This window comes from Taudactylus pleione, unplaced genomic scaffold (genome assembly GCF_031769625.1).
Source record: "Taudactylus pleione unplaced genomic scaffold, aTauple2 ptg001362l, whole genome shotgun sequence".
Classification (NCBI taxonomy): domain Eukaryota; kingdom Metazoa; phylum Chordata; class Amphibia; order Anura; family Myobatrachidae; genus Taudactylus; species Taudactylus pleione.
The window spans coordinates 503,463-575,551 of NW_028285762.1; the positions used below are offsets into that span (position 1 = coordinate 503,463).

Consider the following 72,089-nt stretch of genomic DNA (forward strand, 5'->3'; position numbering starts at 1 on the left):
TGGAAATCCTGATTGTCCTCAGATAAGTATTAGCTACCCTAATTCTACCCCCTAACCCTAATCTCCCTCCCAGTACCTAACCCTAATACCCCCTCTAAGTGCCTAAACCTAACCCCCCCTTCCCCGCTGCCTAATGCCTAAGTCCCCATGGGGTGCCTACCCCTAACCACCCCCCGGGGGTGCCTAACCCAAACCCCCGCTTCCCCTAGCCTAAACATAACCTCCTGGGGGGGTGTCTAACCCTAAGTCCCCCCCGGGAACCCTAAACCTAACTCTCCTCCCCGGCTATCCGCGCTCGGCGCCCAGCGTCCCTTCGATCGGGATGCCGGGCATCGGTCTCCCGGCATATGTCTAATGACAGACGTCGGCATATCGACGCCTGTCTTTAGACCCTTGCTGGGATATGACAGTCGGGAAGCCGGCTGTCGGGATTAGGTCCGCCGGCTTCCGACTTCATACCTGGTGACACAACTGGGATCTTGGCCCCGCCCACCACTGGGAGCTATCCGGGACAATTCTCTGTTCTCCAGGGTGTCTGCAGGAAGTCCCTGAAGTTCAGGCAGTAAAGGAAATTGCGGGAGATTAGGCAAGTATGGAAGACTGACGGTCTGTACTGCACTATTGTTTTCACTACATTTCACAAGCACCCAATCATAAGGACAAACAACTTGTCATTTATTGTGTAACAATACAAATACATAACCTTTCCAGAATTAGTAGTTCTCACTGTAGTCTAATGGTCGTAAAGCCTACAGACATGTTGTACGGAGAGAATTTAGGCTTTGACCAACCCTGCAATTGTCAGTGGCACCAGTTCGGTAAAAAAAGTCACAACAGTATCTCAGAGAAGAGCGTTTACACATTTGTCCATATCTTTTGAATGATGCTGCAACATGAATACTAAATCTACTAAAATCTGCTAAAAATAGAAGAAAAGTAAAGTTTGTATAGCCAGAACTATCATATGTTCCCTAGCTCAGTAGTAATGAAGCGATTCTGTAAATGGTACGGTCGGTGAAACACAATACACACTACTGATTGAGCAACAAGAATTTGGAATACTTTGGCTCTGGTGAGTTCACTAAAGCTCATGCTGGAATATTTCTTCTATACGTCCATTACCCAAAGCTTTGTACATAGACGAGTGTGTCTGTTCAGCAAAATTAAGTTTGAAGGAGAGTAAAGTCAATCTCCTTCGTTCCACAACCCTCACCGGCTTCCTCCAACTTCTGATCTGATCATTGAAATTTGTGTGCTTGTCACAGACGAAACGCTGTCTCTGTCCCCCTCCGACTCTTCGGACTCTACACTGTCCCCACAACTGCCAGACATCGGAGACACCGTGCACCCAAACCCCCTGTTTTTCTCTTGGTCTTCACGCACCTGCGGGTTAGGCGTGGGACTGTGACACTCTTTTACTTTCTGAGGCAAATCAGTTTGTGTGAATCTCCTCTTGGGAGGGGACGTTTTGGGAGGAGGGCTGTGCTGGTCACCCAGCAGAGTCACTAGGAATGTAATGTATCTCATAGCCAAGCGGAGAATCTCATTCTTGCTCAGCTTCTTGTCAGGTGGATGGGTGGGGATCAGTTTCCGCAGCTCCGCGAAGGCTCCATTGACATTCTGCTGCCTCCAGCGCTCCCGACTGTTAGTGAAGACGCGACGAGCAACTTTCTGTGGCTGTCTTACTGTGAAATGCAAAGATAGTGTTAACATAACCACTATAGTAAATTCATATAGCCCACAATCACATATTCTAGGTACACTTTGTATAAATTCCAGTGACGTTCGGTAAGGTCAATGGCTGGGGAGGCACATATGGAGATGGGTCTGAGTGCTGGAAGCCTGTCTCACCCCCTGCTCACTGTGACTGTTCCCTTACTACACTAAGCTTCAGTGACCATTGTTTCTCCTACCTGCATCACTTCGTCTTCTCTTGCTTCTGCTGACAGCTCCGATCTCACTGCAGTTCACTTCCTGGTCACATGACACATCTAAGGTGTCCATAAGTGCTCAAGGCATGCCCTCCCCATACTCAGCGGCATGCCTCTATCAGCTCTCTTTCTGTGCAGTTTACTGCCTGTGGTGTGGCCCCACCCACAGCTCTCCAAGCAATGTCTGACTATACAGAAGCGAGGCTGAGCTGTTGCTGCCTCATCTCTTGTCTCCCTGCAGTCCCAGGGAGCTCCACAAAGCTGGGGAGTGTTAATTATAAAAATGATTACAATAAACAAAGAGGATGTATATAAGTTATAAATATCTTCTTTGTATTATTCTAATCATTTTATATCAAACCTCAGGAGTATGACAGGGGACTACCTATTATTATCATATATTTATATGGCGCCACAAGTGTTCCGCAGTGCCTTACAAAGTACATAAACAAATAAGTAACCAGCGACTTACAATACAATACAAAGCAGGACACTGACGTGGATAATAAACATAGCTATATTAGCGACCTTTACACCCACATAAGCAGCCAAGTGTTAGTTGCCCTAGTGGGGAGTAAGAGATACATGTAAACAGAGTAGGGAGGAGCACAAGAGGGTACAGGGGGATGCAGTCAGGCAGCCGAAGGTCGAAATGCTGACTGCCGGCTTCCCGACTGTCTAATACCGACAGGGGACTAATGACAGGCATCAAAATACCGAAACCTATCAGTATCCCTACGCCAAGAGCCCGACGCCCGGCATACAGAACGAAGGTTAGCCGAGCGCCGGCAGCCGCGGGTGGGAGGGTTAGGTTTCAGGGCTCCCCGGGGGACTTAGGGATAGGCAGCCCCCCGGGAGGGTTGGGGTTTAGCTAGGGAAAGGGGAGGTTAGGATTAGGTACCCCCCGGGAGGGTTAGGTTTAGGCTGCAGGGGGGTCAGAACAAGCCACATCCAGCTGAGCAGCTACTGGGGGGAGCTCCTCCCAGAGCAGAAACATTGATAGCACATCTTAATTGGCGAACTGCGGCGAGCGTTCGCCATGAGCAGCCGCCACATGAACATCAGCCAGATGCCCCCCACAGGAGACCCCACCGGCAATGACACAGCTTTACAGAAGAAAAGCAAGTAGAGGGGAAGGGGAATAGACGTGGAATAATAGATGAGGATAAAGGTAAGTTAAAACAAAAAGTAATAGTGCCACGAAAATAAAGATTGTATTTAGTATTTATTAACATTTATTTATGTAGCACCAGCATTTTCCATTGCACTTTGCAATTGGTATGTAGCAATTTTTTGGGTGTTTCAGAGGTGGACACAGTGCAGATATTGGCACAGATGAGCGATTATATGATACTGTGCATGCGCCAAAAGCCCTGACAACCCCCACGGCGCATTCGTTACCCTGAGTGTACGTGGAGTCCGCTGCTGCGTACTGAGGCGCTGGAATTAGTACCAGAGAGACCAGGGAAGGACTGGGGCTGTATATCAGCCCTATCAATCCGCCCATACCTTCTCCGTAATATCATAATGATATCCTTCCCCCTCTTCAAGCCGGTCCTTAGGCTATCGGCCCTTCTGGCATATGCCAGAAGTGCCCGATGGCCAGTCTGGCCCTGAGCGAGTCAAAAGCTTTTGAAAAAGCTGCTGCTTGTGGTGAAACCGGTTGAGGAATACAGAGGATCATCCACAGAACTCATACCATTTGTTTACCACATCCATGTGCCATCTATATCATATCTGTGCAGGGCCGTCTCTTCCATTGGGCTTTTTGGGCAATTGCCCAAGGGTCCGAAGCTCCAAGGGGCCCGCCTGCCCCCTGCACAGTGCAGCCGCAGCCAGTTGGTTAATGTTTTTTTTTCAAAGCAGGGTATTCCGACCTGACCTGTTCCAGGCAGCACAGCTGCGTGCTACACCTCTGGCAGCACCGCGTCATTCCCTGGCTTGCAAGGGGCGGCCCATTTGGTTGGAAGGAGACGTGACAACACAACGTCACATTGTAGTGCGGGCAGGATAGATGCCGCGGTGGGGGAGAAGGGGAGCCACAGCGGCGGCCATATTCCTGCTCAGTGTGCCTATTTCCTCAGTTTAAAAAAAAAAAAAAAGCAGCTTAGAGGAGGCCGTGAAAAAATGCTATGCGCATGTGTGCCGCATCTATTCACTAGAGAGGGGGACTGTGGGCATGCATCCAGTGTGACAAAATGGGGTGTGGTCCGAGGGTACGGCTAGGGGCCCCAGTGCATTGCTTTGCCCAGGGCCCACACTGCTGTTAAGACAGCCCTGTATCTGTGAAAGCAGACCACCCACAGACACGGCAATTGACATTGCTTCAGACCACTTCCACGGACCGGGATGTGAGCTCAGAGCTTTAACACAGCCTGACTTCACAGCTAGAGCTTTGCCGGCATGCAGGACGGTCCCGGTGCCATAACTATATTGCGCTTTCATTGTTAAGTGCTGGGTCTTGATTTGGATTATGTGGTTCTTGCTACTTTACCTGCATACCACAAGCAGACACCGGAAGAGTTACCTGCTTAACCAGTGGTGAGTTTAAGCCACAGATTCACCTGTGAGTAGGCAGGAGCAGCGTTCCCCCTGCACTGACACAGAGGTGTCTCACCGGCACTCACAGCCACTGGGTCTGGTTCATTATATACTAACAGGACTGACTGAGACATAATTCTGCATGATTGCAAAGTCCGGACCTGGATGCTATTTGAATATACCCTAATTTGCACTATACATCTCAGTGAGACTTTGATATATGGGTGAGACTCCGCTACGCTTTCCACAGTATTGCTAGCTGTTCATTAATTGGAGCATTGCCTATTTAAGGCTGGATGCGGTCATAATACCGACAGTTGGGATGACAGCGCTTAGAATGCCTGTCAGAATCACGGCGCCAGCATCCCAACGGTAAGTAATGGGGTTATGGCAGGGTTGGGGCAGTGGCGACATGAGGGGGGTGCAGGGGGTGCGGGTGTCATCCAAGGGGGGTGACACCAAAATGCTGGCTCCTCTGCAGTAACAGGATCCGGGTGCTGCAGTGTGGCATTCTCCTGCAGCACCTGGCTTCAGTCACAGAGGAGCCGACAGTGCAGGAACTAGTAAAGTAATTGGGATCCCCCACAAGCCATGCCCCTTTATGTATGCCACACCCCTTTTCAGATGCAGACGCGCCTCTGGTGCGCAGGGATAGTCAGAGTGCGCACAGGGTGTCACCAGACCCGGTGACGCATTTGGGAGGGTTAGGATACTGATTGACGGGTGTCGGAATACTAACCTTGTTGGGATGCCGGCGTCGAGATTCTGACCGCCGGGATCCTGAGTGCCGGGACCCCGTACCCAACTCTTTAAGGCTATTATCCAGCGTGTGTCACTAGCTGATATGGGTATAGAAGGCTAATATTTATCCTGAGATTGTGGTGACAATTATAGTTACATTGTTTTTACTACATTGATATTTTATGATTGTATTGTGTTGCTCAATACACAGTTATGTGCTTTTTTAATAAATGTAATATACTGTTTTGATATTCTATTGGCATTTTGGCTGATGTGTGCAGCGCCACCCACTATCTTTTTGCCTGTGTAAAACCATGGGCGGTGACTGGGCGGTGGCCTGAAGTGTGCGCAAAAAGAAGGCCATCTTCTGGGCGTGTTATGGGAGCGTCACGGCTGCGTTCCCAAATACAGAGCCTCAGCCACAGAGGCCACGTTTAGCCGGAGTTCAGAAGGAGACACTGCGTCTGCCATAGGCTGGTGCAAGTGTCAATGCTGAACATGATGAAGCGATGATGGCAGAGTGTTTGGAACCACCGGCTGATTGGCAGTGTGCACGGTCAATGAAAGCGGGCGTCTCCGGGCTTGCACATTCCCATGCAGGATACTACACAAGGGAAAGGCTGAAACACATAACCACCACTGCAAATCTGCAAAAAGGCAGCAATAGAGGAGCATCCACCTCTGCACCAGGCCGCCTGTGTCTGTAACACATATACAAAGGGCAGGGCAGCACAGACGGTGTAATGGTTAGCATTACTGCCTCACAGCACTGAGGTCGTGGGTTCTATTCCCATATGACCCTAACTGTGCAGTTTGTATATTCTCCATGTGTTTGCGTGGGTTTCCTCCCACACTCCAAAAATATACTGGTAGGTTAATTGAGTCCCAACAAAAAAATTTACCCTAGTGTGTGAGCATGTGATAGGGAATATAGGGCCTGATTCAGAGGCGTTTGCTATTTACGAGCGCTCGCTCTGAATCAGGGCGGATTTCTAAAAAAATAAATAAATCCGCTTCCAGGCCGCTCGCATACTATCGCCAGGCCGCTCGCAAAAGCTGTGGGTTTGCGACAAGACCCTTGTGACCCTAATAGAGCAGGAAGTTCACTACTGACATCATGAATGATGTTAGTAGGGCCGCCTACAAACGGCAGGCGTTCCTTCGGGAACGCCTCCGTTTGTCCAGCCACCCCCACTCCCCGCCTACAAAACGAGGCGAGCTGTCGATCAACATCGACAGCCGCCCCGTTTTGTAGCGAGCCCCGGAGCGAGTGAAGTTCTCACTCGCTCCAGGGCTCGCGCAAGCCGCGCATGCGCACTGGCCGACCATCGACCCGCGCTCGCGAGCGGGTCTGAATCAGGCCCATAGAGTGTCAGCTCCACTGGGGCAGGGACTGATGTGAATGGACCAATTTCTCTGTAAAGCGCTGCGGAATATTTGTGCGCTATATAAATAACGTAATAAATAAATAATATAAAATCCATCATAATCACATGAAAAACTTCCTGGCTCAAATGCAATAATTACAGTATTACCCAGCATCACCTGTGAAGCTTATAGGAGCATCTGCCTCTCAATGTACATCCTTCGACTCCCAAATCCTTCCTGCTACTCAATTTATACACCCCTCCTCCGCACCTCAAATTCCCTCTCTCCGTTTCCGTCAGTTCTTTCACTTTTATGTCTTTCACCTCACAGGCTTCTCAGCGGAAGGCAAGATTGATAGATAACAGAATCTGCAAACCCACAAGACCACATTTTCCTGGATCCAACCGCTGACACACACCCCCAGGTCCCACACCATGATGAGGAAACACACAGCCTGCCGCTAGTACTGTCTACAGTACAGCACACAGGTCCTAGGTCCTAGGAGTCACTAGATACAGGACAGAGGTCATCAATGCAGAACTTTGGGCCTGATTCAGAGCCGGACACTATTTGCGAACGGTCGTTCAGGAAAAGGGGCCGGCTATTTAAATTGAGCGCTCGCTCTTTGCGGTCTGTTGACGCCTCTATGTCTGGGCGAGCGAACAAAACATGCGCTCGCTATTTTGTAAAGACGCCCCATGGCCGTTCGCATCATACGTCCTCTCCGCTATTTATTAGATTAATCGAGTACATCGAAAGACATTTGAACTGCTTGCAGTGCTTGTGGTAGGTTTTACTTCCCGCAATCACTGCGAGCAGTTCAGGCTAAAAGACAACCAAGTGACGTGGTCGATGACGCTGCTTTGTTAATTATGCACACCCATTAAACGCCCGTTTTGACCATTTGGCACGCCTGCATTCGGATCTCCACTCCCCGTTTTCAAGCACCTTCCCCTGTTACCACCCACAAACGCCTCATCCTGTCACTCAAATTAGCATCCCCTCGCTGTTTTGCGAGCGCACGATTTCCGACCGCAATGACTGGTTGGTGCATGCGCATTAAGACCCATACGCATGCGCAGTTGTGCGAACATCGCTCAGAGCGAACGAGCGGCTGCTTACGAGCGGCTCTGAATCAGGCCCTTAGAACACACAGTATACATAACATAAGTGTTTCCCAGGCCAATTACTGTACTGGACTCTGGGCCTGACTCACTAACGCACGCAACTTCATATGCAATAGCGATTACGCACGTGGTTCAACTGCGACAGTATGCTAATCCATTGCGATCGCTATTCCCTCACAGCACTACATAAGGACGCCCACTTTACCTTACACACATCCGTAATGTTTAGCAAGACTGCGGAACCATCGGTACAATCGGAGTACCATCGCAGCCTCACGCACACTTGCACAAGCTCTGACCTTACAACCACGCAAGCTATCAGGCCTCAGGCTGCGCAGGCCATTGTAGTAGATTATTTAGGCACGCCCCCCGCAACGATGCTGAAACGCTTGAAACGCGCTTCACGTCACCACCCTCAAAGGCACTTCCTCTCAATCACTCTGTGATGGGTCTGTGTAGCCACTGCGATCGCAGTCCCGATCGCAATAGCTATTCACGCACACGCGCACTCCGATGCATGCGCAGTACGCAACCATCGGCCGATTACGTGCGTAGTAGCAACTGCGTTCCTTGCTGAATCAGGCCCTCTGGTACACCCAGTGATGGGTCACCAATGTAGAAATGATAGTCTGGGCACAAGACATTTACTGCTGTAGAACAATGTGAAATACATGGACACAGACATCCAGAGTCTAAGTGTCTGATTCATTAAGGATCGCTATTGCGATCGCAGCTCCGTAATCGCATGCAGATCTGCTGCAAAAATATGCTAGTGATTGCTTTCGCAATGCCAGCATAGAGACGCCCGCTGCCTCCCACTACCGCTATCTCACATCCGTAATACCATGCAAACCTCCATAAACATCGGTAACATCGAGTACCATCGGTCCCTCACGCAGAATTACAGCAACCTTACTCAGAAATTGCTAATCTCGTTGCACGCAGTGAGTACTAAAGCTGCGCAGGCCATCGCACTGGCTAATTTATGCACGCCCTTGCAACGGCTTTCAAACGGTCATGCACGCATGCGTTTCTCCGACCAAACCCCCGTCGCCACCCAAAAACGCTCACTGCCTGTCAATCATTCTGTGATGGCTCTGCGTGGTCTCCGTGATCGCAGTGCAATCGCAGTGGTGCCTTCGTGCACGTGCACTGCGATGCATACACCAGCGCAGTACACAATAATCGTCCATCTGCGTACGCTTTAGCAATATCGATCCTTAATGAATCAGGCCCTAAAACCTCTACATGGTGAATTCAGCCAGGGATACCAAGAGGGGGGATAGGCTACTAGTGGCCAATGCGTACTCTTGGCGTGGCAGCATGCACAGGACCTGATTAAGAGGTGGGTAATGCATGCGTGGTTGCGATCTTACTGTCGCGCTGGCAGCAATATGGAAATGCTCATTTCAGCCTTCCCCTTGTGTTCTGGTGTGCGCTGGAAAGTGCAAGCCCTGAGGCGCCAACTATCAATGCCCATCTGCATTGCAAATATGCCTATGGTTCTAAACACTCAACCATTGGCACGTGCACGAGCCTATGGCAGACGCAGTGTTCCTTTTTGAAAATCCTGATAACATGGCTTGTGTGTCTTTGGTTCTGCGTTTAGAAAAGCAGCCGTGTTCACTGACACTCACGTGACACGCCCATAACATGACCATGAGACGGACTGAGCACACGCATCAGATCACCTCCCAGCCACGACCCATTGTTTTGTCTTACCAGTTCTAATGTTTGTGATCCCGTGTGCAACAGCGGACTCTCTGTACAGACAGGGGAACGCATGTGCCGTAGAGAGCTATCAGGACTTTTCACACGTGCACAGTACCAAATAATCGCTTAGCTGCGCAGATATTGGCATTGCGTCAACCTCTGAATCAGGCCCTCAATCTGTAAAGTGCATACTTTGCTTAGCAGATAAAACCCCCTCCCCGTCCATGGCTACGTCCCAAATCCAGTAAAGGGCCCAGCGAGATCTCTCTGCAGCCCTGGTGACTGCATTAACGTGGACTGAACTTACATTCATAAGAATACAGCCGATCAATTTATTAGGAACAAGGGACAGCACTGCGGTGCTCACACAGGTCAGCCAGCTACAGTATTTTGTAAATGAATAAAATATTATTATTACATTTTATTTATAGGGCGCCACAAGTGGTCCGCACCGCCGTACATACAGTAAAGGGTACACAGAACATTACATTACAATACAGTAACCAACTTATAAACAGAGCACAAGTAACAATTAGCAACACAATTCTCCATACACAATACAGCTGGGAAGGTGAAGGCTGTCATAGAAGTGCTAGACAAGAAGGCTGTGAGACAGTGGGGAGGAGAACCCTGCTCCTAGGAGCTTACAATCTAGGGGAGAGGGGAGACAGACAGATGACATGAAGCATGAGTGTGTAGAGGGGGACCTGAGTGCAGGAAGTAAGCAAGGTAGAGATGGCTGAGGCGGGAGGGACAGAGACCTGGTAACATGGTTATGTGGTGGAAGGGTATGCTTTGGTGGACAGGTGGGTTTTCAGTGCACGTTTGAAGCTCTGCAAGGTCGGGGAGAGCCTGATCGAGCGAGGAAGCTCATTCCAGTGGAGGGGGGCTGCACGGGCAAAATCTTGGACACGAGCATGAGATGAAGTAACCAGGGTGGAGGAGAGGTAACAGTCATTGGCAGACCGGAGTGAGCGGGAGGGAGTATGTAAGGAGATGAGGTTGGAGATGTAGGGAGCAGTAGAGTTAGAGAGGGCCTTGTATGTGAAGGTGAGGAGTTTGAAGAGGATTCTGTAGGGGAATGGGAGCCAGTGCAGGTTTTGGCAGAGGGGAGCAGCACAAGTGGAACGGCGGGAGAGGAAGATAAGTCTAGCTGCAGCATTGAGAACAGACTGGAGGGGAGCAAGATGGCAACGTGGGAGGCCTGTGAGGAGAAGGTTGCAGTAGTCAAGCCGAGAAATGATTAATGAATTAATAATCTCATAAGCACTTATCAAGTCAGGTTTGTGGATGCTGTTATTTTATCTTCAACTGTTTGAAGTTGACTTTATGGGGTATATTTATAAAGTACAGGTTTTTAGAAGTGGTGTTGTTGCCCATAACAACCAATCAGATTTTAGCTAATATCTTCTAGAAGGTGCTAGATAAACAATAAGTAGAATCTGATTGGTTGCTATGGGTATTAACTCCACTTCTAAAAACCCGCAATTTAAATGAGTTGGGGGCTTTCTGTATGTCACTGAGAACACAGCCAAACAGTACATCCTACCCCCCCTTCTCCCCTCCTATACTGCCGGCCCCCCATTTTGCTTATGTCTTCTCTTATGGTTAATTGGTTACACCCATAGGCACATTTACAATGGGTGCAGGGTGCTCCCATTGGTGCACCTATACAGTATAGTTACCTCTGCGGCATTGGCACAGTAGAAATTGACAGTAAAATGGTGCGGCCACCATTTTCCAGAAGACCTGCACATGTGTAGTAGAAAAATCACGGGGAATATGGGGTTCCATGTTCACGAAGACCTGCGCATGCGCAGTAGACTCTGGAATAGTTCAAGAGTCTACTCAGCAACCGGGCAGGCGAGAGAGGGGGGCTTACACGGAGGCTGCACACAGGGCCCACTCCTTTTTTATTCCGCCCCTGGTTACACTGTTTCTATGTTAGTTTTTCTATATAGTTCTGCTCTTAGCATATTAGAGGTTTGCTAAAATAAAATAGATTGTACGGTACCTATGAATGGCGGTTCGATGATGTCAGCGTAGCTTCTCCTCTTAAATCTCCCAGAAAAGATGGGGATCAGGCTAGAGGCGCGGAGGTAAGGACTGAAATAAAAGTAGGGAAATGAAAGTATATAGTTAATGCTGAACTATACATATAAGCCTACAAACTTTGATGTTCACAGCTTCGAAATTAGGACCCCCATGTTACATGGTTACGTAGATAGATGGTAAGGGTAAAACCGACAGGTCCATCTGGTTCAACCTTTTGTTAATTCTAATTGCTGTGATTTCAAGAACAGAAAACCAAACCCCTCTGTGTGACCGTGGCCAATTTGGACTCATAGTGGTCAAATCAATTCTGCATTGTTGAGGCACGATGTGCGACTACACACATTACTGCATATTATGGTAGCTCAACATTGCCGATTTTCCTGCGCTCCTCTATGGAGCAAAATTGGCAGTGTTGGTGGTTTTTGTGAAGAACTGAATCGCCCTCAATGTGTGTAAAAAATAAATTTCTTCAAGAAGTCAAAAGTAAAAGTCAGATTGACCTTATGATTAGAGATAAGCGGGCCCGGGTCTCAGGGAACCGAGCCCACCCGATCTGAGGGAATCCGAGACAGCTCCGATCTCCCCGCCCTCCCCGGATCCCTATTCGAGGCAAGACCTCGAGATCCTGCTGTCGGATCTCAAGGTTTTGCCTCGAGTGGCCATTTTACAAAGTCCCATTGAAGTCTATAGGCTTGCCGCTGATTGGCTGAGAGAGCTGTCTGTCACAATAAGCAATAAACGCTTGCCAATAGACTTCAATGGGCACAGGATGAGGAGGAAAAATGCTGCCCATCTCGCCGTAACGACACTGCTACCCCCCGCTGCCGACACTGCTGGCATCCCCGCTGCCGACACCCTGCACTGAGGACACTGCCAGCACCCCTGCACTGAGGAAACTGATGGCACCCCCGCACTGAGGACACTGCCGGCACCCCCACACTGCCGACACCGCCAGTTCCCCCACACTGAGGACACCGCTGGCACCCCCGCACTGCCGACACCGCCAGCACCCCCGCACTGAGGACACCGCTGGCACCCCCGCTCTGCCGACACGGCTGGACACCAGGAGCACCCCACACTGTTGCACTACGGACACCGCTGGCACTCCTGCACTTAAGACACTGCCGGCACTGAGGACACTGCCGACACCACCAGCACTCCCACACTGAGGACACCGCTGGCACCCTCGCACTGTCGACACTGCCAGCATCCCCTCACTGAGGACACCGTTGGCACCCCTGCACTACCGACACCGCCAGTACCCCCGCACTGAGGATACCGCTGGCACCCCTGCTCTGCTGACACCCCTGCAGCAATTGGGAAGAAAAAACACGAGGTGGTACAGTTGGATCCTGGCCAAGTTTTATGGGGATTAGGGTCCCGGTCAGACCTCCTGTTGCTGTACGCTGGGCAGAAATTTGACCCAGGGAGCCTGTTCTGGGCTTTCTACTGTATGGATTTGGATGAAAACTCCTCAGAGGGGTGGCAATTGGTCTGAGATGCCTAATGGAGTGGTTGGGGTCCCAGTCGGACCTCACGGCAGAGTGCGCCGGAAGAACTTTGATCCAGCGAGCCTATTCTGGGATCTCCACTGAATGGATTTGGATGACATAACATAATTTGGATGAAAACATCACAGAGTGGTAACATTGGTTCCCAGAAGACATACTAGGGGATCTGGGGAGCCTGTTCTGGCCTTCCACAGGATGGACTTGGATGAAAACTGACCCAGAGAAGTGGTGGGACATTTTTGATGGGGTTGCAAAATCCTCTGTTAATGTTCGCATTAAGGAGAACTCCATCAAATAAAAACAAATATTGGTACTACTAGACTCAGCAATATCTCTCCAGGTATTCCAAACGTCTTCTGGAGGAACTGTAATCATTCGGGGTCTTTCCTGCACATCTGGTGAAACCCTAAACTTGAACCATTCTGGGTAGTAGTTATCTACTTGGCTTCTACTATTATAGGTTGACGGATCCCATCTTACTCTAAACACATGTTACTGCCTCTCCTTATCCCAGATTCAACCAAGCATGCTCACAGATTGTTTTGGGATATTTTGAGTGGTGCTACGTGCCTTGTAGCTGCCTCATGTCCTGTCCTTCCACCATTGCCTGGAGTATATTACTAGTGTATTGAGAAAGACCTCAGCATTATTTCATAAAACATGGGCTCCATGGACCTGCTTTCATAATCATCCTTGTGATTTTGTCCCTGGCCGTGGTCCTTGACACTGCCAGCACCATCACTCATGCTGTTTCCCACGTGATGACCCTCCCCATTGTTTCCTAATTAAGGGCCTGATTCAGCTTGGATCGCAGTTGCTAATACGTATGCGATCGGCTGATTGTTACGTACTGTGCATGCATTGCAGTGCGTGTGCGCGAACCGGCCACTGAGATCGGGACTGCGATTGCAGAGTCTATGCAGACCCATCGCAGAGTGATTGACAGGAAGTGCTGCTTGCGGGTGGTTGGTGACAGGGGGGTTGCTGGCGAAACACAGGCGTGAGAGTGCATTTGAACGCTGTTGCACGGGCTTTCATAAATTATCCACTGTGATGCCATACGCAGCCTGAGGCCTGATAGCATGCGATGAAGTTGTACAATCTCTGGCCTTACTCAGAAATTGCTAAGTGTGCGTGAGGCTGCGATGATACTCAATGTTACTGATGGTTCCGCAGTCCAGAGTCTTGCTAAACACTACGGATTTGTGTAAGGTAAAGTGCGCGTCCTTATGTGGTGCTGCGACGGCATAGCGATCACAATGGATTAGCATACTATCGCAGCTGAACTGCGTGCGTAATCGCTATTGCAATCGCAATAGCGATCCTCACTGAATAAGAAAGAAAGAAAGAAAGAAAGAAAGAAAGAAAGAAAGAAAGAAAGAAAGAAAGAAAGAAAGAAATGCCCTCGGACAGTAAAATATACATCTACAAGCCTCCAGAATCCAAGCATGATATTAATGTAAGAATTCTGCTGTAGTGTTATCCACAGGAGGACTGCTATGTAGATCAGCTGCCTCGGGGATCAAAATATGTCCACGATGGGTCGAGAGAGGCCAATCTCACAGTGTGCAGACAGATAATAAACGTTGTACCTCTGGTTGGTCCCCTGGAAGAGTAGTACAAATGGTAAGAGAAGCATCTTGGCCTCATGACAAATGAAGGACAACCAAGACCAAGAGGGTTTATTCAATATGGAGCGAAAAGTCCTTTTTTGCGATAATTTTCGCTGGTTTTGGTTTTACACTGTATTCAGTTTCAAAGACTTTTCGCAGGTTTGAAAAGTCTTTGAAAAAAAACAGGGATAACTTTTCACCACTGAATAGGTGGTGAAAAAAAGTGCAGAATTGGGGTTTAGGGGTGCAGGCTTAAAAAAAATAGCCTGCACCCCTGTGAATTACACTTTAAAAATAACTGTGTCAAAAAAAGTTTAAAAAAAAAATAGGGACACCCCAAAAAATTTATTTAAAAATTGGGGTTAAAAAAAAAAATGGGAAAAAAGTGTTTAAAAATAGGGAAATAGGATCAGGGCTATTCTGCAAGTATGCGGCAGGTGTTTTCTAGAATAGGCTATTAGCGGCAGGTGCATAGTTGCAGAATTTTTTAAAACTTACTTTAGGGACATAAAAATATGCTAGTACCCATTTTCATGTACCCCAAATTTGATGGGACCACTTAAAAAAATGAAAAAAATAACCCAAGTGCTCTTCTGCAACACTTCTTCAATGTCGGGAAAAAACACCTGCTGCGGCTATTTAAATCCCCGCCTTTCATTTGCAGGCTAAAACAGGGGTACCCATAGTGATCCCCCATGTTTTTACAACTTTAGGGGGGTCCTACAACTTATTCAAGGAAAAATTCGTTTTTTTACGCAGATCCCACTTCGCACTTTCCCGTTTTCGTAGGTATCATATTGAATACGGGGATAAAGCGGGCGCAAGCCCTTCGAACTTGCCACACGTGAAGTCAGTTCAGACACTGCCAGCTTGAGTCAGGTCATTCCCCTCATCAGGCTATTGCAGAAGCAGCTGGAAAAAGTGAAGGAGGAGCTAAGATGAGACAGACAGTCCGTACCTGTACTGGCAGGAAAAAGAGGCAATTTGGAGGCCACTGTACAAACTGGCTCTATTTTACCTGAGTTGCCCCCCCTCCAGTGTGTACTCTGAAAGAGTGTTTAGTGCAGCCGGGAACCTTGTCAGCGAAAGGCGTAGGAGGTCGCTTCCACAAAATGTGGAGAAGATGATGTTCATAAAAATTAATTATCAACTCTTCCAGGTAGACCAGCCTCCAGAACGTACAGAGGGACCTGTGGTGGTGGATTCCAGCGGGGACGAATTAATACTCTGTGAGGATGAGGATGTACACAACACTGAAGAGGGTGAGGAATCGGTGGATGAGGAGGATGAGGACGACATCTTGCATCCGTAGAGCCAGTTTGTGCAGGGACAGATTAATTGCCAGCTTGTTTTGTGGGGGCCCAAACGAACCAATCATTTCAGCCACAATCGTGCGGCAGACCCTGGCGCTGAAATGATTGGTTTGTTAAAGTGTCCATGTCCTGTTTATACAACATAAGGGTGGGTGGGAGGGCCCAAGGACAATTCCATCTTGCACCTCTTTTTTTTTCTTTGCATTATGTACTGTTTGGGGCCTAGTTTTTCAAACTGCCATCCTGTCTGCCACTGCAGTGTCACTCCTAGATGGGCCACGTGTTTGTGCTGCCCACTCGTGTCGCATAGTCATCCAGCTACCTTGGTGCAACCTTTTGGACATAAAAACACTATTGTGAGGTGTGAGGTGTTCAGAATAGACTGGAAATGAGTGGAAATTAAGATTATTGAGGTTAATAATAGCATAGGAGCAGAAAAACCCACAAATTCTGTGATTTTAGCTGTTTTTATGCTTTTTTAAAAAAAAATACAGATCCAAAACACAAAACCCAGAACCCAAAACACGGAAGGGTGGTTTTGGCAAAACCAAGCCAGATCCAAAACATGAAGAAAGATCCAGATCCAAAACCAAAACACGAAAAGTGGCTGACATTTCGGGGTTCGCACACCCCTTTGTCAAGGTAAACACGGATCTGTATGACATGCCCTCTGAAGGAGGACTAGTATCTGGGCCAGTAATGGATCTGTATGACATGCCCTGTGAAGGAGGACTAGTTTCTGGGCCAATGATGGATCTTTATGACATGCCCTGTGAAGGAGGACTAGCATCTGGGCCAGTAATGGATCTGTATGATGCCCTGTGAAGGAGGACTAGTCTCTGGGCCAGTGATGGATCTGCATGTCATGCCCTGTGAAGGAAGACTAGTGTCTGGGCCAGTGATGGATCTGTATGACATGCCCTGTGAAGAGTACTAGTATCTGGGCCAGTGAATGACCTGTATGACATGCCCTGTGAAGGAGGACTAGTATCTGGGCCAGTGATGGATCTGTATAACATGCCCTCTGAAGGAGAACTAGTATCTGGGCCAGTAATGGATCTGTATGACATGCCCTGTGAAGGAGGACTAGTATCTGGGCCAGTGACTGAACTGTATGACATGCCCTGTGAAGGAGGACTAGTATCTTGGCCAGTAACTAATCTGTATGACATACCCTGTGAAGGAGGTCTAGTCTCTGGGCCAGTGACAGATCTGTATGACATGCCCTGTGAAGGAGGACTAGTATCTGGGCCAGTGACAGATCTGTATGACATGCCCTGTGAAGGAGGACTAGTATCTGAGCCAGTGACTGAACTGTATGACATGCCCTGTGAAGGGGGACTAGTATCTGGGCCAGTGACAGATCTGTATGTCATACCCTGTGAAGGAGGACTAGTTTCTGGGCCAATGATGGATCTGTATGACATGCCCTGTGAAGGAGGACTAGTATCTGGGCCAGTAATGGATCTGCATGTCATGCCCTGTGAAGGAAGACTAGTCTCTGGGCCAGTGATGGATCTGTATGACATGCCCTGTGAAGAGTACTAGTATCTGGGCCAGTGAATGATCTGTATGACATGCCATGTGAAGGAGGACTAGTATTCTTGGCCAGTGATGGATCTGTATGACTTGCCCTGTGAAGGAGGACTAGTATATGGGCCAGTAATGGATCTGTATGACATGCCCTGTGAAGGAGGACTAGTATCTGAGCCAGTGACTGAACTGTATGACATGCCCTGTGAAGGAGGACTAGTATCTTGGCCATTGACTAATCTGTATGACATGCCCTGTGAAGGAGGTCTAGTCTCTGGGCCAGTAATGGATCTGTATGACATGTCCTGTGAAGGAGGACTAGTATCTGGGCCAGTAATGGATCTGTATGACATGCCCTGTGAAGGAGGTCTAGTTTCTGGGCCAATTATGGATCTGTATGACATGCCCTGTGAAGGAGCACTAGTATCTGGGCCAGTAATGAATCTGTATGACATGTCCTGTGAAGGAGGACTAGTCTCTGGGCCAGTGATGGATCTGCATGTCATGCCCTGTGAAGGAGGACTAGTCTCTGGGCCAGTGATGGATCTGCATGTCATGCCCTGTGAAGGAAGACTAGTCTCTGGGTCAGTGATGGATCTGTATGACATGCCCTGTGAAGGAGGACTAGTATCTTGGCCATTGACTAATCTGTATGACATGTCCTGTGAAGGAGGACTAGTCTCTGGGCCAGTGATGGATCTGCATGTCATGCCCTGTGAAGGAGGTCTAGTCTCTGGGCCAGTGATGGATCTGTATGACATGCCTTGAGAAGGAGGACTAGTATCTGGGCCAGTGACAGATCTGTATGACATGCCCTGTGAAGGGGGACTAGTATCTGGGCCAGTGACAGATCTGTATGACATACCCTGTGAAGGGGGACTAGTATCTGGGCCAGTGATGGCTCTGTATGACATGCCCTGTGGAGGACTAGTATCTGGATCAGTGATGGCTCTGTATGACATGCCCTGTGGAGGACTAGTATCTGGATCAGTGATGGATCTGTATGACATGCCCTGTGGAGGTCTAGTCTCTGGGCCAGTCATGGATCTGTATGACATGTCCTGTGAAGGAGGACTAGTATCTGGGCCAGTGATAGATCTGTATGACATGTCCTATGAAGGAGGACTAGTATCTGGGCCAGTTATAGATCTGTATGACATGACCTGTGAAGGGGGACTAGTATCTGGGCCAGTGACAGATCTGTATGACATGCCCTGTGAAGGAACACTAGTATCTGGGCCAGTGATGGCTCTGTATGACATGCCCTGTGGAGGACTAGTATCTGGATCAGTGATGGCTCTGTATGACATGCCCTGTGGAGGACTAGTATCTGGATCAGTGATGGATCTGTATGACATGCCCTGTGGAGGTCTAGTCTCTGGGCCAGTCATGGATCTGTATGACATGTCCTGTGAAGGAGGACTAGTATCTGGGCCAGTGATAGATCTGTATGACATGTCCTGTGAAGGAGGACTAGTATCTGGGCCAGTTATAGATCTGTATGACATGCCCTGTGAAGGGGGACTAGTATCTGGGCCAGTGACAGATCTGTATGACATGCCCTGTGAAGGAGGACTAGTATCTGGGCCGGTGATGGCTCTGTATGACATGCCCTGTGGAGGACTAGTATCTGGATCAGTGATGGCTCTGTATGACATGCCCTGTGGAGGACTAGTATCTGGATCAGTGATGGATCTGTATGACATGCCCTGTGGAGGTCTAGTCTCTGGGCCAGTCATGGATCTGTATGACATGTCCTGTGTAGGAGGACTAGTATCTAGGCCAGTTATAGATCTGTATGACATACCATGTAAAGAAGGGACCCAAATTATATGGAGTCATATTAACTGTGGCGTGGATTAACCTGGCAGCTAAAAGAAAAATTGTAGCTATACCTCCCTAATATAAACACAGTAAATATTGTACAGTAGTTCTACCTAGGCATTGTTTATGTTTACAGGGTATAACCATACGCATTTCACTTTCGTTCTGTAAACAGATGCTGTTTCTTTCAGTAACACATGCATTGTTGGCAAAATTACGGCTGGTCCTTCTTTGAGAAAGGGCAGCCAGATTTGACGTGTGGCGGGGATAAGATCATCACAGCCCCATCCTGACTATATAAATGTTTCCCGGTTTTGTAAAGTGGAAGTGGAGCCATGATGATGACGCAGTTCAGTGCGATTCAAAATCATCAAGCTGCCCAGACTGCCCACTTTACTTGGGAAGAGCGCAGGCCAGATAGCAGTTAGCTATGTCCACACTCCAACATGATCAAATCTTGCCGTGCATTTTTTGGATTAACTGATTTTGCTTAGTGTGTGTGCCTGTGTGTGCGTGAAGACTACCCAGATCTTCATATATAGCCAGACTGAAGATCTCTGTAATTACTCTGGTGAGGTGTGGCAGAGAGGTAGGCCACCTGAATGTGACCGATAGCTTTATCTTGCCCTTCAGTGCAGAGGTCATCTAAGTGACACCACTACATAGACCCATTGGTGGACACCAGGATAAAAGTCGGTATCTTGTGGCAGATTTTTCTACTTGCCTAATGTAGTTAGTAAATAATTTTACAAAAAGACCCTACCAACACGTGCCAGGAGCGCAGAACTGGTCTATCACTGCAGCCTGCACCTAGACAATTATTTTAATTCTATAAAAGGTCAAGGTAAATTGTTTTTCCTTTGCTGGTAAGTTCTGGAAGTTTAAATGAAAAGCATAGTGTCCCCGCTGGTCCGGTGTTGGCTCAGTAGCAGACAAGCATGGAACCAGTAACCAGTGATATGAAGCTGAGTATCTTGGCACAGAGAGAATGCAGACTAGCAGAGCCACAGGAGAGTCCTTACTGTAACAGCATGTGTATAGCCTGGCCCTAGGGTGCGTGGCAGTGTGTACGTCTTACCTAGGCAGATAGGGATGGGCGTGAAACTGAGCCGGAAAGAATGGTGCCCGTATCCCTGGTAGTGCCAGCATCCAGGAGGGAACAGGGCGTAAAGTAGTGAGTTCTGGCCGCAGCGTGACTCTGCTGTGTCCCAAGCTGATGACCGGCACATGGGCGGGCAGTCCATCATTCCCCACAGGTGCCCGCTTTTCCTCTGTGAGGGGTTCAGAGGGCGAGGCTGGAGAGCCGATAGGTAGTGGAACAACTGAAGTATTGACTGCATTGCGCTGTCTTTCTGCTGATCTTCCGTCCTCCTCCATTGTGGCATGGGTGCAGTCACCTCTGACATCAGTAGGACATATGGCACACCTGAATGGGAAACAAGAGTGCAATGGTCTGCTTAGTAACATGTCGTTTCTTCAGTCCCCCCCCCCTGCCCTGGAGAGTTAAGTTTTGGGATTTCCTATCTGGTTTGCAGGTGTAAACTATTAATTTGTTCTGAAAACTGAAATTCCTGAAATATTATGTGCAGTGTCGTACAGAGCAAAGATACAAAACTGGGTAAAAAAGTAACAACATTGCATATATACATAATAACATGCCTAGGCATAGTTACATGCATATACCTATTTTAACTAAAGCTGGGTACACACCTCAACGATATATCTGCAGATGGTTGTTCAGACACACTGAATAACCATCACTGTCATCTGGCCGAGGGACGCGTTGTGCCCCCCTCTCCGGCGGCCTGTGCAGCATGTGTACGGGCGGCACGATGTGCAGATATATCTGCTGCACAGCCGACGTGATATGTATGTGAACAACGTCTGTATGCACTGGCCAACGCACACATGATATATCAACCAGTGTGTACCCAGCATTAGTTGGTGAACCTAAAGTTGAGTACTGAGTACACACTGAGCAATGTGGCCCTCATTCAGAGGTGCTGGTAAAATGCGAGCAGTCGCTCTGAATGTGGGCGGCCGCTTGTGTTTTGAAGTGCGGCCTCCTGGTCGCTAGCTAAGCTGTGGGTTACCGACCAGGTTGATGGCCGCGATGGTCAAGACCATCGCGACCATCGGGGCTTGCGACGAGACCCTAAGGTTGGGTCTCGGCAACCGCAAGCCCCAGGGAGCTTCCTGCTCTGATCGAGCAGGAAACTCCCCACTGACATCACTGCTAATGTCAGTGCGGCCGCCGACAAAACAGCATTCGTTCCTTAAGGTATGCCTCCGTTTGTGAAACCACCCCCCCTCCCCACCTACTAAACGGGGCGAGCTGTCAATTAACATCGACAGTCGCCCCGTTGGTAGCGAGCCCCGGAGCGAGAGAATTTCTCTCTCGCTCCGGGGCTTGCGTACGCACAGTGCGGCCGCTGCGCGTGCGCAGGGCCTAAACATCGACCCGCTTGCGAGTGCTCAGCGCTTGCGAGTGGGACTGAATAAGGTCCTGTGTCCCCAGTTGATATTTTGGCCCTACGGGTACAGATTAGAATGATGTAATGAACGATCAGTCGCTCCGCATGCGATACCGGCAGATTTGATGTGCCGCACATCAAACCTGACGTGGCATGCGGTCACAGGAGCGCCCATATCAGGCATACACACTCCACGATAAGCACGATTTGTGGTTCCGATTTGGCCAAACCACATCGCTCCAGTACCCAGCTTACGAGGAGAGATAGAACAAATGGAGAGAGGGCCCTGCATGTGACAGCTTACATTTTAATAGGGAGGGAAAAGGGTGTGGGTATTGAGGCGATACGATAGGGTTAAGGAGGCAGGACAGAAAGAACAGAAGAGGCAGGGGTTCGGCAGGCTAGGGTGAGTAGATGAGTTTTGAGGGAGCGCCTTCCATAGGATTGGGGACTAATTCAGTTTAAATCAATACTAGCTGACAACAGGTGCAAGGATGGGGGATCAAGGGAAGGAAAATAATATGAACGAGAATCCTTAACAAGGATATTGTACAAATGCTCCTGCTCTTATATGAAGAGCATCAAAGTGGCAACTCCTTGGAGGGTTTAGAATGTAGCGTCTTCTGAAGTGTGGCAAGGTGGCATATTAGTGCTGACTGGGAAAATTCCGCATATACACCTGGGATGGCGTCTATTTGTGGCTGGTCAGGGTCAGGTGCAAATACCAGATGATGGTGAGTATGGTCACAAACACATGAGAACTGATTGTGATTGGCTGTTTGAGAATGCTCCTTTTGATTGGTCTTTTCTTCGTCACTCGGGCCTAGATGCAAATGTTTGTGATGTGTGCCTGGCGAAAAAGCAGACAGATATGGGACTGGTGCTGGCTGTAACCCATCCTGGTCTCTGCATATGGCAGAAAGGAGGCAATTTTTGCATGTGTTTTTTTTTTTTCATTTTTGCCCTTTTTTTTGGAACCAACTCTACATCATTCACAAAGAGCAAGTGCCACTGAGGCACAGATTGGTGTGAATGATTAAGTATAAAGAAGGTGTATACATCTGTGCTCCAATGCACATCAGAGTGCAGCTTAAGAATGTGACCTACACACGTCACTGAAAATCAAAATGAAAAAAGCAAAATCTCAAGCGCTCCTCCTCATGAAGTAAAGTCACATAAAAGTCTTCAGTCCATAAAAGTCTCAGATGAATATAAAAAGTGTTGACAATGTAAACAAACTTCTCTTTTTCTTCTTTAACGATAATCTTCAAACACACTAGCACAATAAACCCTTCAGTGTTTTACAGCATCTCAAAGAAATCACAAATAACGATCTCTCATTTGTGCAGTATTATCACATTTATTTCCAAAATAATATAAAAAATATAGAATGAATAAAATGGCAGCGTACCATAGGCAACCTTTTTAGAAAGGCACAGTAACACGCATAAGGGGTGATTTATAGCTACCCCAACAAGCAGTTCACCTTTCTGGTGCAGGTTCCTCCTAGACAGCTAGGCAATGGCAGCCCCACAGATCACAGATCAACGCGTTTCAGCTATAAAAGCCTTTATCAAGATAGATCCATGCTGCTAAATCCTGGGTATATATAGGGTTCATGGCTAGTCCCACCCCCCATCATCATACTGGGTGTGGTTACATAAAATTAAAAAGTGTGCTCAAACTCTACATCAAAGACATAGCATTCTTTTAACACACATCCTCTGCTGGAATGAATGTGACGGATATCCGCTGGATGTGTAGATAATAGTAGCGCTTCATGCGTATCAACACTTGGAACGCAAGACGCTTCCGGCGGAAGCGTCTCAGGCATCACTCCACGCTGATTAACTATGCGCGGGCTCCTTGCAGGAAGTTCATTTTTTTACCTATGCGCTCCTTACTATGGAGCGCACGGGTATTACGCCGGAAGTAGCGCACCTGCCCACGTGATGCAACTACCACCCACGTGGTCGTGTGTGCACGGCGTCCTCTGATAATGTGTTAACGGCCGCAATCACGTGACAACAACTTTTAAGGAATGGCATGGCATATTCATGAGAGGGGTATGTGACCAAACTCCCCACCCTTAAATATCCAATTAACGTTGGTTAAGTGTTGCATCTCAACTCGTGGGGAGCTCCGGTCACAGTGAGGGAGCCGGCACTACCCGCACCTCTGGCACCCCCCACCACTCCATTAATAACCACAGGCCAGGGAGGTTCAGGCCATGAGGCCACACCCCTTCCCCAAGACCACGACCTGAGGGCAACATGCAGATTGGGCCGGCCCAGGAGGACGCCGGATGGAGGAGCAGATGCCGGAGCGGGCATTAAGGTAAGTGGAGGGTTTTTGTTTTTTTTTCCGCATAGGTGTGTGTTTGGCGGGGGGGGGGACAGAATACTACTAGGGGCACTGCTGGGGGTACTACTAGGGGCACTGCTGGGGGGACTAGAAGGGGCACTGCTGGGGGGACTACTAGAGGCACTGCTGGGGGGACTACTAGGTGGATTAGGGGCACTGCTGGGGGTACTACTGGGGGGGGACTACTACTGGGGGCACTGCACACTGGTGGGACCACTACTAGGGGACACTGCATAGAGGGGGGTTACTACTTGGGGCACTGCTGGGAGTACTACTGAGGGCACTGCACACTGGTGGGACTACTACTGGGGGACACTTTATAGAGGGGGATTACTACTAGGGGTGCTGTTGGGAGGACTACTGTTGGGGGGACTGCTACTAGAGGCACTGCACTGGTGGGACCACTACTGGGGGCACTGCATAGGGAGGGATTACTGCTGGGGGGGGGACTACTACTAGGGGCACTGCTGGGGGAGGGCTGCTACTGGGGGGATTACTACTGGGGGCACTGCTTGGGGGGAGACTACTACTGGGACCACTACTGGGGGCACTGCATAGGGAGGGTTACTACTGGAGTCAATATATAAGGGGCACTGCATAGGTGGGGGACTACTACTGGGGGCACTGTATAAGGGCATTACTGAGGGCACTGTATTGGGGGCACTTCATGGGGGGAACACTACTCAGGGCACTGCATAGGAGGGACCACTACTGCCGGCACTACTGGGGGCACTGCATAGGGGGGCCATTACTGGGGGTACTGTATAAGGGCTTGTGTAGCTATCAAGGGTGGGGGCAGGGGGGGGGCGTAAGGCTGAAGAAATGCCTAGGGTGCCAAGAAACCTTGCATTGGCCTTGCTGAGACAGATGCTATAATACTGTCTGTGCTGTCGTTTGCATCAGTTCTATGGCGGGTGCAGTTTCTGACCTCGTATGTCAGTGGCTGTGCGTCTGCGGCTTACACTGACACTCCCATAAGGTGGATCGCCCAGCACTTTTCCAAAACATTACTGATATTGTATCAATGTCGACTGCGCCACTGTGCGCACACACTGGGGGACACACACGCAGTTTTTCAGGAATACTCGCACAGTAGCAAAAAGAAAAATCACTCAACTCGTAAATATCAGCTCTGCGTGTGTGTGACGCAAAATCAGGCCCGAGGTGCTAGTTTGGTCATTTGTGACCATATGTAACATCACCTTATACCACGTCAAGCCAACTACATGTGACTTGACACACGGTAAAGTCGCGCTGCTCGTCAGTTTGTAGTTTGCCAGTAAATGTGTGTGTGTGTATATGTGTGTGTGTATGTGTGTGTTTGTGTGTGTGTATATGTATGTGTGTATGTGTGTGTATGTGTGTATGTGTGTATGTGTGTGTGTGTGTGTGTGCGCGCGCCTCAGTGCCTTTCCTGCTCTACACCTGAATAATGGGCCTCACTGCTGGGTTTGTTTGTTTTAGTATCAGATTGAGGAGGTGATGTAGCCAAAAGCAGCCATAAGAGGAAACGTCCTTAAAACGCTTAAAAAATAACTTGTTGTAAAAAATATCTAATTCAGCAATAACATTAATTATATTATCTCATTCATTTAAATTATTTCATGACTTTAAGGGGCCTATTTATCAATTATCGGGTTTTAGATAATTATTATATTTTTGGATTATTATATAAATATACAATAATAATTTGTTGCCGCTTATGGTGGCAATAATAAATTAAGTATTAAAAAACACACCCTTGCGATTCTGGTTTGGAGGCCGGCCGCACTAATGCCCATGCCCAATCATAATTGCCAGGGAGGGTACCTATATATCCCTTTGCCAGTAAATGTCACGGTGTGTAAACTCATAGGCTGCAATGGCTGACGCCATCTGAAGATGTTGTTAGCCACTGGGGTCAGTCTCACAATATAGGCCCTGATTCAGAGCCGGACGCTCTGACCAGAGCGCTCGCTCTGAATCAGGGCCCACCTCCATTAATATGGAGCGTCCTCCTGGACGCTCGTATAGCTGTGGGTCACTACCCACAGCATATACGAGCGTGCAGGATGATGGTCGCGATGGTCTTGACCATCGAAACTGCGAGCAAAAGCCTGCGGTTGAGTTTTTCAACCACAAGGCCAGGAGTGATTTTGGCTCTATCAGAGCCAAAATCACTCCCACTGACATCACTAATGCCACATGTGGCGAATTATTAAATTGCATTATTCTAAATAAATTTTGGTTGTTTAAACCTAAGTGGTGAGTGCTTCCTTCCAGTAACTGTGGATATACTGATATTATTTACTAGACTATATATATATATATATATATATATGAAGATTACGTCAAGAGACACAGCTGACTGCAACGGGGCGGCCAGGAAAACAAAACATAAATCTGTTACTATGTACAGCTTATCCCAGGGGTACATACTCCACCTACATCCACACCAACCATTAATGTAGGGGGATGAAGAATGAAGATCCACTAAAAAGGCCAGAGAATTGGTCACAACAATGTAGAACTACGCAGCATTAGACTAATAACAAGTGCATGTGTGTTGATAACTATAAACAGCAATATGCAAACATTACACATTGCGTAAAAATACATAATATGGCAGAAATAGTGACTGTCAGCATCTACAATGGTATACAGTACTCTACGTGTGTGATGTACAGCTGATTGATCTGTAATGGTATATGTATAGTAAGTGTGTGATGCACAGGAGATTGATCTGTAATGGTATATAGTAAGTGTGTGATACACAGGAGATTGATCTGTAATGGTATATAGTAAGTGTGTGATGCACAGGTGATTGATCTGTAATGGTATATAGTAAGTGTGTGATGCACAGGTGATTGATCTGTAATGGTATATAGTAAGTGTGTGATGCACAGGTGATTGATCTGTAATGGTATATAGTCAGTGTGTGATGCACAGGTGATTGATCTGTAATGGTATATAGTAAGTGTGTGATGCACAGGTGATTGATCTGTAATGGTATATAGTAAGTGTGTGATGCACAGGTGACTGATCTGTAATGGTATATAGTAAGTGTGTGATGCACAGGAGATTCATCTGTAATGGTATATAGTAAGTGTGTGATGCACAGGAGATTCATCTGTAATGGTATATAGTAAGTGTGTGATGCACAGGTGATTGATCTGTAATGGTATATAGTCAGTGTGTGATGCACAGGTGATTGATCTGTAATGGTATATAGTCAGTGTGTGATGCACAGGTGATTGATCTGTAATGGTATATAGTAAGTGTGTGATGCACAGGAGATTCATCTGTAATGGTATATAGTAAGTGTGTGATGCACAGGTGATTGATCTGTAATGGTATATAGTCAGTGTGTGATGCACAGGTGATTGATCTGTAATGGTATATAGTCAGTGTGTGATGCACAGGTGATTGATCTGTAATGGTATATAGTAAGTGTGTGATGCACAGGAGATTCATCTGTAATGGTATATAGTAAGTGTGTGATGCACAGGTGATTGATCTGTAATGGTATATAGTAAGTGTGTGATGCACAGGTAATTGATCTGCAATGGTATATAGTAAGTGTGTGATGTACAGGTAATTGATCTGTAATGGTATATAGCAAGTGTGTGATGCACAGGTGACTGATCTGTAATGGTATAAGTGTGTGATACACAGGTGATTGATCTGTAATGGTATATAGTAAGTGTGTGATGCACAGGTGATTGATCTGTAATGGTATATAGTAAGTGTGTGATGCACAGGTAACTGATCTGTAATGGTATATAGTAAGTGTGTGATGCACAGGTGACTGATCTGTAATGGTATATAGTAAGTGTGTGATGCACAGGTGATTGATCTGTAATGGTATATAGTAAGTGTGTGATGCACAGGTGACTGATCTGTAATGGTATATAGTAAGTGTGTGATGCACAGGTGATTGATCTGTAATGGTATATAGTAAGTGTGTGATGCACAGGTGACTGATCTGTAATGGTATATAGTAAGTGTGTGATGCACAGGTGACTGATCTGTAATGGTATATAGTAAGTGTGTGGTGCACAGGTGATTGATCTGTAATGGTATATAGTAAGTGTGTGATGCACAGGTGACTGATCTGTAATGGTATATAGTAAGTGTGTGATGCACAGGTGACTGATCTGTAATGGTATATAGTAAGTGTGTGATGCACAGGTGACTGATCTGCAATGGTATATAGTAAGTGTGTGATGCACAGGTGACTGATCTGTAATGGTATATAGTAAGTGTGTGGTGCACAGGTGATTGATCTGTAATGGTATATAGTAAGTGTGTGGTGCACAGGTGATTGATCTGTAATGGTATATAGTAAGTGTGTGGTGCACAGGTGATTGATCTGTAATGGTATATAGTAAGTGTGTGGTGCACAGGTGATTGATCTGTAATGGTATATAGTAAGTGTGTGGTGCACAGGTGATTGATCTGTAATGGTATATAGTAAGTGTGTGATGCACAGGAGATTGATTTTCCAATATCATGTAAATCTGAAGCGTGTGTGAAGTGGTTAATTCTCTACACACATTAAACTTCCTCTCTCGCAGTTCTCTTTTCCACTAAGAATAGAATTTAGGAGAGTAACACACGCCGGCATTTTTCTGATATTCTGATATAAATAAATATGTTTCCAGCATATGCAAAAATACAGTGTGCACTACAAGCAAAACGAGAATGTCCTGTATATACAGGATTACAAACACAAATAATATATATATATATATATATATATATATATCACAGATAGATCATCATTACATGCATAAGTAGCTACAGTAAGTAGATATTTAGTAGATAAAACGATATGAGGTAGTTGATATATATTAGATGGATAAATAAGATAGATAGATAGATAGATAGATAGATAGATAGATAGATAGATAGATAGATGGGAGATCATGATTCAGGCAGATAACACGTGGAGACAATACCCACAGACTTACCCGTGTCATACCACACTTGCCAGACAGAAGCTATAGGATCCCCCACTTAATCTGAAGGTATGTGAGAGCCAACTCCATTGTGCCGGATAGGTGGGGTGCCTTCACTGGCAAGTTTCTGATGCTCTAGGCGAATGTTGGTTCATAGTCTATGTAAGACTAAGATCCACTTTGCAAAGGGGAAGGTGGAGTTACTGTACAGTAAGGGGAGGGTAGGTTAGGGGAGTCCAGCGTGTGGGGAGGGGGGATTTCCTTCTCTCCTTGGTCAGAGGAAGTCTGGGCCTACAGATAAGAGACAGGGGTCCGGTCTGTCCAGACTGATAAGAACAATCCTTCGAATCCCGCTCTCCATTCCAGAGTGACTGGGAAATGTCATATATTTGTATTATTATTCATGTATAGCACGTTTTATATGCGGCCATAATTATTTACACATATTTAATCATAACACTAAGAGAACCTACACTCTACACCAATAAATATTCATTTAATCATTTATTCCTTTGAAGTTGAACGTATTCCATAGTGCCATGCACATTGAATGGAAGGATCTATGTATTATGGGTAAACAGAAAAAAATAGAACTTTCTGTGTAGATGGTTATTGTCTTGTTTTATTGTTATACTTTTACATTTATCTAGGACCAAGACATAAATACAATGCATGTACCGGAGAGTGATTTTGGAGCAAGATCTCATGCTGTATGAAAGAATAATGCAGTCACTAAACATGCTCCCAGATAAACTCCAGTGCAGTCTATGTATTTCCTGTGAGACGTGTCCAGATTTAATTGTGTACCCTTCCCCACCCACTCACACACACATACACAAACACACACACACACAAAGTAAAGGCAGCCATTTTGTTGGAGTCCCTCGTGCCCTGGGATGTCAACAGTTTATGGTGAATTGATCAACTGTATTTTGACACAGCCTACAAAATGGCTGACACTGCATACAAACAGCAAATACACTTTAATGGCTCTGCATCTAGTGTCTGACAGAAATATATAGATTACCATGGACTTTTTGACCTTCCATACAAAGAATATGGGTAGCATGGGTCATGAAGTACAAAGTAAGACATAAGGCTGTCCCGCACCAAAAGACCACGGAGGTCATCCTTGTATGACAGGAGTGACATAAACCTCTGGTCTGTCACTGGGCACGCTTGGCAATGCAAAATGGGTTTAGCAGTCCTCAGTTAGAAGGGTGTGGTTAGAGTCTGTGATTTAGCCAATTAGCATAGGTTATGGGGGGGTGGAGTTTGAGCTGGAGATTTATGGGTAAGTTAGACTCCATTCTCCCTCTTTTCTTCTTTGTATGGCCTTATAGTTTTTGTGGAGTTCTTGATAGCTTTAGTTCATTCCTGGGGGGTTGCCCGTGCGGCTGGGGTGGACTTTAGGTCGTCGTCAGTATCACCGGTCCAGGTGGTACAGTACCCCTCACTGGCACGGGGGCCCCCCAAGTTGCAATCCCCGCAGGGTCAGGCAGAAGGTTAACACCCTGCGAGTTGTAGGGAACGAGGGGGCAGTTGGTCCCGAGGTTTGATTGGGCGGGCTGTTCAGGCCCGCTAATTTGTTATTTTTCTTACATTATGTTTGTTATGTCGCTTTGCATAATAGGCCATCCAAGCCCCCGCCACCATTTTTCTCCCTCACATTATTATAAGGTTTAAGAATTTAATAAATAAATAGGTTCGCTTAAATAGTTTACCGTAGTATTAATAAAAAGCTAACCCATTTCACCCAACGCAATGTCTCTGTCTTTATTTTAGTTAAGGCGTTGTGTGATTGTGTTGCTTGAGCGTGTGAGGTGATCTGACCTAGAGCGTTTATGCAACAACTTTAAAATAAGATAGACTGAGGTAGCTGCCTCAGGGTGGAAGTTGTTAGGGACAGCAAAATGGAGGGAAATCATTTGTGTTGCATTATTGGGTTGCACATCGTTGGTAGACCTATTAATGATCAATGTTTGTTCCTTACGATTTAACGTTTTAATGCTGCCACTTCTTAACCATCAAAAGGGGCATATATATCTCTACCTACACATCTATCCAGTAGGACGTATGTCTCCATGCAATGTCCCGGTGTTGCTAAGCAATGATTATAGGTGCGTACACACGGGACGTTTCGCTCCACGAACAAAATCGTCCTGTGTGTCCCTGGCAGGGGCGTGATCAGTGTCGTTACCAACACTGAGCACAAACACTGAACGAAATCAAGAACGATTTAGTTCACTGCCGGGCTCCCTCCCTCATCCCCGACCATGTTCAACCTGACAATATCGTCAGGTTGGACGGGAGGTTCGGGCAGTGAACGTTAACTACCAACTACAAACAGGAGCGTGCATTGGTAGTTATCGTTTATCGTTTTGGTGCAGAAGCTGAATTATTTTTTTGAACGATAACGATATAGTTAACGACCAATCGTTTAAAAATTCGTCCCGTGTGTATACACCTTATGACTTTGATGGCCATTTACAGCAAACAGCAGACCCATCGGGGGAGACGATACAGTGCTCTTATTATAAAGCACTATCTGCAACCTAATTTTATAATGCCACCACAGATACATGCAGGCCTTGTACTTGTGGGCCGACATTGCTTCTTGGGCCTAAAACAAATCATAGTGATTACTTCAAGTTAGTGTCTTCCTGCTGTGATCCTGGAGTGTGTCCCGTGGGACGGACATTGGTCGCAGTGTCTGAGAATTGTCACTTTCCTTACACCAGGCTCTATAGATATCAGACTGTAACGTCTCACGCCAGCTCCTTGAGGTCCATCGTCCTGCATCCCGCACATCTGTTATCAATGCTTTCCATACTTGCTTCTGGGAGATGGGGGGGTGAGTTATGGAGAGAAGGCATAGACATGGCTTGATAACCTCATTGCCTCATCAAGTGGTCTTGGCATGGCGTATGCTAGATACTGAAATGGTTTCCTTCTCATCCCTCATACAAACTAGCACAGACAGTTATACTCGTACATTATAATCCGGACCCATAGCCTTGGCCCAAAACAGACTACCCCTCTTTCATCCGTTTACCAAATTTGTTTCTTAAATATTCCTGTCAGTATAAGAGAACAATGATCAAATTAATTACTAGTAGAATATACATATTTTATATTTTGTTGATACTTACCGCAATTTACTAAGTGGCTAAAAGCTTTGTTTTTCATTGCTCTACATCAGGTTCTCAAACTCTGTCCTCAGGACCACAAACAGTGCATGTTTTCCAGGTCTCCTCACAAAATCGCAAGTGAAATAATTATCTCCACCTGTGAATCTTTTAAAATGTGTCAGTGAGTAATGAATACACCTGTGCACATGCTGGGTGACCTGGAAAACGTGAACTGTGTGGGGTCCTGAGGACCAAGTTTGAGAACCACAGCTCTATATCCTTGTAGTTATCCTAGAGCACAGGTTCTCAAACTCGGTCGTCAGGACCCCAAACAGTGCATGTTTTGCAGGTCTCCACTAGGGGTGTGCACCGGCCACTTTTCGTGTTTTGTGTTTTGGTTTTGGATCTGGATCTTTCTTCGTGTTTTGGATCTGGATTGGTTTTGCCAAAACCACCCTTCCGTGTTTTGGGTTCTGGGTTTTGTGTTTTGGATCTGTATTTTTTTGAAAAAAAGCATAAAAACAGCTAAAATCACAGAATTTGTAGGTTTTTCTGCTCCTATGCTATTATTAACCTCAATAACCTTAATTTCCACTCATTTCCAGTCTATTCTGAACACCTCACACCTCACAATAGTGTTTTTATGTCCAAAAGGTTGCACCGAGGTAGCTGGATGACTATGCTAAGCGACACGAGTGGGCGGCACAAACACGTGACCCATCTAGGAGTGACACTGCAGTGGCAGGCAGGATGGCAGTTAGAAAAACTAGGCCCCAAACTGTACATAATGCAAAGAAAAAAAGAGGTGCAAGATGGAATTGTCCTTGGGCCCTCCCACCCACCCTTATGTTGTATAAACAGGACATGCACACTTTAACAAATCAATCATTTCAGCGCCAGGGTCTGCCACACAACTGTGGCTGAAATGATTGGTTCGTTTGGGCCCCCACAAAACAAGCTGGCAATTAATGTGTCCCTGCACAAACTGGCTCTACGGAGGCAAGATGTCATCCTCATCCTCCTCATCCACCGATTCCTCACCCTCTTCAGTGTGTACATCCTCATCCTCACAAAGTATTAACTCGTCCCCACTTGAATCCACCACCACAGGTCCCTCTGTACCTTCTGGAGGCTGGTCTCCCTGGAAGAGCTGATAATTCATTTTGATGAACATCATCTTCTCCACATTCTGTGGAAGCAACCTCCTACGCCTTTCGCTGACAAGGTTCCCGGCTGCACTAAACACTCTTTCGGAGTACACACTGGAGGGGGGGCAACTCAGGTAAAATAGAGCCAGTTTGTACAGGGGCCTCCAAATTGCCTCTTTTTCCTGCCAGTACAGGTATGGACTGTCTGACATGCCTACTTGGATGCTGTCACCGATGTAATCCTCCACCATTCTGTCAATGGTGACAGTATCATATGCAGTGACAGTAGACATGTCAGAAATTGTTGCCAGGTCCTTCAGTCCGGACCAGATGTCCAAACTTGGTCCTGCCTGCCCTGCATCACCGCCAGCGGGTTGCTTAGGATACCTAAGTTTTTTCCTGGCAGCCCCAGTTGCGGGAGAAAATGAAGAAGGAGCCGTTGACGTGTCACGTTCCGCTTCAGCTGACAGTGTGTTCACCAGCAGGTCTTTGCACCTCTGCAGGCTTGTGTCGGCCGGAAAGAGAGACACCACATAGGCTTTAAACCTAGGATCGAGCACGGTGGCCAAAATGTAGTGGTCTGATTTCAACAGATTGACCACCCTGGAATCCTGGCAAAGCGAATGAAGGGCTTCATCCACAAGTCCCACATGCCGAGCGGAATCGCTCCGTCTTAGCTCCTCCTTCACTTTCTCCAGCTGCTTCTGCAAAAGCCTGATGAGGGGAATGACCTGACTCAAGCTGGCAGTGTCTGAACTGACTTCACGTGTGGCAAGTTCGAAGGGCTGAAGAACCTTGCACAACACGGAAATCATTCTCCACTGCGCTTGAGTCAGGTGCATACCCCCTCCTTTGCCTATGTCATAGGTGGATGTATAGGCTTGTATGGCCTTTTGCTGCTCCTCCATCCTCTGAAGCATATAGAGGGTTGAGTTCCACCGCGTCACAACCTCTTGCTTCAGGTGATGGCGGGGCAGGTTCAAGAGTGTTTGCTGGCGCTCCAGTCTTCGGCACGCAGTCGCTGAATGGCGAAAGTGGCCAGAAATTTTTCGGGCCACCCAAAGCGTCTCCTGCACGCCCCTGTCGCTTTTCAGAAATTCTGCACCACCAAGTTTATTGTGTGAGCAAAACATGGGACGTGCTGGAATTTGCCCAGATGTAATGCCCGCACAATATTGGTGGCGTTGTCAGATATCACAAATCCCCAGGAGAGTCTAAGTGGGGTAAGCCACTGGGCGATGATTTCCCTCAGTTTCTCTAAGAGGTTGTCGGCGGTGTGCCTCTTACTGAAACCGGTGATACACAGCGTAGCCTGCCTTGTAACGAGCTGGCGTTTCTGAGATGCTGCTACTGGTGACGCTGCTGCTGTTGCTGCGTAAGGTGATACATCTACCCAGTGGGCTGTCACAGTCATATAGTCCTTAGTCTGCCCTGTTCCACTTGTCCACATGTCCGTGGTTAAGTGGACATTGTGTACAACGGCATTTTTCAGGACACTGAGGACACTTTTTCTGACGTTTCTGTACAGTCTCGGTATCGCCTGCCTAGTGAAGTGGAATCTAGACGGGATTTGGAACCGGGGACACACTACCTCCATCAATTGTCTAAATCCCACTGCACTAATGGCGGATACCGGACGCACGTCTAACACCAACATAGCAGTCAAGGCCTCAGTTATACGTTTTGCTTCAGGATGACTGCTGTCGTACTTCATCCTCCTCGCTAAGGACTGTTGGAGGGTCAATTGTTTAGTAAAAGTAGTGGTGTTCCTACTTCCTCTCTGGGATGATGAACGACTCCCAGCAGCAGCAGCAACAGCAGCAGCGGCAGCAGTAGGCGTAGCAATGCAGGATCCTCCGGAGGAATCCCGGATAGGAGAGTCAGTCATGCCAGTGATATGGCCTGCAGGACTACTTCCGATCCTGACTAAGGAGGAAATTGACGAGGAGGGAGTTGACGGTGTGGTTTGCAGGCGCTTGGATACAACAGGACAACGGGATTTAGGTGTCCCTGGACTGCTTACGGTCTGAGCCAAAGTTTCTGAACTTGACAGTAACTTTTTATGAACGCGCTGCAGGTGCCGTATAAGGGAGGATGTTCCTAGGTGGTTGACGTCCCTACCCCTACTTATTTCACCTTTACATATGGTACATATGGCAAGACAGTTGTTGTCCGGATTTGGATAGAAATATTGCCAGACCAAAGAGGTGGAATGTTTGGTCTTCTGCCCAGGCATGACCGTGATGGGCTTTTTCATCCCACGGACAACAACTGTCTCCCCCGGAGCCTGATTTAAACAAACCACATCACCATCAGAATCCTCCTCGCCAACTTCCTCCTCAGCGCCAGCTACACCAGTATCCTCATCCTGTTGTACTTCAACAGTGACATCTTCAATTTGCATATCAGCAAGTGGACTGTGGGTGCTCCTTTCAGCACTTGCAGGGGGCGTGCAAATGGTGGAAAGAGCCACCTCTTCCCGTCCAGTGCTGGGAAGGTCAGGCATCGCAACCACCACCACACTTGGACTCTCTTTGGGGATTTGTGATATCTTCTTAGAAAGCACAGTTCTTCGCTGTGCTTTTGCCAGCTTAACTCTTTTGATTTTTTTAGTGGGAGGAGTGCTTCCATCGTCATGTGAAGCTGAACCACTAGTCATGAACATACTAGGGATCGACCTTAGCCGTTCCTTGCCACTCCGTGTCGTAAATGGCATATTGGCAAGTTTACGTTTCTCTTCAGCTGATTTAAATGTCTTTTTCAAGGTCATTTTCCTGAACTTTGCCATTTGGGATTGTATGTGCCCTCTACTATGACATTGGGCATCGGCCTTGGCAGACGACGTTGATGGCATGTTATCGTCTATGTCATGACTAGTGGCAGCAGCTTCAGCACTAGGAGGAAGTGGTTCTTGATCTTTCTCTATTTTATTTTTATCGGAGAAAGTTTGGTCCTCCATTTATGTTATATCGATTTGATATATACGTGCGGCTAAACACAGAAAATAAATTTTTTTTTGGTTCGGACTGGAGTGTACTTTGTGGGTTACAGCACCCTTTAACGGTCAAGCCAGCCGGCCCTTTACTTATGACACAGGCGCACTCTTGGCACTACTTTGTTGATGCACGTGCGGCTACTGCGCACACAATTCACAAACACAGAAAATAATTTTTTTTTGGTTTGGACTGGAGTGTACTTTGGGGGTTACAGCACCCTTTAACGGTCAAGCCAGCCGGCCCTTTACTTATGACACAGGCGCACGCTTGGCACTACTTTGTTGATGCACGTGCGGCTACTGCGCACACAATTCACAAACACAGAAAATAATTTTTTTTTGGTTTGGACTGGAGTGTACTTTCGGGGGTTACAGCACCCTTTAACGGTCAAGCCAGCCGGCCCTTTACTTATGACACAGGCGCACGCTTGGCACTACTTTGTTGATGCACGTGCGGCTACTGCGCACACAATTCACAAACACAGAAAATAATTTTTTTTTAGGTTTGGACTGGAGTGTACTTTCGGGGGTTACAGCACCCTTAACGGTCAAGCCAGCCGGCCCTTTACTTATGACACAGGCGCACGCTTGGCACTACTTTGTTGATGCACGTGCGGCTACTGCGCACACAATTCACAAACACAGAAAATAATTTTTTTTTGGTTTGGACTGGAGTGTACTTTCAGGGGTTACAGCACCCTTTAACGGTCAAGCCAGCCGGCCCTTTACTTATGACACAGGCGCACGCTTGGCACTACTTTGTTGATGCACGTGCGGCTACTGCGCACACAATTCACAAACACAGAAAATAATTTTTTTTTGGTTTGGACTGGAGTGTACTTTCGGGGGTTACAGCACCCTTTAACGGTCAAGCCAGCCGGCCCTTTACTTATGACACAGGCGCACTCTTGGCACTACTTTGTTGATGCACGTGCGGCTACTGCGCACACAATTCACAAACACAGAAAATAATTTTTTTTTAGGTTTGGACTGGAGTGTACTTTCGGGGGTTACAGCACCCTTAACGGTCAAGCCAGCCGGCCCTTTACTTATGACACAGGCGCACGCTTGGCACTACTTTGTTGATGCACGTGCGGCTACTGCGCACACAATTCACAACCACAGAAAATAATTTTTTTTTGGTTTGGACTGGAGTGTACTTTCGGGGGTTACAGCACCCTTTAACGGTCAAGCCAGCCGGCCCTTTACTTATGACACAGGCGCACGCTTGGCACTACTTTGTTGATGCACGTGCGGCTACTGCGCACACAATTCACAAACACAGAAAATAATTTTTTTTTAGGTTTGGACTGGAGTGTACTTTCGGGGGTTACAGCACCCTTAACGGTCAAGCCAGCCGGCCCTTTACTTATGACACAGGCGCACGCTTGGCACTACTTTGTTGATGCACGTGCGGCTACTGCGCACACAATTCACAAACACAGAAAATAATTTTTTTTTTGGTTTGGACTGGAGTGTACTTTCGGGGGTTACAGCACCCTTAACGGTCAAGCCAGCCGGCCCTTTACTTATGACACAGGCGCACGCTTGGCACTACTTTGTTGATGCACGTGCGGCTACTGCGCACACAATTCACAAACACAGAAAATAATTTTTTTTTTGGTTTGGACTGGAGTGTACTTTCGGGGGTTACAGCACCGTTAACGGTCAAGCCAGCCGGCCCTTTACTTATGACACAGGCGAACGCTTGACACTACTTTGTTGATGCACGTGCGGCTACTGCGCACACAATTCACAAACACAGAAAATAATTTTTTTTTGGTTTGGACTGGAGTGTACTTTCAGGGGTTACAGCACCCTTTAACGGTCAAGCCAGCCGGCCCTTTACTTATGACACAGGCGCACGCTTGGCACTACTTTGTTGATGCACGTGCGGCTACTGCGCACACAATTCACAAACACAGAAAATAATTTTTTTTTGGTTTGGACTGGAGTGTACTTTCGGGGGTTACAGCACCCTTTAACGGTCAAGCCAGCCGGCCCTTTACTTATGACACAGGGGCACTCTTGGCACTACTTTGTTGATGCACGTGCGGCTACTGCGCACACAATTCACAAACACAGAAAATAATTTTTTTTTAGGTTTGGACTGGAGTGTACTTTCGGGGGTTACAGCACCCTTAACGGTCAAGCCAGCCGGCCCTTTACTTATGACACAGGCGCACGCTTGGCACTACTTTGTTGATGCACGTGCGGCTACTGCGCACACAATTAACAAACACAGAAAATAATTTTTTTTTGGTTTGGACTGGAGTGTACTTTCGGGGGTTACAGCACCCTTTAACGGTCAAGCCAGCCGGCCCTTTACTTATGACACAGGCGCACGCTTGGCACTACTTTGTTGATGCACGTGCGGCTACTGCGCACACAATTCACAAACACAGAAAATAATTTTTTTTTAGGTTTGGACTGGAGTGTACTTTCGGGGGTTACAGCACCCTTAACGGTCAAGCCAGCCGGCCCTTTACTTATGACACAGGCGCACGCTTGGCACTACTTTGTTGATGCACGTGCGGCTACTGCGCACACAATTCACAAACACAGAAAATAATTTTTTTTTGGGTTTGGACTGGAGTGTACTTTCGGGGGTTACAGCACCCTTAACGGTCAAGCCAGCCGGCCCTTTACTTATGACACAGGCGCACGCTTGGCACTACTTTGTTGATGCACGTGCGGCTACTGCGCACACAATTCACAAACACAGAAAATATATTATTTTTTTAGCACTTGGGGGGAGCACCCCTGATGGACAGAGCACCCCCTGGACAACACTACAGCACCCCTTTAGGACTGGGACACTGCACAGGACTTTGGAACTGACTGCACAACACAGTCCAGCCAGCCCCTATGGACTTTGAAGTAGTGGACACAGCCCCTATTAACAACAGCAGCACAGCACAACACAGCCAGCCCCTATGGACTTTGAAGTAGTGGACAACAGCAGCACTACACTACACTACACTACACAGCACTAACTCCCACCCTCCCTCTTCACTGTCCACAGCCGAGTGAGAAAATGGCGCCGACGCGGGTACCTTATATAGGATCCAAAACCCGCGAGACTCGGAAGGCGGGATGATGACGTTTTGCCTCGATGTCAGATCCGAGTCAGGCGGGAAAAGTCGAGCCTGACTCGGATCGGACTCGGATCGGGGGGGCTCGGGGGGGTTCGGATTTCAGAAATCCGAACCCGCTCACCCCTAGTCTCCACACATAATTACTAGTGAAATAATTAGCTGCATCTGTTGGTCTTTTAAAACATGTCAGTGAGTAATGAATACACCTGTGCTTCTGCTGGGTGACCTGCAAAACGTGACCTGTGTAGGGTCCTGAGGACCGAGTTTGAGAACCACTGTCCTAGAGGTACGGACTCCTGTGATCCCATAGGCAAACGCAGGTGGGGTTTCCAGTTGCCTGGAAACTCCCAACCCACACCATGACCACAATAGAAATAGTAATATAATAGAATTATACTAGTGCTGCATGTTCTTCTCAGTATCACAAATGAAATAATTAGCACCACCTGTGGATCTTTTAACATGTGTCAGCCAGTAATAAATACACCTATGCACCAACTAGGAGATCTGGAAAACATGCACTCTTAGGGGTGCACTGCTATAGACCATCTATAGACTTAATTATTAATACTGCATAATAATACACTAACCACTGCATATGAGACCAATATGTACATATATGTCCAGGGCAGTGCTAGGTTCTTCTACAGCTCCCCCAGACTCCAGGACTTGCTCCCATGCTCTGGAATGGTGCCCACATATGAAATAAAAACATTCAGCAAAGCCAGGATGGCCCTACTGCTGCATTTAATGCCTAATTACTGTGATCGCTGGTCCTGTATATGCTGGAATTATGACACACAATATACTTTGTATGATGCAAGGCTGGATAAGTGCTAATTATGCCCTCTTCATGGACTGGCCACACTCACTCTAAAATCAAGCATTTGGAAACCCCCCTCAAGAAATCCTGCGTTTGCCACTGGATCCCTTGTCTTAATCCCAGAGTACATCCTTGCGTTCACCCCAGCGGCTCCAGGTGCTGGGCATTTATCTCTGCTGTACATGCCGATGACTGTCCATCTGCACAATGGTCCTGCTAAAGGCTGTCTACGTGCACCAGCATTTTATGTGTTAAGTGCTGTGTGTCTGTATCCAGTACAGTTGTGATGGATAATTCCTCCTCGCCCCCTCTCTCATATCTCATAATAGTCAAATGGGATCATTAAACTTTCACACGTAGCACCCCCCACCGTCTGAACCTCTCTCAGGCCCACCGCTGGTAGGACGTGATTCCAGCGCAGGCAGACCAATACAGGGCTGTCAGTTTTTATAGTAACCCTTTATGCACAGAGCAGGTAGCCGGCAGTGCCAGTTGCCGTGAGAGATTTAAATTTGTGTCTCACAAGCACAGAAATGGTCAGGTCAGACTTACAGAGAAATCACAGGTTGGTATCAATTAAGCACGTTGTCATGTGGGCATATCGCCAGGCATACAGACAAGCGTCGTCACACATGCATGGAACAAGCAGTGCTAAGTGTACACAAAGCAGGTCTTCTGTGCGCACACTGCACAACGCTGATGGTCCGCCCAGCTCTCTTAAAGGTGCACACTTCCCGCCTGCTTTTATGAGACGACCCCGCAATCTACAAGTGCCCCTAGGTGTAAAGGTCTGCAGAGGCCACATAACAGTCCCACCTTTTATCACTTACAGCCGCTCTTCTCTTAATTTAGACTGTTTTGTTTAGTACATAAAATATAGGGCCTGATTCAGATACGGACGCTAATTCGATCACAGCAGCGATTTCCTACGCCTTGCAGTTGCGGAAATATACTAATGGTTACAAAGATCACCCGAGCATAAAGACGCCCACTGCTGCCTTCTCATATGTGTACGACGTCGCTTACCTGCGTAAATATCAGCAACATAGACGGCAGTGTCGTAAATTCATCCCAGATGCCCGGAGGCAAGTTTTAATTTGGGGCAACCCCCCCCCTAAAAAAAAAGGGAAATATGGTGCATATCTATCTATCTGTCTGTCTATCTAACTAATATCTATCTATCTAATATCTATCACAAGGGGCGTGCTCACTGAAAAATGAGGCGTGTCAACAGGACCATTTTATGCAGGCCTCCATTAGTGCCCCTTATATGGTGCCCCCAGTTGTGGTCTGTCTTATGCAGGCCCCCCTAGTGATCCCCCCTATGCAGTGCCCCCCGAGTGGTCCCCATTATGCAGCCCCCAGTAGTGCCCTTTATACAGTACCCCCAGGAGTGGTCCCCCTTATGCAGGCCCTAAGTAGTGAACCCCCCTATGCAGTGCCCCTTATACAGTGCCCCCTGTAGTGGTATTCCCTATTCAGTGCCTACAGTAGTGGTCCCACCTATGCAGTGCCCCAGGAGTGGTCCCCCTTATGCAGGCCCCCAGTAGTGCCCCTTATACAGTGCCCCCAGTAGTGGTCACCCTTATGCAGGCCCCCAGTAGTGATCCCCCCTATGCAGTGCCCATTATACAGTGCCCCCAGTAGTGTTCCCCCTGTGCAGTGCCCCAGTAGTTAGCCCCTTATATAGTGCCCCCAGTAGTGGTCACCCTTATGCAGGCCCCCAGTAGTGATCCCCCCATGCAGTGCCCATTATACAGTGCCCCCAGTAGTGGTCCCCCTGTGCAGTGCCCCCAGTAGTTAGTCCCTTATATAGTGCCCCCAGTAGTAGTGCCCCAGTAGTGGTCCCCCCTATGCAGAGCCCCTTATATAGTCATACTTACCTACTTTTGAAAAAGCATTTCAGGGAGATTGTGAAAGCAGCACCTATGACCGAGTGTTAAAGTGGGCGTGTACTGATAAATCCAGCCCAAAAGCAGTTAGTAAGGTCTGTTTGTTGATGAAAACACACTAATACTTTTCAGAAATTCATAGGGATCATTGTGCCTTATAATAACCAATGCAAGGAAATGACACTAATGATCCCATTTGAATGTATATATCTCTGTTTTTTAATATAACAGCTTCATAATGGGGGTAAGGATGAAATGAGGGAGATTGCTAGACTCTTCAGGGAGACAGGGAGATTGCTACTATTTCAGGGAGTCTCCTGCACAATGAGGGAGGGTTGGCAAGTATGTATATAGTGCCCCCAGTAGTAGCCCCCCTATGCAGTGCCCTTTATATAGTGCCCCCAGTAGTAGTCCCCCCCGATGCAGTGCCCCCAGTAGTGTTCCCCCGATGCAGTGCCCCCAGTAGTGGTCCCCCGATGCAGTGCCCCCAGTAGTGGTCCCCCGATGCAGTGCCCCCAGTAGTGGTCCCCCGATGCAGTGCCCCCAGCAGTAGTCCCCCGATGCAGTGCCCCCAGTAGTGGTCCCCCGATGCAGTGCCCTCAGTAGTAGTCCTCCCAGTAGTGGTCCACTGATGCAGTGCCCCCAGTAGTAGTCCCTTCCCCAGTAGTGGTCCCCGATGCAGTTCCCCCAGTAGTAGTCCCCCCCAGTATTGCCCTCATTAGTGATCCCCTGATGCAGTGCCCCCAGTAGTAGTCCCCCCATGCAGTGCCCTCAGTAGTAGTCCCCTCCCCAGTAGTGGTCACCCCCTGATGCAGTGCCCCTAGAAGTACTCCCCCCAGTAGTTCCCCCAGTAGTGGTCCCCCCAATGCAGTGCCCCCAGCAGTAGTCCCCCGATGCAGTGCCCTCAGTAGTAGTCCTCCCAGTAGTGGTCCACTGATGCAGTGCCCCCAGTAGTAGTCCCCTCCCCACTAGTGGTCCCCCGATGCAGTTCCCCCAGTAGGAGTCCCCCCCAGTATTGCCCTCATTAGTGATCCCCCGATGCAGTGCCCCCAGTAGTAGTCCCCCCCCAGTAGTGGTCCCCCAATGCTGTGCCCCCAATAGTAGTCCCCTCCCCAGTAGTGGTCCCCCCCCGATCCAGTACCCTCAGTAGTAGTCCCCCAATGCAGTGACCCCAGTAGTAGTCCCCCCCAGTATTGCCCCCAAAAGTGGTCCTCCAATGCAGTGCCCCAAGTAGAAGTCCCCCCAAGTAGTGCTCCCAGTAGTGGTCCCCTCCCCAGTAGTGGTCCCCCCCTGATGCAGTGCCCCTAGTAGTCCCGTCCCCCAGTAGTGGTCCATTACCCGCTGCGGGAGCTGGAAGATGGAGCTCACTACTGCGTAGTGCTGACCAAACTCCGTTGCTCAGCACTACACTGACCATGGTGACCTGGGGCACTGCATAGGGGGACCACTACAGGGGGCACTGTATAAGGGGCCCTGCATAGGGGGGGGTCACTATACAGTTGCAATTGTAAATAGAAACACACACAGCACATGTTTTGGACTGTGACACAAACCCTGCACACAGCACACCTTTTTACACTGCATGTAGACACACAACGCATACTTACATATAACCATAAATATACACGCACTCATAAAAGGCTCCTGCACATTATGGTTTATATTAAAGTTATTAATTATGATGTAAAATGTATGTATATGTTATTAATTGTATACAACATGATAGAATTGGCATATTTGGTACTAAACTGACACACTGTTTATTTCCAGATATCTGAATCTATCAGCGAGGGAGTCGCATCTTGCGTTCGATGGTTATGGAATATAGGAAATTATTGGTTAGAATGCATTCTGTATGTAGTGTCTATTGATTAGTTAAAACACATACAAAGAGCCATTGGAGGGCTGAACTACCATTGTACAAACTGACCTGTGACAGAAGAACCAAGAAGAAGAACCAATGGGATTATGCCAACTCGTTCCTATTGTATTGCCTGCTCTCTGTAAGGGTATATATTCAGGCGCTCTGTATTCAGTAGTTAGTCATCATCTTTCTTTTGACGGAGGCTTCACCTTTGATGCCGGAAATCTGGATCCAGAGCGCGTGCGTAATGTATCGACTATACCTTATTTCTGTATAATCTTAATTGTATTTAGATCACAACGTGTAACTAAATGCTTTTCATGTGAATAATAACTTTTGTGCTTTGGAACCACAAACAAAGTCTGGAAAGCGATTATTTCATATGCGTACGCTACGCTAACAGCGACATTTAGGTATATAGATCATTAGGAATTCATACTATCTATCTACTGTATCTATCTATCCCATATATATATATATAATATAATTATATCTATCTATCTATCTATCTATCTATCTATCTATCTATCTATCTATCTATCTATCTATCTATCTCATATCTATCTATCTATACACGCACAAAAACAGGAGTATAGAATATGCAAAGTTGTTTCTATTAGGCCTATTTACTAAAGTAAGTTTGCAGGATATCCCCCCAAAACACAATTTTTCAAGAGATCTCTTCAAATTTATAGAATCTCTTGAATGTATCTGCATTCCGGAGACTGGCCCTGGTATCCAACACGATCTCAAAGTGGAGTTAGCTGCTGTTGCCTATGGGCTACAGATCGCAAAAGAGTACCAGTATAGGGATCCGTACAGGGGCGTATTTATAATGGGTGCAAGGTGTGCAGTGCACATGGGCTCCAGGATCCAGGGGGCCTCACACACCGCACACCCTGCACCCACTTAAATATACTTACCTCTCCGTCGGCCCGGCGCTGGCTGCAGCACTTCAGAAATTACTGGGGAAAATGGCCACCGCGGCCATTTCCCCAGTGATTCGCGCATGTGCAGTAGAGATGTGAGATGTCCAGGGCATACTTGCCTACAATCAGCTCCAGCCTTCCGGGAGGGAGCTGATTGTCGGCTAATAGCAGGGGGCAGGGCCGGCCATTGGGGGCGGAGCCGGGGGCGGCCATTTGGTGGCACACTGGGGACGGGGCGGGGACGAACGATCGCGTCATCGTGACTCCGCCCCCTCTTCACAATGCTGTTATTTTCAGCATTGTGAAGCCGGGGTCGGGGCCACGATGACGCGATTCTGCGCGAATTGCGTCACCGGGCAATTCAGGGGGGAGGTCGGGAGGTTCGCAAGCTTCCGGGAGGCTTGCCTGCCTTTCCGGGGGGCCGGGAGCGGCACCCGAAATTGGGAGGCTCCCGGACAAATCGGGAGGGTAGGCAAGCCTGGTCCAGGGGATGTGACGCAGGCGCTGTGTTCACGGACCCCTCCTCTCTTAAAGTGCCACTGGATCCATAGCAACACTCCCTGGCACTCTCCACTCAGACCACGCATGGACAGTATTGCTGGAGGAGAAGTGAAGGGTTTGCATTAGAGTTGTGTATAGATCCCCTTCACTAATACCCCTTTCAGACATAGGACCCAGGAAATACTGTACATGGGTATGCCCTGGGTCTATCAACATGGGAAATTCCCGGGTCTCAGTCTGAAACCCCCATTCACACTACACCATAAACCTGGGAAATTTCAGGGTCAGATATGTTCACACTGAACCTGAGTCTGCCCTGGAATTTGGTGTGGATTTATAGGGGATGCTTTTTTTTTTGCTCATAGTAATGACATAATATAAAAATTTGCATTTTTAGAATAAAGACCACAAAGTTTGTCTGTTTCCAATGTTATTTTTTATTGAAAAAAAAAATATTTTTTTACCTTACAATATAAGAAAATTATAAATATAGCGTCTCTAAAAGTTGCAGCCTATACAAAAACAAAATTTTACATATAATACAGACTTAAATTTGTTTGCTTCCCAGTCATGTGGTCTGAGCGCCTGTAGTTGATATTATCTGCAGGAACACCAAACAGCCAATGAGAAAAACCTGGGTTTTGAAAACCCAGGTTGGATGTGTTCACACTAGAGGCAACCCGGGAAAAACCCTTGTAAATAGCAGGTTGTGGACACAGGACTTCAACCCGGGTCGTTTCTGTTCACACATAGCAAAAACCCGGGTTGATGCACTTTCAAAGACAAAACCCTGGGTTTTTGCTGTATGTCTGTATGTGCCTTGTACACTTATACCCCTTTTACACCTAAATTCCGGGTCTGACCCGGAGTTGGAACAAAGTTCCTATCCGGATCAGACCCGGAATTTTGCCGCCGCTGACTCGGGATATTCCCGAGTCAGCGCCGCTCACACCGCAGTCGGGTCTGCATAGACCCGGCTTTTGCGGAGTGAAAGTGGACGTTTGGAGATGACGTCATCTCCAGGCGCCACTGAAGCCGGGCCAATCGGCCGGCTAGCAGCGCACTCCAGGTCTTCGTGACCCGGAGTGCGCTGTTCCCATAGCAGGGTTTCACGGGCTACGCCCGTGTTAAACCCTGCTAGTTACCTGGGTTGGATTGCCGGGTCACTCGACCCGGCGATCCAACCCTCTCCCCTTTTACACCAGGGAGATGCCCGGGTTAACCCTTCAAAAACCCGGGTTTTAGCTACGGTGTAAAAGTTGTAATACAGACATACAGGTGCTCTCCCATCGTATAACAGGGACACAAGATAAGGAATAACATTGCAACATTGTCTATTATAAAGACAGGGGCGTAGAGAGCGCCGCCGGGCCCCGGTAAAGAGAGGGCCTGGCCACGCCCTCTTGAAAAAAAAAGAGAACAAAAAAAACCATACTTTTGCAGCGGCGCTGCGCGTCGTGGAAGGGGCGCTGTGAGCCTCTCAGCTGTCACAAGGGAGGAGTGGGACGGGGAGTTGTGGGTGAGGGGGGGGTGTCGGATGTGTCACACTTGCATGAGAAGCTGCTGAGGAGCAGTGACATCAATGAGTGGGGACAGGCTATAGACAGATGGTCTGACACAGAGCCCTCCGCTAGTATATGGTTATGGTGGCTTCTCAGGTGCCGGGAAGAGTATTGGGCGGTTGTGACGGTACACTCCGGGTACATATTTACAGCCCTAGGTGGGGTGAATATATTGTGGGCAATGGAGGAGGTGCCCCTTCAGTGCTGGCGCACGGCGGCAGGTGCCTCCATTGTCTCCCATAGTTCTGCCCCTGATAGACGGACATCGAGTAGCCGTTTTGCCCTTATGGCAGGTCTGACCTGTCGCAGCCTTGGGAGCTCTTCTAAAACGCAGAGCTGTGTAGGAGATCGCAGTGGCTAATTTATGCACACCCATGTAACAGCATTTAAACGGACAGACACGCCTGCGTTTTTCAGACCACCACCCATCATCACCACCCCTAAACGCTGACAGCCTATCACTCACTCTGCGATGAATTCCTCTGTGTCCGTAGTCGCAATGCGATCACTGCGCACTAATATGCATGCGCGATGGCAAACAATCGCTCAATCTGCGTGCCTAATCGCCTTTGCGTCCAACTCTGAACCAGGCACATAGCTCGGTTTACTCTCATGTATGTACTAAATTAATCAATGCAGTGGGGCGGCTGAACGGAACATGCTCGCTCGCCATGACTTTATCTCATTACAGCAATTTTGCTCTGTAAAAATCCAGCTTCTGCACTGCTCTGCAATACTAGGTCCCTGCGCAGGAATTAACTAGATACAATTTCACTGTGCAACAGTGACACTGTATTGCTTCATAAACACATGCCCCTCGGGGGAAATGTAGGGACACTTGTGCAAGTTGAGGTGTGTGGCAGGTCCAAAACTGCTTCCCTCTACAAAAACTAGAAATAGACTCAAACTTTAAAACGTTGGTTCAAACAAGGTCTCGGACTATTATTTGTCAGATGCCAAATAACCTACCAGCATGTTTTTGGAGTGTGGAAGGAAACCCACACACACAGTGGGAGAATATACAAACACCACACAGATGGGCCATGACTGGGATTTGAACTCTTGACACTCAGAGCTGTGAGGGAGTAATGCTAACCACCACGCCATCCATGCTGCTCGTTAATTAGTTGTCTTTTGTGCCTATCAGGGCCACCTGAAATAAGTACCACGTGGTAAGAAGAGAGAGGTGGGACGCCCAACCGAAACAAGACCCACAAAAGAAAAAGAACACTTTCTTACTAATGGTTTGTATTATAAGGATCAAAGGAGAGGAACTGGGTTAATCACTGGAAAGTTACTAAAGCCCTTTGTAAATACATTGTACAATAGAATATTTCACACAACACTGTATAATATAATTAGCTGACTCTTGCTAACTCTTACTGAGTTACTGTTACACTGTTATTGCTGTTACCATCTCTGTACCTGTTATCTCTGTGGCCTCTGTACTGGTATTAGTTGCCACGTGTATGGGGAACCACTGTCATGGCTCTGGGCCTGATTCAGAGACGGACGCTAATGCAATCGCAACTGCGTTTCCGAAATGCAACGCAGTTGCGAAAATATGCAAAGATCACCCAAGCATCAAGCTGCCCTCTGCTGCCTTCTCACCTGTGTTCGAGTACGTATACCTACATAAACATCGGTAACATCGAAGTACATCGGCGGCCATCTTACCCTTTGCGACAGGTCTGACCTGCCGCAGCCATGGGGGCTCTTCTGACACGCAGAGCTGAGTATGCACTCACAGTGGCTAATTTATGCACGCCCATGTAACAGCGGTTAATCGGAAAGGCACGCCTGTGTCTTTGTGACCACTCCCCATTACCACCCTCCAAACGCTGGCAGTCTGTCCCTCACTTGGCGATGGATTCCTCTGTGCGTGATCGCAGTGCGGTGCATAGGCATGCCCAATGGCAAACAATCGCTCGAATTGCGAGGAAATTGCATTAGCGTCCATCTCTGAATCAGACCCTCCGTGTCCTTCAATGAATATGACGCCAAAGGGAAATACCAGGAACACAGCTGGCAGATAATCACCATGTGCCCGTTCAACACAGAAGCGAAAGACGTCTCTGGAATGAGAAGAGGAAGAAGATTCATTTGGTATAAAATAAATAATGAAGGACAGTGTTGGTTGCCCGTCGCTGATCATCTTAAGATTTCTACAACGACTAGTTAATCTTTCATGTCTCCAGATTCCTCCGTCTCTCCACATTTTAAGTGTACCACCAGCTGCCGCACAAAAATTCCAGTCACCAATGGCTGCCGTAATGTGGGCGGCTGTTAATGCTGCTATCTTAGCTTCCCCACCAGCAGCTACAATTGTTACTCCACTGCCCAACTTCGTAGGTTGGTGGCTTATTGGCAGTGGCATCATTACCTTTTGTCTCATGTCACTGTACGTAGTTTATTTTATGATCCCCTCAATGTACAGCACTACATCAAATGTTGGTGTTTTATAAATAAAATATAATTACTGCAATTTCTTAATGAAGAAATCTTAAATGACTCTCTAAAACTTCTGTAATTTGTTCAAAACTAAATGTAGTCCTATTACAATAAATAGTCCTAGTACAATACATATATAGTACTAAGTAATCTCTTATTTATCCAAATTACTGACAATAGACCTTTTAGAAATTAATAACTTGTATCATTTGTTCCTAGTAGATAGGTAAGTCCAGTTGCAACACATCAATCACATTTGCTTCCGAAGAAGCTGTGTTATCTCAGCGAAACGCGTTATGCGATAAATCTTGTGAGAACAGCTTACTAAACACTTTGTTTGGACATTCCTATGGGACTGGTAATTCAATTTCCATTCACCTACAGGTCCAGCAGGAAGAATGTAATTTGTGTTGGGACACTATCAATTCATACCTAGTCCTGCTCTCAGTGACTCTCTGGATAACAGCAGTCATATATTTGGGAAATATGTATATGGCAGGGGTGGCCAAACTCAATCCTTGAGATCTAACAACAGTTCATGTTTTGCAGGTCTCCTCACAGAATCACAAGTGAAATAATTACCTCCACCTGTGGATCTTTCAAAATGTGTCAGTGAGTAATGGCTACACCTGTGCACCTGCTGGGTGACCTGGAAAACGTGCACTGTTGGTAGATCTCGAGGACCGAGTTTGGCCACCCCTGGTATATGGTCTTGGTTTTAGTGAATTTTCACTTTTTTAACTATATATGTTTTTGATGCTTTAATTAAACAATTTTTTTTAACCTTGCCGCACATTACAATTACATTTATTAAGGTAATTTATCTCTAGCGCTGTATACACCCCTCTTCTTAGTTTGTTTATTACATTTGGGAGGCTCACAACCTCCATATACAGTTGCTGTATTTCCTTAGTAGCGTAATTTTTTGGGGTCACATTTTTTAAAGGTGTAATGCCTCCCACCATTAGGTAACAATTTTACCTGTACTTGATTCCACTCAGCCTCTCTCTGTTTCCTATAGCCTAAGAGCAGGGCTGGCCCTAGGTCTACGAACCCCCTGTACGAAAAATTTTAGTGCGTCCTCCCCATCCAACTATATCCATAATTAATATTTTTATTATTAAAAAAACACACACATTTGCCCCCAAAGGGAAAAAAACTTACACATTGTCCCCAACAGGAAAAATAACACACACACATTGCCCCCCGAAAGAAAAAGATAAAACTCATTGCCCCCCACCGGAAACATAGACATACACATTGTCCCTCACAGGAGAAAAATAAAGCTCATTGGCCCCTACAGGGAAAAAAAACACATATTGTCCCCCCCAGGAAAAAAAAACACACAAACACTGGCACCCACAAGAAAAAAAAATAAAACACATTGTCTCCTCAAGAAAAAAAAACATACATTGTCCCCCATAGGAAAAAAAATACACACTGGCTCCCACAAGAAAAAAATAAAACTCAATGGCCCCTACAGGAAAAAAAAACACATTGGCCCCTACAGGAACAAAAACAAACACATTGGCCTCCAGAGGAAAAAAAAACAAACACACTGGCACTGAAAGTAAAAACAAACAAAACAAAAGTTCGCTACTGCATAAGGATTGATCCATCTATAGGCGGACCACACTATTCTGGGTATTTATGGGTGGTAACTGAGCAGCAACCATGCGATCACACGGAACTGATCTTGCTTATGATTGTGTCATGGGCACGTCGGCCAACTTCAGTGCTCATTCGCAGTGTGTGGACGGAGATGGGACGTCTGTTTCAGACGGATCTTTTGCACCCAGCATGGGGCTGGTGTAAGTCACTATGCTAATGATGGCGGCCAGGGGCGTTTTAAGAGAGGAGGGGGCCCGTGTGCACTCCTCCTGCGGGGCCCCCTCCTCTCTCCCTGGTGGCTGGCAGCCGACTAACGCGGCTGGCCAGCCACCGGAGCACTAGTAGACTCCGGGCACTAGAGTGTGCCCGAAGTTTACTGCGCATGCACAGAACGCTGGAAAATGGCCACGGCGGCCATTTTTCCAGTGTTCTGAGCAGCAGTGACACCCGACGTGGGACATCGGACAGGTAAGTTAAAAAAAAAAATGGGTGCAGTGTGTACGGTGCGGGGCCCCCTGGACCCGGGGGCCCGTGTGCCCCGCACACTCTACACCCATTATAGATACACCACTGATGGCGGCTGTAAGAACAGTGGGCGGGATGGGCTTCCACCTGCATTTGCACAGATATTTAGTGCACACAGCCAGATTCTCGCAATAGCATAATGTAGTAAGCAGGCATCCACCACCAGAGGGGAAAATGTAGCTGTGGGTGCGCCCAACTCATAATCACCCCCATTGTGCCTGTTTAGTGGCCGGTTTAGAGGCACGACTTATCTGTTCCTGGTGATTGCAGAATGAGCTTAATGAAGCTCTTGGTTGCTGTCCTCCTGATCAGGGTCAACTTTGTCTGGAGAGTTATAGATCGGTGACCATGACCTTCTTGGACAGGTGAATGTAGCCGAAGTCCTTCCTGTAGCCCTGGTGTATGGCCTTCTCTGCTGATCTCCCCACTCTAATCTCCCACCTGCACTTCACCCTCTGATACTTAGGAGTATATTTACTAAAGTGCGGGTTTTTAGAGGTGGAGATGTTGCCCATAGCAACTAATCACATTCTACTTATTTATCTAGCACCTTCTAGAAGATAATAACCTGTTTTAGGGGAATATATTGTGGTCACTCCAAGCACATCGGGCTACTTTCTGAGCCCCTGTCCTGGCGTAACTGTAATACGATCATGGGCACTAATATCGCGCCCAGATCTCATTGCAAATGCGATTATTAATAAACAGGCCGCTTTATAAGTCACTGATCTCTCTAATGCTATCCTTCTCTATGCTATTCAGAATGCTGCATCACTTTTGCTAAAGATAACCGAGGTTTGCATAGAACAGAGGGCATATAAACCTCTAGACAGGGATGGATGGGGTTAATAAAGTGAAAGGAGTGGTAATTTAGGATTGGCAGTTGTTAAAGTCACAGGGATAGGTTGTTTGTTGTTGAGGGGGAGTGGTTACTGGGCTTAGGGATAATGGACCTCATTCAGAGTCGGTCGTTGCGGCCGCACGGTCGTAAGGGAAAAGGGGCCGGATATGCAAATGATGCACTCGCAAGTTGCGTCCTTAAGATCGGTTTGGTAGCTGGACGACCAAGGGGAGGATGCGGCCGTAAGACAAAAAAATACGCCCCCTTCTCGTACGCATTACACGTCATCTCCGGGCATATAAGGATTAATCGAGACCATCGGGAACCATCGGAACTGGTCGTAGAGCTTAAGGTTGACCATACCCGCTCTTAAGCACTACGATCATGTCAGTGTAAAAACCTCCCATGTCACGTGTGCTATGACACTACTTTGTTAATTATGCACTCCCATAAAACGCCGTTCGCATAATTAGGCACGCCTGCGTTCGGATCTCCACTCCCCCGTTTTCAAGCACCTTCCCCTGTTACCACCCACAAACGCCTCATCCTGTCACTCAAACTACCGACCTGGCTGTGTTCAAGGAGAGAGAAATTTCTGATCGTAGCAGCTAGAACATCGGTGGCGTACGACCGTGCGGCCGCAACGACCGACTCTGAATGAGGTCCAATGTCTCAAGGATATTCTTCCTCTTTGCAAGTATTTTATATCTCACTTACCATTAATTGGGATATCGCCCTTGGTAAGTGGGGGGCATCTTTTGCCTAAGTCAAGTGGGCGCCGGTGATTGGCCGTTCTTTCCTCTGCCACCATACTCATTATTGTAAATAAATAAAGCTGACCTATTATTTTTGAACCGCATTAACTTGGTCTGTGTCTTTATTTTTGAGAAATATGGTTTCAAAGAACTGATGGTTACATCCGTCATCTGTCGATAGAGAGTTTACTGTGTTTCTTCTCTGATCAGAGTTTTACTTAACTTTATTATATACAAATGCCATGCTACATTGACAAAGATCCCTAATGTTCTACTTTTTGAAAGGAAGGGGACAAAACTTTTTTTTAAGTATATAAGTGAAAGGAGAAAATAAAATGGAAGAACAATAAGACTTAAGACAGTGGGTTAATTCATCATCACTTAATTTCTACAAAAGCAGGTGAAAATGCACAATTTCACCTGCAATTGTAGAAATTAAGTTGTCGGGCCATTCATTAAGAAGGCTTGGTCTTCTCGCAGAATGGCCCGCTGTCCCCATACACTAGTATGGGGACAGAACTCATCAAGCTCCGAAAATACAATGTTAATTATCGGGGTCCATTAACATCATGAACTGACCCCATAGAGTGAGAGCCTAGTTGAGGGAGACAAGGCAATAGGACATTATCTAAATAAATATTTTTGCTCAGTATTCATTACAGAAGGAGATGGGAAAGGGCCACAGTTGACTTGCAAGGACATTCATACTAATGAGGTGTAGTATTTAGAGAGGCGAAGGTCCTAACAGAACTCTCAAAACTGAAAGAATGTTGAGAAATCAATGAGACCAGATGGGATACATCCAAGGATACTAGGGGGAGATACACTAAACCTTGAAAAGTGATACATTGGAGAGTGATAAAATACCAACCAATCAGCACCTAACTGCCATTTTTCAAACAGCTTGTAAAGTGACAGTTAGGAGCTGAATGGTTGGTACTTTATCACTTTTCAAGGCTTACTACATCTCTCCCATAAGAGCTTAAAGGGGTGCTGGTCACACCATTAACAGAATGATTCAACTAGTCACTGGCTACAGGAGTAATTTCAGAGGACTGAAAAAAAGCTAATGTAGTCCCACTGCACATAAGTAGAAAGGAAAAGGCAAGTAACTACTGACCAGTGAGCCTTACATCAGCAGTAGGGAAATTTATGGAAATGCTATTAAAAGAAAGACTTGTGAAACATCTTAAATCCAGCAATTTACAGGATCCCAACCAGCATGGGTTTACTGGGGGGAGATTGTGCCTAACAGATTTAATTGACTTTACTGACTGGATGACTAAAGTAATAGATCAAGGGGGGGCCGTAGATGTAGCTTATCTAGACTTCAGTAAGGCTTTTGACATGGTCCCACATTGCAGACTGCTAAAACTCGAAAAGTTGAATGGATAAGAACTTTTTTGCAGGGTAGGAAACAGAGGACCTTGTTCAGAGCCGCTCGCAAAAAGCCAGCGCTGCTCTGAATGAGGGCAGCCGTTTTTATATTTAAGCCGGCCTCCTGGCCGCTCGCTAAGTAACAATTGAATACCATCCTGAGAGTTGTAGTAAATGGAGTGCATTCATAGGAAGGAAAAGTCACCAGTGGAGTACCCCAGGTGTCTGTACTTGGACCAGTGCTTTTTAATATCTTTGTTGGTGATGACATTGCAAATGGCAAAGGGAAAGTAATGACACAAAGATAGACAACAGGGTAGACACACCAGGAGGGGTAACACAAATGATTGAGGACCTAGGTAGACTGAGGGAAGGTCAAATATGTGGTAACTACAGTTTAATGCTAAAAAATATGCAAAATCATGCACTTAGTTTTCAAAAACCCAAAGGCTGAATATAGCAACAAGGGTATTATAATGGAAACTACAGAGAAGGAAAGGGATTTAGGAGTTACTATCTCAGATGATCTGAAAGCAGGTAAGCAATGTAACAAAGCTATGAGAAAGGCAAGTCAGATGCTCGGTGCATAGGGAGAGGAATCAGTAGCAGGAAGACAGAAGTAATAATACCCCTGTATAGGTCACTGGCATGATTTCATCTTGAATACTGTGTTCAGTTCTGGAGGCCATATCTCCAGAAAGATATAAATACATTAGAGACTGTACAAAGAAATGCAACTAAAATGGTGCATGGCCTACAGCACAGAACTTACCAGGAAAGACTAAAGGTGCCCACATATATAGCGACATTTTACACGATTTGGCCGATTTCGATGAATCGTGACGACGAATCGGGTAAAAAAAGTACAAATCGTGAGTTTATACTCACGAGCACGGTCGATGCGCGTCCCCGCTCGTCGTATATCGCATCTTCTGATCTGCCGTGCTGTAGGGCAGATTAGCCAATCTGGGATACAATGCACTGGCTGCAAGATAGATCGTTAGTCAGATTGGACATTTTTAACTCCAAATCGTGATCACGACGGCAAGGGAGCTCCTGTGAAAGTTCATGAGGAAATTAGCCATAGAATCGTATCGTGAGCACATTGGTATATGTGTGGGCACCTTAAAAGATTTTAAATTGTATAGTTTGGAGCAGAGAAGGGAGAGCGGGGACATGACAGAAATATTCACATATCAGGGGTTTTACCAAGCTACAGGAGGGAGACATTCTTCAAAAGAAGAGAAGTACTAGAACATGAGGACATGAGACTGTAGGGAGGGTCAAAGAGAATTTGAGGAAAAATGTCTTCACAGAAAGGGTAGTGGATAAGTGGAATAGCCTCCCATCATTGGTGGTAGAGGCTAAGACAGTAGAGCAATTTAAACATTCTTGGGGATAGGCACAAGTATATCCTTACAAAGGACTAAGGGGCCTATTCATCAACACTAAAATAAAGTTTTTAAGGACATTTTCCTTAAATAACGTTATTTTGGTATTCATGTAGCCAATTAGCACAGGAGATATCACAGATATCTCCTTGCTAAGTTTCCCTGCGTTAATTTCCACACTCCCCATACATTAGTATGGGGATGTGGAAATTGTGGTATTCATCAAATTCCGAAAATTATCAATTTTCGGAATTTGATGCAGTTACTATTCGCCACTGTGAGGTGGCGAATAGCAGGTGAAACTTACCTGTATTCGCGTGTGCAGGTCCCCCGACGAGTCCCTCCGGCGCTCTGCTCCGTCCTCAGGCTCCGGAGGCTGGTCGGACATGTGTGCTCCCCAGCAGAGCACAAGAAAGTTTAGACAAAAAAAAAAAATTTTTTTTTTTATTTCTAATCTGTCATGTGGTCTGCTGGGAAACCACATGACAGACCAGCAGGACGGAGCCGGAGGCTGCTGCGCGGACAGGTAAGCCGGGGGTGGGGGGGGCAGGTGAGCGGAGGGGGTCGGGTGGTGGGGGGGTCGGGGGGATACGAAACTTAACGCATCTGTAGGCAGTGCTGCGCATGCGCTGGTTTTACAGATGTAACAGCGCATGCGCAGCACTGTTTCCAGATGCGATAAGGTAGTGTAGGCAGGGAAAAGTATCTATTTCCCGAAAAGCTGTCATCGCACAAATGACAGCTTTTCGGAATAGATACTTATGGAGAGGTGGAATGATGAATTCCACCTATAATTAGCTAGAACTCCATGAGAGTTCTAAGGCTAGTTATCTCCAGAGAATTTTTATGTTTAGTGAATAGGCCCCTAAGTATTAAACAGGTTGAGGTTACCAAAAGGTAAAAAAATAGGGGCAGACTAGATGGGCCAAGTGGTTCTTATCTGCTGTCAAATTCTATGTTTCTATGTTACTTCACCCTAAGCCTGCTTCCTTTACCCCAATAACCTCTCTTTTATCTCTCACTGTCTACTATTCCTCAGTCTCTACTCCTCTCTCTTTCTCTAGGGGTATATTTACTAAAGTGCGGTTTTATAGAAGTGGAGTCGTTGCCCATAATAACCAATCAGATTCTAGCTATTATATTCTAAAAGGTGATACAGTAGGTAAATGATAAGTAGAATCTGATTGGTTGCTATGGGCGACATATACCTCTAAATGTTAAAATCTGTTGTGGCTGTTTCTGTGCATCTTTGTTGTCTCACTACTTTTTTTTCTTATGGTCTAATCTACCTCCCGATTAGACTCTAACGCTTTCCGCTACTCCCCACATAATCACCTCCTTTCCCGCAATAGAAGACTGTCAGGAGTAGTTGGCACATATTGACCAATGCTAAATCTTCCCACTGGGCCTCTCAGTTACTATGGCCACTTCCTGGTGCCGGGAACTGAATCGGCTGTGGACGGGGCTATTATTACCTGTCTGCACCATTTATAATACAGACAGCTGTAATCTTCACTGCCTGTGATACAGGGTTGTCTTAACAGCAGAGTGGGCACTGGGCAAAGCAATGCACTGGGGCCCCTATCCACCGATTCACTGCAAAAAAAATTAAACGGTCAATAAAATTAAACCCTCCTGCATGCCCATCAGACCTCCCACACATGCAGGTAGACTCTGTCTGACTGGTCTGAAGCCGGCGGATGAAGTGAAAGTGGGACTGAGGTCAGAATACAGTGCATCGGCGGCCGGCTTATAAAAATATCACAAATGTATCAACTGACCGCAGCTGCAGGGGGGCGGGTTGGTGGGCCTCTACAAGATTTGGGCCCTTGGGCAACTGCCCCAAAAGCCCAATGGAAGAGCTGGCCCTGCTGTGATAGGTGCAGTTTCCATAATGTCATGCTTCCTGGTTCTGATTCCTGTTATGGGTCTGACATTTTCTGTATTTCTCTCCTGCCCTGAACTTTCTTTTTGTACCATCCTTGGAATGCTGCCTGCCCAGAAATAGTAAATTAATTTTTTTTTTTTATTATTTTATTTACTACAGTAAAATCAATATAAAAATAATATACAGTCAGGTCCATAAATATTGGGACATTGACAGAATTTTCATATTTTGACCTCTATTCACCACCACAATGGCTTTGAAATGAAACAAACAAGATGTGCTTTAACTGCAGACTTTCAGATTTAATTTGAGGGTAATTACATCCAAATCAGTGTGTAGGAATTACAACGGTTTCTATATGTGCCTCCCACTTTTTAAAGGGCCAAAAGTAATGGGACAAACTAAACATTCCTAAATCTAACTTTCACTTTTTAATACTTTGTTGCAAATCCTTTGCAGGCAATTACAGCCTGAGGTCTGGAACGCATAGACATCACCAGACGCTGAGCTTCATCCCTGGTGATACTCTGCCAGGCCTCTACTGCAAATGTCTTCAGTTCCTGCTTGTTCTTGGGGCATTTTCCCTTCAGTTTTGTCTTCATCAAGTGAAATGCATGCTCTATCGAATTCAGGTCAGGGGATTGACTTGGCCATTGCATAACATTCCACTTTTTAGCCTTAAAAAACTCTTTGGTTGCTTTTGCAGTATGCTTTGGGTCATTGTCCATCTGCACTGTGAAGCGCCGTCCAATGAGTTCTGAAGCATTTGACTGAATATGAGCATATAATATTGCCCGAAACACTTCAGAATTAATTCTGCTACTTTTGTCAGCAGTCCCATCATCAATAAATACAAGGGAACCAGTTCCATTGGAAGCCATACATGCCCACACTATGACACTACCACCACCATGCTTCACTGATGAGGTGGTATGTTTTGAATCATGAGCAGTTCCTTTCATTCTCCATACTCTTCTCTTCCCATCACTCTGGTACAAGTTGATCTTTGTCTCATCTGTCCATAGGATGTTGTTCCAAAACTGTAATGGCTTTTTTAGATGTTGTTTGGCAAACTCTAATCTGGTCTTCCTGTTTTTGTGGCTAACCCTCTATATTCACTCTTGTGAAGTCTTCTCTTGATTGTTGACTTTGACACATATACACCTACCTCCTGGAGAGTGTTCTTGATTTGGCCAACTGTTGTGAAGGGGTTTTTCTTCACCAGGGAAATAATTCTTCTGTCATCCACCACAGTTGTTTTCCGTGGTCTTCCAGGTCTTTTGGTGTTGCTGAGCTCTCTGGTGCGTTCTTTCTTTTTAAGAATGTTCCAAACAGTTGATTTGGCCACACCTAATGTTTTTGCTATCTCTATGATGGGTTTGTTTTGATTTTTCAGCCTAATGATGGCTTGCTTCACTGATAGTGACAGCTCTTTGGATCTCATATTGAGAGTCGACAGCAACTGATTCCAAATGCAATTGTCACACCTAGAATCAACTCCAGACCTTTTACCTGCTTAATTGATAATGACATAATGAGGGAATGGCCCACACCTGTCCATGTAATAGCTTTTGAGTTGATAGTCCCATTAATTTTGGCCTCTTTAAAAGTGGGAGGCACTTATAGAAACCATTGTAATTCCTACACCGTTCACCTGATTTAGATGTAATTACCCTTAAATTAAATCTGAAAGTCTGCAGTTAAAGCACATCGTGTTTGTTTCATTTCATAGCCATTGTGGTGGTGAATAGAGGCCAAAATATGAAAATTCGGTCAATGTCCCAATATTTATGCACCTGACTGTATATTCTAGCTGTTGCAGAATATGTTTATATATTCAAGCAACAACACTCAGGGAAGATTCTGGTATAAACTTTACTCTGTCCATTACATGTAAAAACTTTACAAACGTAACATGGGTGACATTAAACAACACGTTTCTACACTGTCACATCTAATGAAACAGCGCCACCTACTTTCCCTCCAGTGTAGTGTCCTGAGCGATACTCTTCCTGTAACTGTTGCCATGCTCCAACAATAGCTACCGCCCCCCTCTCTAAATTGGGTGAAAGCCGTTTTAGGTTTTGGAGTGATATATTATTATTTTTTTCTGCAGCCATCCAATATTTATCACTGGTTGTTTAGAGAAGAGGACTATTTAAAAAAAAAAAAAAAAGTGTCCCTATTTCTGTCAGATAGCAATTTGTCGAAGACAAAAAGCCTTATTGCAAAAGTGTTAATATCTATGGGCTGGCAATGATCCAGTAACAGAGAAGAGCTTATACATGTAAGTATTGTTTTGTTTCATAAGATAACTGAAGAGTATTGTACATTATTTTGCTGATCCTGAACAATCTCTGACTTAGATCTATCACATGTCGGTCAGGACAGAATCCCATTGGACGATGACCATATATAACGGTCTAGGCAATTTTCTGGGTGACCTAATGGTGCCCTAACAGATTAGGGTGATCAGCACTTACTTATGGCATCAGGTGGCACATACCACTTTAAGGGCTTTGGGACATTTTGGTTCTCTGTTATAAGCATTACTGGACATTATTACCTTTATCCCATCCATTGGCATTGCTTCTCTTACATGACATTCTACAGCTGGCTTGGTCCACTCCATGGCCGTGGAGTGACATGATCACACAACGGTTAGTCCAGACATTATATTCCATTTATGCAGATTTTTTTATACTTCACACTATTGATCTAATATTATTCTTATTAATATCTTTTAGTAGATGACTGACTGCGTTGAATCCGCATTGTATAGCTATACAGCCAACAAAAAGCTCTTCAATTGGGGCACCACGGTTTCAAAACTTGACCTGATCTAACATAGACACAGCCTCTATATTACACTAACATGTTGTATAAGAGAAAGGCCAAGCGTGCCCCTCCACTTCACCACCAATCTGTGAGACCATCCCTCCTCTACATCAAGCTAGTGCCAGGGCTGCCATCAGAAATTGCGGGGACCGGGACTGACAAAATAGGCAGGGCTTCTCCAACACTTGCCCCCCCGTCCCCCTCCCACAACCCTCCTGGACCTCCATCACTGATCATCCCCATTACACTCTGCAGTCTATCTGTCATTCCTGTACTGACCCTACTCACTCCATCACTGATCATCCCCATTCTGCTTTGCAGTCTCTGCCATTCCTGTACTTATCCTACTCACTCCATCACTGATCCTCCCCATTCCGCTCTGCTGTCTCTCTACTATTCCTGCACTGATCCCAACATGTCACAGACCCATCTCTCCACACCACCTGCCCAGTTCTATGCTTCCTGTTTGCAATGCACAGAACGATGTGGAGGAAACAGATGTAGCAACTTTCACTCTTCTTACTGGGCCAGGTGCATCCTATGAGAAAAAGGAAGAAAGAGACAGAGATAGACAGAATAACTCACTGGCAGGGGGGCAATGTGCCTGGCCTGCTGCAGTATTTTCACTGTCTGTGCTGAATCTAGAGGTCCCACGGTCAGCAGTCAAAACTACTGGAGACATTCATATTAATTTCAAGGGGCCTGCCTAATACCTCTTTTACACCAAATCCCGGGTCGGACCCGGATGTGGAACACGTTTCCAACCCGGATCAGACTCCTTTTACACCGCGGCACTAACCCGGCTCTTCCGGCGAAGGTGAGCAGCGCTTCTTTCCCTCCCTCCCCCTCCCCTCTTACCTCACTCCGCAGCGGTCCAGAGGCAGGGAGAGCGAGTGGGGTGTGCTGCTCCGTGCTGGTAGGCCCGATCCTGGTTGCAGTGGATGCTTGGTGATGATGTCATCTCCAAGTGCCACTGACGCCAGCCAATCAGACGGCATGCAGCAAAATCCTGCCATCGTCACCAGGATCGTGCTGTTTACACTGCAGGGCATACTTGCCTACCCTCCCAATTTGGTTGGGAGCCTCCTGAAAATCGGGTGCCGCTCCCAGCCTCCTGGGAAGGTAGCAGGGGGGGCCTATTACACGATTCAAGACGAATCGCATCATTCTGGATCTGCCCCCTGCTTCACAATGCCGGTATTATCGGCATGGGGCAGTGGGGCGGGGTCAAAATGACACGTTCGCGTTGCCACACCTTCGCTCCGCTGCCAACCGCCAGCCACGCCCCAATTTTGCCGATCTGGCTGCCCCCTCCTGGAAGGGGCAGCCAGAATGTCAGCATCTCTGCTGCAGGGTGACACGGGAACGACAGTGGTCAACCCTTCAAACTACCCGAGTTGGGTGCCCAGGTACCTGGACCTGGGTGTATACATTTACACTGACAACAATCCTGGGTTGATGCATACACGTGCATCAACCTGGGATTTTCAGGTCGGTGTAAAAGGGGTATTAGACAGTCAGGGAGTCTTTGGAAAATAGGGGGAGGCCCATGCCATTTTTAACCCTATTTTCCAATACCAGACCAGGCTAAGAGGCCCAAGGCTGGTTATTGATTTGAGGAGGACCCCATGATTTTTTATTGTATGTAAATTTAACTATTTCTAAACTTTAAATGTAACAAAGCCTGCACAGATCATAGTGATCTGTGCAGTGCTTCACCCAAACTCGCCTGCCACGGGCAATTCTATTGGCCGGGCCTTACGGTGGTTTTCAAAACCTCTGCTTCATAAATCCGGGGTTTATATTCTATTTTTTCTGTGGTCTAAACCATCAATGGTGCTTTGTTATTTAATTATGTACTATTCTATTATAAAGCGTGCTTTCTCTGCAGTTTTGCAGTGATTTTGGCCTTAGTAAATCAGCAGACTGCAAAACTCTCACAAAACCGCCGGAAATTACAATCCGCTACTTAGTAAACTTCGCTCTTGGAGTGTTTGATTTTAACATGTGAATGAGCCCTAAGCCTTACTAGTAAGTCCCCTCTGATAGCTTAAGAACTAATTAAAAATGTAAGCAAGCAAGAACAACATTTTAAGTACATTTGTTAAAATTACAAAATTGAAGGCATAGGTTGGCGAACTCTCTTACTAGGCATACTCAAGACAGTGGCGGATCTAGGGGGGGCGATTGGAGCGATGCCCCCCCCTCCTAGCGTCCTTGTCTCTCTGCTCTGGCTCTCGGGAGACAGTTATCATCCGAGTGCAATCAAAATGGTGTGAGTGCTGCTGCTGCTGACTGAAGGACCCGCTCTGCTCCTCCCCTTCCTGCTCGTGTGTCCGCAGGTCACAGGATTACAGTAATGTCAGAAGAGCAGCGGCTCCGGGCAGTAGCAAGGGAAGCAAATGTTCTTTACCCATCATCGTAGCCCCGCCACCTTGCGGCATTATGCCGTGATTTGCGGGTCTATGGGGAGGGGATGGAGCCAAAATGATTAGACTCTATAAGAATTGTATCATTTTGGTATCATCCACTCCCCCAAACCCGCAAATCGCGGGATTATGCCATGGGGCAGAGCCTAATTATGCAAACTGCCCTGCCCCGCCTCCATCAACAACCTGCTGCTGTACCATCTCAGGATGCCAAAGTAAGTGAAAGTGTGTCTGTGAATATAGAAGTGTGGGTGTGTATGTATGTTCCTATGGGGCCTATTCATCATCACTTAATTGTCACAAAAGCAGGTGAAAAAGCACATTTTCACCTGCAATTGTGAAAATTAAGTATTTGGGCCATTCATTAAGAAGGTGAAGCAGGGATGGCCCGCTGTCCCCATACACAGAATACATCAAGCTCTGAAAATATTATATTTTCGGAGCTTGACTGCGGGGGCATTCGCCATCTTGAGATGGCGAATACCCCCACTTGAAGGTCGCAACCCGTTGTTCCCTATGGGAAGAAGGGCCAGGTTGCGAGAAGGGATCCTTTCGGATCCCTCCGCCCCTGCCCGGCTCCCTCCGCTGGACGTCGGGGCTCTTGTGCGCATGCGTGACCTGTAGGTCGCGCATGCACACCGCCATCACTGCTCCGACAGGAGCAGTGAAAAGATTCACTGCTCCGAAAAGGAGCAGTGAAGCCGCTCGCGGGTGCAGCTGATTTTGCATCAGCTGCCACCGCGCCGGAGCAATGCTGAATTGCTCCGGTGGCCGCGGCGAGTTGGAATGTTAATTATCGGGGTACGATATCATAACATCATGAATAGGCCTCTATGTAATATATGTGTGTGCTATACTATATATATGTGTGTAAGTGCATGTGTGTGTCCTATGTAATATATGAAAGTGCTGTACTGTGTGTGTGTAGGTATATATATATGTATATATATATATGTATATGTAATATATGAAAGTGCTGTACTGTGTGTGTGTAGGTATATATATATGTATATATATATATATATATATATATATAGTATAAACCCTCCTACAAACCTGCATTTGACCCTGGCCACACATTGTGGAGGAGTTGATGTCTGGCTGAGTTACCAAGGGGAGGAGTTGGGACCAGAAAGGGGTGGTGCCAGGATAGAAAAGAGGAGGAGTCAGGTTTATTATTATTAAACTGCCCCCCCTTAAATGAAAAGTCTAGAGCCTCCACTGGCTCAAGAGGAAATCGCACTATACCACGTACTTTCTTTCCTGATGGAAAAGTCTCTAAAAGGACATTCGGACTCATTCTCGCAATTCTGTCTATTGTTACTTCACAACCTCTATGGTTATATAACCCTTGTAATTGTATTCTTAGTCTCAATTTTTACCTTTCGAACTTTATATGTGAAGCCTCCTCTCATATATCACCTTATAATTGTAAGCTTTCCTTTGTCTCAATAAAAAAAATATTGTTATAAAAAAGAAATGGAAGCAGCCAATGGCTATTGGCCTTTTTTGGCCAGCTACTGGTGGTTACGGATGGACTGAGGAGAGATTTTGGAAGGTGGAGACAGAAAGATGATCTAGATGTTGTAACAATGTTAAAAATTACGACTGCTGCAGGCAAACACGACTGTCCTTTACCATTGAGCCTCCTCTCTCTTGTTTTGGAGAAGGCATTTGCTTCTATGCTACACGGGGGTTACCTGTCGGCTCAGATTATCTCTGTGCCTGGTATTTGTTTTTTGCATGTGGTCCTGATTCACAGATGTACGTAAACCTGACGGTTAGCGCACATCTCCAATGTTTAGGGGTCTGTGCAGACACAGGACCCGTTCTGCGATCTCGCTCACAGTCCACCCTGGCCGTTTCTGTGCAATACTGTCCATCTCTTAATTATGCCCTGTGTTCGCTACTGCGCGTACAGCCAGGACACTTGTACCTCATGCTCACATAAGTTGCTGAGACAGCTGCTGCCGCCAAGGATGCAGCAGAGATCAAAAAAGCAGGACCAGAGATGGTAGCAGCAGTGACAGTCGCACTGTCTGGATCCAGCAGCTGAACTGAGATGATTCTCAGATCTTCCAGATAACCTTTGCTCTTGGTGTGATGACTCGCGCAACACAGACCCCATATATGTGACGTCATGAAGTCACCAAGAGAGGGCCAGGACCAGGAAACCGAGTGTCGGGCGGCTCACGGGGCTGCATGTTGCCGTTCTGGCCATCTCTAACTGCCGTCCACATTCCAGGTCATATATTAGCAGAGCAATTGCCAAGAAACATTTATACAAACTCTAACGTCATTCGTACATCAGGGAAAGAAAATGCGTCGGAGACGAAATGCGTTGGGTCTTCACAGCAACCTCCTGTTAGTGAATAGACTAATTAAATTCAGTAAAACATCACCAAAATTCCCTCCAAGGTAGAGAGGAAATGTTTTAACAACCCCTCCATGACCAACACCCCATCCCCCCAAAAAAATATTTTGATGGGAATGTTGCTGAAACTTTTTTTTTTTTTAATTATTATTATTATTATTTTTAAAGAAACCAGACTTATGTGATCGGCAGATTGGTTTGCTCACAATGAAAAAACCTTAGAGCGCATCTAAGAGACAGAATAAGTGATTCCAAACCAACCACAAAAACAGGAACAGGACATTGGTTGGTTCAGCTGCAAAGTAAAGATGCCAATCATTCATTGTGTAACTCTGCAGGCAACCGACATTGTGGGACAGTTAAAAAATGATGCAAAAATGATTACATGGCGAGACCGATATATATCCATCATGCCATGTAGCCCACCACACATTGGATACTTTGTCATTTTTGAATGCCCCATGCAGCAAACGATATCTAACCCTGGTGCCAGATCGCATCTAATGCTGATCATTTTGAGTCGGTTGCATCTATGAGACGGCAACACCCCCGGCCCTCCAGCCTAGACAGCTGCCATCATCACTGGTGGCGACACTTACCACAACCCCATGCTTGGTGCAGAAGGTCCAACTGAAATTGGCATGCACTGTGCATATGCTGAACTCAGAATAGGCTGCAACTCTCCCCGGGCCCATGGGGCATTTCTCCTGTGTACGGATGCCCAGTTGCCTCGCAGTGGCGCCCAATCAGTTGTCAGTGAGAGCGATTAAGATGCGGTACGACTCAGAATCACTCGTAGATTGCGTATGTAGACAATGACGCATGTGCAGTTTGCTATACGTTGCATTGCGCAGCGCATTCGGAATTGCATGCAACTTAGAATCATCTCCAAACTGTGTTACACACCGGGCAAGGCTTTACATAGCGCTACCGTAATACACTATTGTCGGCCACCACTACAATATCTACTATTATAAAATTGGACCCTTTTAATCAGGTCATCGTGCATGTTTGCGTGATGACCTTTTTACGGCTGTCCCATCTAACGGGCATGGTGTGCGTCTCAGCTCCCACTGCGTGCCCTGCACATTAAGGGGTATATTTACTAAAGACCGGGTTTTTAGAAGTGGAGATGTTGCCCATAGCAACCAATCAGATTATAGCTATTGTCTTATATAATGTGTTAGATAAATGTTAAGTAGAATCTGATTTGTTGCTATGGGCAACATCTCCACTTCAAAAACCCGCACTTTAGTAAATATACCCCTAAGTGTGACATGCACACCGGGAGAGAAGAGGATCGAGAACGGGGAAGGGCAAGTATTAGTAACGGGATGGGAGCAGAAGTGGGAGGAAGAGGGCGGAGAGTGGGTGGAGAGTGGAAGTTAGGAGTCGGAGAGTGGGCAAAAAAAGGCGAGAATGAGATGAGAGTGGCAGTTGTCTGAAGTTGACACGATTTTTATTGAAAATGTTCAACATGAATACAGTCCAGCAATTAGATAACACAGGGCCTGATGCAGCAAGGATCGCACGCAGGCAGCTTTGCAATTGGGATCCTTGCAATAATGCAAATTCAGCAGGAGGTGTGTGACACCCCCTGCTGCATTTGCGATCCCAGCACTGCGATGGAGGTCCCAGGCTGGGATCACCATCGCGACCATCGGTGGTCAATGGTCGCGATAGTGGACGTCGTCGGGCGGCCGGCCGGCCAGCTGAGTAAGCCTCAGCTTAAACAGACTGTCCGGCTTGCGAGCCCAGGACACTGCGTACGTCCATCAGTCCCTGGGCTGGCCACTCCTGGAAAATGGGGCGGAGATGCCCTGTTTCCGGGAACGCCGGCCGCCCCCGCACCGCCCCTTAAATGCCTCTGACTGTCAATCATGCACAGACATTCAAGGGCTTGCACGTGTGTTAGCAGGACCCATTCTGCACACTCGATAATTGGGAATCTGCGCTCAGCAGTGTACTTGCTGGATCAGGCCCACAAACAGAAAAAATACAAGCCAGACAAAATCAAAGACCAGGGGGGCCTATTCATCAAACGATAAATAGCCCGGTAACCATGCGGAAACGCTAGTTTCTGCATTTTTAAGTTACCGGGCCATTCATCATTAGGGGTCCTATCGAACCCACCCCCGGTATTCAGCATGTTTTCGGAGTTTGCTGCCGAGAACAAGCGCCACCTTCAGACGGCGCTTGTTCTCGGATCCCAGCTCCTTCCTATGGGAAGGAGTTCCGAGGATGCGAAGAGGGATCCGAGCGGATCCCTCCGCCGCCTCCTCACCAGCTCCCCAGTGGCTGTGCACATGCGTGACCGGGACGACGGGGAGCAGGTAAGTAATGCTGCTACTTCTGTAGCTGCGATTCTTTCCACGGGGACAACTGCTTTTCGGAGCACTTGTCCCCTCACCGGAGCAATAATGAATTGCTCCGGTGTCAGGCTTCCCCCGCTGCAAGCTGGATACTAAAGTATCCCTCGCAGCGAGTTGTAAACTTCATCATCGGAGGCTATACAGCCTTCGATGATGAATAGGCCCCCAGGCTGCTCAAAGTTCCCAAAATATAGGAGCCTGACTGAGATGGTAAGACAATACTGGTAAGGGGGCACTGCAATATTATTACTGGAGAGTTTGCTGGCTCGAAAGATTTTAATAAGATTCAGGCCCTGTTCCATGATCAGGGTTGAACACTGGGCCTGATTCAGAGCCGGACGCTATTTGCGCTCGCTCGTTCAGAAAAAGGGGCCGGATATTTAAATTGAGCACTCGCTCTTTGTGGTCTGTTGACGCCTCTATGTCTGAGCGAGCAAACGAAACATGCGCTCGCTATTTTGTAAAGACGCCCCCTGGCCGCTCGCATCCTACGTCATCTCTGCTATTTATTAGGTTAATCGAGTACATCGAAAGGCGTCTGAACTGCTGGCAGTGCTTGTGGTTGTATTTTCAACCAAGTGACGTGGTCGATGACGCTGCTTTGTTAATTATGCGCACCCTTAAAACGCCCGTTTTGACCGTTTGGCATGCCTGTGTTCGGATCACCACTCCCCGTTTTCAAGCACCTTCCCCTGTTACCACCCACAAACGCCTCATTCTGTCACTCAAATTAGCAGGCACTCGCTGTTTTGCGAGCGGTCGATTTCCGACCGCAATGACTGGTTGGCGCATGCGCATTACGACCCATACGCATGCGCAGTTGTGCGAACATCGCTCGGAGCGAATGAGCAGCCGCTTACGAGCAGCTCTGAATCAGGCCCACTATACCCACTCTGTTATTACTGAGTACTAAGGGCCTGATTCAGTAAGGATCACAACTGCGATTGCAATAGCCATTATCCACACAGTCTCACTGCGATAGTATGCTAATCTATTGCGATCGCTATTTACTCACAGCACTACATAAGTACGCCAAATTTACCTTACACACATCCGTAATGTTTAGCAAGACTGCAAAACCATCGGTACAATCGAGTACCATCGCAGCCTCACACACACTTACACATGCCCTGACCTTACTCAGGAATTGATAACTTCATCGAACGCAATCAGGCCTCAGCAGGCTGCGTACGGCATTGCAGTGGCTAATTTATGCAACGGCGCTCAAATGCCCTGGTACGCCTGCGTTTCGCCAGCTACCCCCCCCTCATCACCACCCACAGACGGCACTTACTGTCAATCACTCTGCGATGGATCTGCGTAGTCACTGCGATCGCGGTTCCGAACACAGTGGCCAGATTGCGCACGGGCACTGCGATGCATGTACAGAACGCAACAATCGGCCGATTGCGTGCGTAATCGCAGTTGCGATCGTTAGTGAATCAGGCCCTAACTCTTTTTCCATTACACTGCCAAGTCCTGGCTCCTCCTAAAAGGTGCAGCTTTTAACTCTGTGCAATCTGCTGACTGACTGTCTGTAGTCTTTTCTGACACTCTATGAGGGACTGTCTGTTGCTCTATGGTAATTTATCTCCTCCCTTGGTGGTATTAACAAAACTGTCCTGGCAGGCGGCAAACTGCTTAGGCTATGCTTTGTTCAGCTAAAGGTTTATACTCTCGCTGGCATAATCTCTCTCTAATATGGACTTGGGGTGTGTGTGGATGGTAATACAGGACTTCCGACCTGTAGCAGATGCTAACGTTGGTCTACAACTGATAACAGAGGTCTGACAAGATGTCCTCTTTATCTGAAACCACTGCTCTGCTCAAGTGACTGGATACCGTCTTCTGCCACCGACCAAGTGCCTGTCAAGGGAGAAGCCCTGCGATCACCTGGAAAAACCACTGGGAATCTGGTAAAACACACTCACCATGCAGCTTTGCTCCAACCAGCAGCTCCCTCACCACAGCACAGCCACCAACTGCCGCTCTCTCTAGATAAAATCGTTGAGCCTGCCACAGTGCTCACTGGTCCCCTAACGTCCACCACTGCGGAGGGGGCCAGTGCAAAAAGTCCCTGAACCCCAATGAAAACAGTTAAATCACAGGCTACATTAGACAAATGCAGGAAGGTACATTATAACTTTAAATTTTTATAGGAGCACTTCAGCATGGGTAGAAAGGCCAGATTAAGGGGGGGCAACAGCCCCAGGGCCAATACACAGGGTCGGTGTGACCCTGCCAAGAACAGGTGCCCAGTGGCACTTGTACCCGGATGGGGGCTCAGCAGACAAAATGGTTGTAACCCTACATGCGGTTTTGGACACGCCCCCTGTCCGGGAATCTGAAAACAAAAATTGCGGTAACCCTAAGATTATGGGGCCTATTCATCATCACTTAATTTTTACAAAAGCAGGTGAAAATAAAAATTTTCACCTGCAATTGTAAAAATTAAGTGTTTGGACCAGTCATCAAGAAGGTAAAGCAGGAGACATCACAGATATCTCCTGCTTACCTTCCTCTTGCGGAATGGCCCGCTGTCCCCATACACTAGTATCACAGATATCTCCTGCTTACCTGCCTCTTGCTGAATGGCCCACTGTCCCCATACACTAGTATCAAAGACATCTCCTACTTACCTTCCTCTTGCGGAATGGCCCGCTGTCCCCATACACTAGTATCACAGATATCTCCTACTTACCTTCCTCTGGCGGAATGGCCCGCTGTCCCCATACACTAGTATCACAGATATCTCCTACTTACCTTCCTCTGGCGGAATGGCCCGCTGTCCCCATACACTAGTATCACAGATATCTCCTACTTACCTTCCTCTGGCGGAATGACCCGCTGTCCCCATACACTAGTATCACAGATATCTCCTACTTACCTTCCTCTGGCGGAATGGCCCGCTGTCCCCATACACTAGTATCACAGATATCTCCTACTTACCTTCCTCTGGCGGAATGACCCGCTGTCCCCATACACTAGTATCACAGATATCTCCTACTTACCTTCCTCTGGTGGAATGGCCCGCTGTTCCCATACACTAGTATCACAGATATCTCCTAATTACCTTCCTCTGGCGGAATGGCCCACTGTCCCCATACACTAGTATCATAGATATCTCCTGCTTACCTTCCTCTTGCGGAATGGCCCGCTGTGCCCATACACTAGTATCACAGATATCTCCTACTTACCTTCCTCTGGCGGAATGGCCCGCTGTGCCCATACACTAGTATGGGGACAGTATTCATCACGCTCCGAAATTATATTTTTTTCGAAGCTTGATTACTGTAGCATTCGCCATCTTCAGATGGCGTTTGCTACCGCTACCCGCTCCTTCTCTCCGCACCTGTCTGCCAGGGCTCTTGTGCGCATGCGAGACCTGTAGGTCACGCATGCAGATTGCTCTTGTGAGCAATGAAAAGATTCACTGCTCCGAATGGAGCAGTGAAGCCGCTCACTGGGACAGCTGATTTTCGGATCAACTGTCTCAGCTCCGGAACAATGATGAATTGCTCTGGCGTCCGCGGCGAGTAAGTGTGTTAATTATTGGGGTCCATTCAGACCTCGATAATTAACATCATGAATAGGCCCCTATGTAATAGATGGTGTATTGTTTTATAATTTTGCGCAGAACTCTAGGTGTGGATTTATCATACTGTTTACTAGTATTTCTTATTTATTTATACCAATAAGCTCAATAGTTAAGTACATAGGTGAACAAAATATAGATATAGAATAAACCCTGCGTATTTGAATTTGTCCCATGTAACAATCTTGCATTGCTCTGCACTATACAGTTTCTCCAGCAGATGGCGCTAAAAGGCTACAAAATACATCTTTCTGCATGATCTCTTTGGAGGCTCCGTGTCATCGGAGGACATACTGAAGTTTAAAAGCACTACTAATACTAAACCATACGACTAAATCATACTAGTAAACCATAAGGCAATCTGGGCCACATTTATAAACGAACGAAAAAAACCAGCGGCAATTCCGTTTAGTATCACTGTGATACAAATGAAAACGCCACTAGTATTTATCAATACTTACCCCCTCTGGCGAGGTCCCGCGAAGTCCTCCTTAACAGCGGGGTTCTCCGCTCACATGCTGGCAGCCTAACGCTCCCTGCGCCGGTGTAATGCACGTGCGCATGACAGGGGGACCCTGCTGTGCCTGGAATGCTTCACTGAAGCTGGAAAGGCACCACCGGGTCTCCATTGCCAAAAAGAGGAGCATATCG

The 72,089-nt window shown here is 47.0% G+C and overlaps 1 protein-coding gene across 4 annotated transcripts; it reads right to left on the reverse strand.

The window, feature by feature from the left end:
- Positions 1-689: 689 nt before the first annotated feature.
- On the reverse strand, positions 690-32,244 carry LOC148442996 (protein lyl-1-like). 4 transcript variants are annotated; one of them, XM_088463413.1, is made up of 4 exons: positions 32,201-32,244; positions 20,349-20,696; positions 11,436-11,527; positions 690-1,685 (listed from the first exon to the last, which is right to left on the reverse strand). In XM_088463413.1, the coding sequence occupies exons 2-4, from the start codon at positions 20,645-20,647 to the stop codon at positions 1,210-1,212; spliced, it is 867 nt and encodes a 288-aa protein (XP_088319539.1). In that variant the 5' UTR covers positions 20,648-20,696; positions 32,201-32,244; the 3' UTR covers positions 690-1,209. The 4 variants fall into 4 exon arrangements, with proteins under 4 accessions (XP_088319539.1, XP_088319537.1, XP_088319536.1 ...); XM_088463411.1 differs by lacking the exon at positions 32,201-32,244 and adding an exon at positions 31,695-31,725; XM_088463410.1 differs by lacking the exon at positions 32,201-32,244 and adding an exon at positions 29,061-29,199.
- Between the last annotated feature and the right edge of the window lie 39,845 nt (positions 32,245-72,089).

Excerpts from the sequence above, each read along its gene's own strand:
- LOC148442996 (XM_088463413.1), bottom strand. The coding sequence starts at position 20,647 with ATGGAGGAGGACGGAAGATCAGCAGAAAGACAGCGCAATGCAGTCAAT. Across the intron at positions 11,528-20,348 it reads GCCCATCCCTATCTGCCTAG|TCCTTACCTCCGCGCCTCTA; the intron begins GTAAGACGTACA and ends CTTTTATTTCAG. Across the intron at positions 1,686-11,435 it reads CATCGAACCGCCATTCATAG|TAAGACAGCCACAGAAAGTT; the intron begins GTACCGTACAAT and ends TGCATTTCACAG.